This window comes from Lucilia cuprina, chromosome 2 (genome assembly GCF_022045245.1).
Source record: "Lucilia cuprina isolate Lc7/37 chromosome 2, ASM2204524v1, whole genome shotgun sequence".
Lineage (NCBI taxonomy): Eukaryota > Metazoa > Arthropoda > Insecta > Diptera > Calliphoridae > Lucilia > Lucilia cuprina.
The window spans coordinates 70,569,409-70,641,497 of NC_060950.1; the positions used below are offsets into that span (position 1 = coordinate 70,569,409).

General features: G+C 26.4%; 1 protein-coding gene across 1 annotated transcript; it reads right to left on the reverse strand.

Moving 5' to 3' along the window:
• Positions 1-21,851: 21,851 nt before the first annotated feature.
• On the reverse strand, positions 21,852-44,814 carry LOC111675292. The gene is made up of 7 exons (XM_046956197.1): positions 44,811-44,814; positions 41,946-42,154; positions 34,698-34,833; positions 30,641-30,771; positions 27,289-27,408; positions 25,286-25,466; positions 21,852-23,995 (listed from the first exon to the last, which is right to left on the reverse strand). The coding sequence occupies exons 1-7, from the start codon at positions 44,812-44,814 to the stop codon at positions 23,121-23,123; spliced, it is 1,656 nt and encodes a 551-aa protein (XP_046812153.1). The 3' UTR covers positions 21,852-23,120.
• Between the last annotated feature and the right edge of the window lie 27,275 nt (positions 44,815-72,089).

The following is a 72,089-nucleotide window of genomic DNA, read 5'->3' on the forward strand; positions in this document are numbered from 1 at the left end:
TCTGTAGCCTAGTCTATAAACATTTCTTGAATCAAGTTTATAGTCTAGGCTATTACCAAGTAGAGCTTTAAGTGACCAACATCTACCTTTTCCACCTTGTTATGACTTTAATTTACTTGGTGGCTCTTTGGGGGGTGAGTTTTAATATAATTTTTGTTTTTTTTTCTTATGGCAATCATTTATTTATACTCTTTACGGCCTAAACGAGACCATATTGACAGCATACAACAATAACAAACACATAAACAGCAACACCGCCAACAACAACACGGACATCAACGACGTGAAATAATGTTAAAATTTGTTAAAGTAAGAAGAGTCCTTTCCGTATAGGATGTCCTTTGGTATTTTGTCATTATGGGGACACTATGAAATATTTATGAGAATGTGAGCATACGTGTAAATGTGTATGTGGGTTTACGTGTATGGTAGAATATATAATAAACAACTAGTACAATACACTCAGTGCCTCACACACAAACATCGTTAATAATAAATTGAACAAAAGGTGTTTGAAACTGTATTTACTTCATCATTTTCTTTCTTTATTTGCCATTGTTGTTGGTGTAGTTGTTACTGTTGTGGTTATTGTTGCTTTTGTACGGATGTGATATTTTGTCAAGGTTGTATTTTATAACTAAATTATACCCCCAAAAAGAAAACTGAAAACAACAACGAGACAAAAGAAACCAGAAGCAATTGTGAACGTGTGTTTGTCTGTTTCCAAGCATAAAAGATGGTCATAATAAAGTAGTGTAATAGATTTAACTTACTTATACATAACAAATGTACTTAAATATATAAATACCCTACAGTTCAGGCTGGTGAGACAATTAATGTCAATTCAACTTTGGGCTAGTTAAATAATAATATACTTTCTTAGATACTATACAGCAAAAATGATAAAGACTACTTTTTTAAGTGACGATTTTCTTTCTCCCTTTTTTACAGGACATTTAAAAAATAAAACTTAAAAAGGATACCTTGACTCCTAGTAAATTTTCTGGGTAACTTTACTATTACAAGTGTACGGGCATACTTGCTTGTGTTTGTAATATTGTCCAACATTTTCTAACGCACTTGTAACAGTTTATATTGTTCGTTTTTTTGGTTGTTATTGGTCCTGTGATAGTATTGGCATTTGCTCAATATTACTTTAGAAGGATTTTTGTTAAGAGTTTTTTTCTCTGTGTTCTCCATGTGTTTTTATTCGTTTGCTTTAGTTTTTGTAAATTCCTGTTTGTTATAAGTAGGCTTTTGTTATTATTTTATAGTATTTGTTGCTTAGGCATGTGTGTTTGTGCGAGTGTGTTACTATATGTCTTGACTTATTGCCTTAAGTGCTTGTTTTATATATTGTAGTCCTTGTTGTTTACATTTAGTACCTTATACTTTCTTTTATAGAACGTATGTCAAAAATTTTGTTATGAATTTTTATGATTTTCTTCTCTCTTACTACAGATTGTTTGTAGTTTTTGTGAATAGACCATATGTGTAAACATCCTTATATTAAAAATGATAAGAAAAAAATATTGTTGAGCATTACTATAAACAAAAGTAGTAATAGAAATATACATATGTATGTATATAAATGAGTTAGTATTGGTGGTTATTCAGTAAATACAATATCATCATGAGAATATTGTGAATACTTATTAGCTACAACAAATATTCTGGATGATTTAATCAAGAGCTGAAAATATTATATAATATATAAAATTATAAAATAATATTAACAAAATGTCGAATATATGCAAATATTTAACTATAGTGAACCAAAATTACTTTCTGCAGGGTATATTTATGTGGCTTAGCCCCGTTAACTCCACCTTTGGTTATCGTTTAACTGAAAGTTATTCTGCCGATTAAAATATTTTTTGTATGAAAACTGTCAATTTAACCTTAAGATAAAGAATAACTAGACATTGTGTTATTGGGGGTTATAAGTTCAATTATAGTTCGTTGTGATGTAATGTTTAATGAACATAATTTTCATAATTTTCATTTATTAATAGAAAGTATATATGGAATATTACAAACAGCTCCCACTAAGACGTGTTTTTTCAGACAGACATACGGAAGGACATAACTTTGTATACTGTTTTAAAATTGATGTCTTACAAACTGGATAACGAAATAAATATGTCCATATATTTTTGGTTGGTCGATATAAACTAAATTATAAAATTTAGGATCTGAAAATGAATTAAAGGTTTTTACAAACAATCGGACCAAACGGACTAACACCGTCTGATTTATTTCCCTTAAACTATACAGAATTCCCTATTCTATGCCAAGAAGTATGCCTTTCTTTCATAACAAAATAAATTTGATCTGTGGTATAAAATATCTTAGCATTTCACTAAAGTCTTTATAAAATAATATACTTTTCTTTTAAACGATTTATAAATAAACACTTAAACAGATGAAACTAATATTAATAATTTCTTAAGCATAAGATATGGGGTTTCTCTGTACAGCAGCAAACAATAGACTACTAAAAGTAAATCTTTAACAAATTCAATTGTTGCTTCTTTGTGCGTTTTTCAGCACTTTGTGTTTATTGTTGTCTTGCAACGTTCTCATAAAATGCTACAGTTTTAGCAGCCATATTATGCTACTAACTATGCAATATATTTATGTATATACAAATGTATATGTATGTGTTTTTTATAACTAAACAGAGTAAACTAAGAAATTCTTTATTTAACCTTTGTGAACTTATGCAAGAATTTCAAAGCATCACACACACATTGTTTAAAGTTAAGATATTAACACTTTAGCAAAACTCTCTTTGCTTCTAGTAAGTGTTTTACTAATACATAGTGTATACTGATGCTATATATGTACTATGTATGTGTATAAGTTTAAATTTTCTTATATTACAAAAGTTTCTTGTTTCTTTGCATACTTGAACAATAAGAAACTCTTTTTCAATCATTTTCTATTTTCCTCATTTTTTTTGTATTCAAACATTTATAAACCAAACACTCATTCTTGTAAAGTGGAGTTTGGACATGGTTTCAGAAAAATTATTGGTGTTGTTGTTGCTATTGCTTTTTCAGTAGCTGTTCTTCATCATTGGCTCCTCTTAAAAATACTACTTGATTCTACGTTTTTGTGTGTTTTGTGGCACCTAGTAAGTTTAAGAATGTCTATGTTGTTAAGAAATTGTAGAAGATGAATATAAATCGTCTACCAGTTGGGGTTTTAATTTTGTTTTTATTTTCTGCTTAACTTTTTCATTTTTCTTGTAGTTTATCATTGTTACAACTCAATAGGCCAAAAGAACATTTGCCAACAAGATTATAAGCATGTAATAAAGTCAAAAGTTGAATGATGTACAAGTATAATGAAATAATATGGGCAAAATGAACAAAAAAAAAAAAAATGAAATGAAAAGCAAAAGATGAAAAAAGATGACTCTGAAGAAATTATAAAGTGTATTTGAAATGTTTTTTTGTTCTCTTCATTTTGTTTGTTTTGTTAGAGAAGTGAGTGACAACGAAAGCAGTCTAAAGAATAAAGGTTTGAGTATAATGAAAAGAATTATTATGATATTAAGCTGCTGCTGAAATAAAAAATTGACAACTCTTGCTGTTGCAGAGTAATTGATAGTATTAGTTAAATTGCTATTAAAGTTTTAAATATCCTGGTGCTGAAAATTTTGTAATTGATATTGTTGGTATCAATAAAATTGAATTATAGTGTTGGTTGGAAAGAAATTTATTAGAAATCAATATAAAATTTCCCAATAAAATAGAATTGAATTACATTATTGGTTTAGAAGAATTTTATTAGAAATTAATATAAAATTTCCTTAATTAAAGTATTTTTACAAAATTCATATCATTTACTTTTTATATGTTTTATAAACTTTTTCTATGCAACAATGGATCGATTATATAGAAGTTAGGCTCAATTATTCCACGCAGCACTGATTAGATGGATTTCGGTTAATAGTAAACTCGTTTATGTCAAATTTCGTTGCTATACTACCATTTTTAATCTAGCTGTTAGCTTTAAAGCCATTTTCTGCAGAAAACAATGTTTTAATTCAATTATGGTATTGTTAGCGTCGAATTTATCGTCTATACTGGTATTTTGAAGCTAGTTATGGCTAAATCTGGATTCTGGGGGCCATTTGTATGGAGACCAAATTTATTTATGTAGAATTTATAAGTAAATTTTGACCCTCATATCGTTTTCTGAAGTGGAGTTTGTATAATGGCTAGGATCAAATGATGCCCTAATGATCATTACAAAAATCGGTTGTGTCGTTTAAAGTTCTATAAAACTAAGTTATGCTGATTTTTATTGATATAATAGAACGTAATTATGAGCTTAAAAGTCCTCCACGGTATAAATATAATTAAAAATTATAAAAAATACAATTAAAAAGTTTTTTTTTTGTTCATCCAATTTTTTTTATCTACTAAAAGTTAATCTCTATGTTCACAATGATTCGAAACTCTTGTCAAAAGTTATGCATAAACTCTTTAGAAAATCATAAAGTAAAAACTTATTTTTTAATGATTTTCTTACAAAAATCGTTTTTAGTCTGGTGCTTGAAAAATAATCAAAAATATTTATTTAAGAAAATATACAAACATTCATTAAACATCCTCATAATTTAATATTTTACACACAAGCGTACAAAATGTCCTACATATGCATAATTTCACAAAACTTGCAATTTAATAAAAATATTTAATTAAATTGTTTTTAAATTATTTAAATAACTGTTTAAATTGTTTATATATTTATTTGCATATGTAAATATATACGAATGTAAATCTGTGTGAGTAGTTGTGCATTTTTGAATGGCATTCTTTAAGTGTTTTGTAATTAAATTTAAGTTTATATATTTTTCACTTCTCAGCATACATCCTAAAGATATTTTTTAATTAAAACTGACATTTTAAAGGTTAAAAAAATCCATATTTGCTTTCTGTAATTGTAAATTGTCTATTACTCACTTTCCCAGAATTATTTATGCATTTCGAATTGATTTATTGCATAAATTATATATATTTTTTGCTATTATGGCATTTTAATTAGTATTTCAAACTTAAAAAGAGGGAAAAAACTAGAAGCAACCACAAACTATACAGGAAAGGAATATTCACAAATGAGAAAAAAATCTTTAGCTATATTTATATTTGTTGTTTGTATATAAAAGAAGACATAAGTCTCTGTGTGAGTTTTATACATATACATACATATTGCCAACAATATCATGGTGACTTGGCAAAAGATATGAAAATGCAAATTTTTGTTTATATTGAAACTCAACACTTCCGAAAAAAAATATGAAATTTATTTAAGCAAAAACATAGTTTTGTCCATAAAACGTACACATGCATATAGTTTTTAACATTAAAGATTTATTTAAATATGAAAAAAGGAACAAACTTGAAATTTTATTATGTTTTTGACTGTTTCAATAACAGAAATTGAAATTAAATACAAAAGAATAAAAGTTTTTCAATATTCTTATAGATTTTCGGTCATGCCATTTAAATAACATAAGACTTGCTATTATTTCTTTATTATTCTAGTATTAAATTTACTATTTTTAAAGTTTGATTTCTATCCTTGTTTTTATGTTGTAGAATTTTTAATTTAATTTTTATTTTGTCTCGTAAGATTTTTATTACATTTTCATTGAGAATTGGCAAACAATTGGTGTAGATTTACCAAACAAATATCATTTAGTTTTATAGTTTAAAACATTTAAATGACAACATTATTGAATATGTATCTGTGTAATTGTCTTTGTCGCTGAGGTTGTGTGTTTTGTGAATGTGATTGCGAATGCGAATGCAGTCTAAAATACAACCGCAACGACAATGATGACATTGATGGCAACCAATACAAAATACCACAATATGACTGGTAATGAAAATGCCATAATGCCAGTATATGTATATAAGTAGATACAAAAATGTATATATGGGTATTTCAGTGAATTTTGAAAAATTTTTAAACAAAAGTGAAAATCCAACTTTCTGAAAAAAATTCTTATTTATAAAGTAAACATTACAAACTTTGCCTCAATGTCTTTCAGTTGTTGCAGTAACTTATGGAAACACCGACATATATACATATATGTTCATTTTATGTTAAAGGAATAGACTGACAAACTTAAATACTTTTATTTGTTTTTGTTATTTCATTCACTTCCGTCATCATCAACAACATTATGATCATCATCACCGTCATCTGGGAGTTCAATAATAATGTTACAAACTCTTTCACGTGTATAACATCAGCAACTACTACCACAAAAAAATAACAAAAACAACAGTTACAGCAATCACTAGAACAACAACAACATACAATGTTGCATGGTAAACGTGAGGTTTAGACATGATTTTGGATGTTGTAAAGGTGTATGTATTAGGGTGTTTGTTGCAGGAATATATGAATGAATATTGGTTGCCAGAAGGTGGTTTTCTCGCGTTGAAGTTATGTCTGTGTTGTTGTGTTGTTATTAAAAGTGTTGTTGTTGTGTTTGTTTTAATTTTTACCTCCTTTTTTTGCCAGCTATCATGTTCAACGATTTGTAAAATATGCAAATTGTTAACAGACGGCATCACCCACTTTGAGCGAGACAAAAGTGGCTTTAGGAAGGGATACTACAAAGGGTTACCTACCCGTCACCCACTTTTAGCTTTTTCTGTTTTTTAGTAAAAAATAAAAATCTAGAAATATATTCAAATAGTTAGAGGTTTTTATTAAGTATAAAACGAAAAAAGGAATCATGCAGAGATGTTTAATGGTTTGAAAAATATTTGTATCTACTTGTTTTGGACAACATGGATGATATTCTGTTTAAGCCTTTAATAAATTTTCGTTGAAAAATCCTCATATTCATTTCAGTCCTGTTTTATACTTGAGTTTGTTGTTGCTGCTGTAGTAGCTTCAAATTTGCTGGTATGTATATTGTAGTTAGTTGATGCCCAGGGTTTGCTAATGTAACCTCTAACCATCGATTTGGTTATGTTGGACTGGGTTTAGTTGTTGGCAATGTCTTCCTTGTTTTGTTTTTATTATTTTTGTTGTTGCAGTTGTTGTTTTTTGTTTTTGGTACTAAATTTGGTGGCTATAGTTGCTGATTGCTTTGGCTTTACATTCAATCAATGTTCATTCGATTTGTTTTCAATAAAGTTCACATTTTCGCATCGTGGTTTTCAGTGCATCCTCGTGTGTTTCATTGTGCTGTACAGCGCTGCTGGTATAGCTGCCTTTTGTTACCATTTTCCAATAGTTGATGTAAGGATGCAGGGCATGATGTTGATGACAATTATTACAACGATGTTGATGATGTTTTGTGGGTATACAATGTCACCGCTGTTTGCTTCCTTTATTCCTCTCTCTTTTTCTAGCTTCTCATTTAAAAGCTATACCTTAATAAAAGTGTCCTCTTATATTCGCTATATTCTTTCCTTTTTCGTTGGCACGTAACTATGTGTGTGTTTTTTGATGGTTTTTACTATTAGCGCTGGTAATGGATTTTGTCTGTTTATAGTTTATTTCTGTATGGGATGATGTGTGTTAGTTTGATTGTTTCCAAGAGTTATTGTGTGGGTTTATATTTGATTGAGCATTTTTGTATGTCTGGTGACTTTTAGTAAATTCTTTGGTTGGTTGACTTGATATTTTTTATGTGCACGCTGTAGAGATTTCTATTTTGAGATATTTTATTATTGTTTTTAAACGAAAACAGTATTTTAGGCGAATTTATTTTAAACCAGTAAAATTTCATACACTTTTATAAAAAATTTAAATTAAACATTTATCATACATTTCCATTTTTGGTTAGGCTAGGATGCATACTACATCAAATCCGAAGAAATACACCTAGATCACAATCGGGTCGGGTATTTCAAGAGGTCTTATGGGATTTTCTCACCCATAGTTTTAGTTCAGCTTTTGTTGCGTCGAATGGTTTTGCGTTTGTCAGGTCTCCAGAGTCTATTGTGGGAATTGAACCCACAACTCAGATATTTATTTTATAACCTGGAATGCTTTACAGAAAGAAAAAAATACAAATTTTAATATTAGTCTTTTGAAATTTTTAAAATCCTTTAAGAGAAAATATTTTGTTTTTAGCTGTTTTAAATTGACTGATTTTGTGGCATGTTGAGTTTTATGTAAAACGTAATTTTAAAGCCAACATCGCTGAAAAGTATTGTTATTTTAATATTTGAATTTAAAATGATGCTTTCTTTGTCTGTCATAAAAACTTGGTCATAGAAATGTTTTAAAAAAGTATTGATTCCAATATCCCATCAATACATCCAATCTAGTAAGAGTAGACGTCAATAACCAGCCATCTAACCAAATGAAAGTTACACGAATAAAAACCAATGCGGCACAACGACCATACGACTATCGTCAGTGTACACAACAACAGCAGCAACAACAAAAAAGAAAACAAAGTGCGAATTCGTAAATGATGTTTCAATCTACAATTCAAAATCCAAATAATGATGATTGTGTTTATTGTTGTTGTTGTTTTAGTTATTTTTTCTTTATTGTATAATAAATATGCATCAATATTCCGCTTCATTGCTTTTATTGATTGTTATTTAAATTGTTATTCAAATCCAAAAGGTATGAGAGGACGTGGCACATGTGTATTTTTCAATATATTTATATACATTTATTAGGATATACATATATTTTTGGTTAAACAGATTTTTAAAAGAACAAATTTTAAAATGAATAATATTAAAAAATAATAGTTTTCAAAAATTTTGCAAAAATTGAAACACATTTAGCTTTTGACAAATTCTATTGATAAAGTGCACATTAGTTCTTAGTCTATATATAGTATAGTTTGTAGTCTTGTCTAAAGTCTAGTCTATAGTCTTGTCTAAAGTCTAGTCTATAGTCTAGTCTATAGTCTAGTCTATAGTCTAGTCTATAGTCTAGTCTATAGTCTAGTCTATAGTCTAGTCTATAGTCTAGTCTATAGTCTAGTCTATAGTCTAGTCTATAGTCTAGTCTATAGTCTAGTCTATAGTCTAGTCTATAGTCTAGTCTATAGTCTAGTCTTTAGTCTAGTCTATAGTCTAGTCTAGTCTATAGTCTAGTCTATAGTCTAGTCTAAAGTCTAGTCTATAGTCTAGTCAATAGTCTAGTCTATAGTCTAGTCTATAGTCTAGTCTATGATCTAGTCTATGATCTAGTCTATGGTCTAGTCTATGGTCTAGTCTATAGACTACTCTATAGCCTAGTCTATATTCTAGCCATTCCTAAAAATTATTTTTTTTAAAGAATTTAACATTTTAAAGTTCTGTTTTGTATGAGTAATTGATTATATTTTTATCTGATTTATTTATTAGATGAGTTGATAATTGAGAGCTTTTAAGTTTATTACAAGTACATTTACAAATGCTACTCATTGATAACGTAAATACCTAAATATTCAAACACTCGTAAATGTTTGCATACATATATATCTATATACATACATAAACTTGTAATTTAAAATGCATATTATAATACATTTACATATTAAAAATTTACATACATACAAAGTTGTCATAAAAATATCTTTACAAAGTATGACATTAAAAATAATTTGCCATTAATTATACAAAATTTTATTTGTGTATTTTAGTAAAGCAATTGCTAATTTGTCAATACATGTACTATTATCTTTGCTTAAGCAAATCATACCTATTATCTAGGTATGATTTGCTTAAGCTTTCTTTTGAAAAGCAAAAGCTATTGACTAACACTAGTGTCAATATCATATACATATTTTCGTCATTAGTATACATTAGATGTTGACAACTTTTCTACACTTTCACCAACACATTTAAAGTTTTACATACAAATACTATTATTTGTTAGTTTTTAAGCCGTTGGGGATGAATAAGGAATGACATGAATGAAAGTGTTTGATTTTTCTTTTAATGTTTTTTTTACTTGTCTTGATATTGATGTGTAATTCTTAACTTTTTCCTTAACAAGCTTATTTAAACTTTGCTATATAGAACTGTTGTATGTTTAACAGTTTGTTGACATAACATTTGTTCTGTTGAAAGATTTTCATTACGTTTTTTAACTTTTTCTAGCTAGTATAGTTTTATACATAGATATATATGAATACATATGTGGGTACAAATATTTTTTTTGTATATTAGAATGGAATTTAAAATCTTTCAATGAATTATTTTTAAGATTCTAAAGATGCAAGGATTTAAAAGTCCTTTTATAAATAGGTATCACCCTAATATATGTATACATACGTAGCTACTCATGTGTTTTTGTGTTTATGATTTTTTGTTCTTTCTAAAATAAACAATAATTTGCATATTGATTGTGAAATATGTAAATATTTATTTATAGTAGAAAAATATAAAAAATAATAATGAAAACAAGCTGAAAATTTTTCTAGGAATATTCTATACATATAGACGTTAAGAATGAAAATTGATGACTAAGCTAAAAATTTAATATTTTTTGCAATTCTATAATAAAAAATTAAGCGAACATAAAATAAGTATATATGTTTATACTGCCTTATTCATAAACATTTATTAAGGGTTTCTAGAACAAATATTCTATGGAAATTTGATTTATAAACCTTTGATAAAATTTTATGAATAAGAGCCATAGTCAATACGTATTATATTAAATGATTATTTGACTGTTACTTAAACGTTATACTTCAAATATAAAATTAATTCAAATTATGTTAAATGTTCCTAGAATTTTACTGAATTACTTTGGTTCTATTACCTTGATTTTGTTTTTTATTGAAATTTTAATAGAGAAATTGAAAACATTTTTTTTTTGCATTTTGAATTTTGGTTCAAATGTTTTCATTACCAACATAATAACAATTGTTTTGTGCTTCCACATGAATGAAACATCATTTCAGTAGTGTTTATTTAAAAAAATTACACCCCATAGAAAGATTGCACATTTTTTTTCAAGAAAGGATAATGACAATATTCTAAAGGTGATAATCTAAATATGAAGGCAAAGTACTGACATAACAAATGATTTTGAATCTTGAAGTACTTACAATGAAAAACAAAAAGAGGCGTATTTGTGAAAGTGAAAAAAAAAAACATTAAAGAAAAAGTTGAGAAAATGCGTACTTAATATTTCAAAATTCTTAAAGGTTTTTCTACCTTGCTAGAGCTGTTAATGAAAAAAAAGGTGTTGCTGGCCTCAAAAGCCACAAATTATTTATAAATTTTTTGTTTATAAAATTTTCTCTTGTTTGTGCGAAGCACTGCTTTAGATTTTTTTTCATTTCCATTGCAAAAAGCGGATTCTCATTGTTTATTTTACTTTTTTTATTGTTTTTATTTCTAGAAGGCAGAGAGCTAGTAGTATGTATGTTTATTTAAATACGAATGAATGAGTAAGAGAATGTATATGTGGATGGTTGCTTGGTTGGATTGTATAATACAGATTGTACAGGAAGTGTTATAAATGCGTCATTTTGCTTTAATATGCAATCAACTTGTTTAGTGATGTATGCAATAATGTATTGTTTTTCTCCACTTGCATATCTACTATATAAAACCATTCATCAGTTTGTATTTTTCTGTAGATTTTTTCACCATTTCATTCATATGCACATTTATAAGTATGTGTGCCGATAAACAAATCCATTGATATACAGACAAACATACATTTATTTGCAAATACGTGTTTTTATTAAAACATTTTCATTATGCCAAAAGGTTTATTATGTACTCTACTTTAAAAAATTTAAAATTTTTGATTGGAAACCATATTGTTTGATTTCACTTGATGGTGGATAAAAATTTTGTTTCAATATTTTTGGATGAATCAATTTAACACATTCCTAATAATAATCATTTATATTAACTTTAAAAATATTTGTACTAGTTCACTTAATAGTCTATTGACTCAGTAGTCTATGAACTAGTATTTTGTTTAGTGTATAGAATAATTTCTTATTTACCTTAGGGCCTATGCCATGGACTAGTCTATGGTTTAATATCTTATTTATATTTATATATTATTTATAATAATCTATTGACTAAGTATTTTTTTGTGGACTTAGCTTTGGATCAGTTTAAAAGTACACACAGTTCTAAGAAAAGTTCAATAGAACAGGAATTCATTCCCATTTATACTCACTGTAAGTGGTTTATTTTATACTGTTTCACAATAATTCAAAAGGTAAAACAATTATCAACACAAAAAATTTTAGCCAGCATTGTGTAATACGCGAAACATCATCATATCTTAAAGCTTCCTTAATAATTCCAGTTAAAATTGATTTCACAATCCCTTTATTCATTCTTAATATTACTTAAAAACCTTACTCATCTGGTTTTAATTTTTCCATATATTTACATAAAAAATCACTCAATAAATTATCTCTTAGTATTTTAATTGTAAATATCATATGATGCAGTATATCTTTTTTGTATTGCACTTAATTATGAATATCAATCTGTACATTTCGTAGGTTTCATAAAAGTCGGATTATCTGAGTATTACTTTCTTACTTTTTAATAATAAATTTTTTGTTGTTAAAAAAGTCATTCATACCATCATGTCATTTCAGTGAAAATATTTATGTGCATATGTATGTACGTATGTATGTACTTGCTCAATGTAATTGAAATATGAGTTGTTTTCTATAAAATCATTTACTGACTGTATGTTACGTTGTTGTTGTTGTTTTTGTTGTACGTAATAAAGAACTATATAAAACCTTTTTAGTCGCTTATACACTGCTACTTGGAATATGAAAAAAACTGAACCTTTATTAAGACGAAACAAAAATATAAATACAAAATGAGAAAAATGCGAAATAATAAAAAAATGAACCTGAGTGTATGTTTTTATTTGCTCACTTGTGGTTTTTATTGTTTTCAACCATTTTTTGCATTTTTGAAGCTATGAAACAATATGTGTAGGGATGTGTTAGTAACAACACATTTAAAACAAACCTCTTTGACAGTGGATTTTTTATATTTTTGTAAAATGCTTTTGTATTCACATACTCCTCATGTGTGAAATATAAAAAATACATACAACTCACTCACAATCACTCTATTTTTTACTAACTCACATTTACCATTGAAATCTTTATGTATGCAAACATTTATTTATTCATACACCTATATATACAATGACAAATACATATATGGTATATTACAAAATAAAATTGTTTGTGGATATGAAAAATCATGAAACGTTTTGTTATAATAGGGGATTTATTAAAATATTGTTAACAGAATTGGTCGAAAATTTCTATATTATTATAAATTTACAACAGTTTAAGTTAAAGTTATACTTTTTTAATTTTTTTTAGGATAATGTCATATATGAAAGTTTATGAGAATAAAGAGAAAAACAGGTATTATTGCTTTCAAACAAATTTCACATACAAACATACTATACACAAATGTTTGGCATTGTTTTATTGTGGCGGAAATTGTGTGTTTTTTAATTCATCAGGAAATTGCCAACAATTTTTGTTGTTTTGCTGGAGTATTAGTATATGTTTTATAGGATATTGTTGTTGATGTTGTATTATTATACTGCTAGCTTCACACTTTAAATATTTTTTTTATTTACTTTATGCCCCCCGTAATGTTTTAATTCAAATATTGTGTTGTATTAATGTGGCTGTCTGCTTGAGTATTTCAATGGGTGGGAGTGTGGGTGTTTTGCAATTGTATGCGTCAAATAGGATGTATTGCCTTTAATAGCGTGTCTGTTTGCAGCAGTGTTTGTGTATAATTTGTGGCTTCACAGACTTGTTTAGAACTGTTGTTGTTTTTTAAACTGTTAATTTTTAAGATTTGTTTGTTTATTTTTTTTTTGCAGCTTAATATTTCATTTATTGAAATTGAAAGTTGTCAAGTGGTTAAAATGTTTAAAAAGCATTTTCGGGGAAAAATGAAATTATATAAAAAATTTATTATTTAACAATAGCATTAAAACATGTCAGTTTTGACATGCTTAGCATTTAAAAAGGCACGTGTGTATATTAATGGTTTTTCGTTAAAAAGATTTTAAAAATTTAAATTAATTTATTTCTAGTATTAAAACAAAATAATACCTTTGTAGTAGTTTCAATTATAAATCTACACACATTTAAATATATTTAATTTGCAGTTTTTAAATTACAAATACAATTATTTCAATTACTGAAATCTTTTAACAGTTTTTCAATAGGTTTAACAATATTATACATAAAAACACAAAATATAAAATTAAAAAAAAACTGAACTCACTTTAAACAATGTCAGTGACATAAAAATGTTTTAACGTTTTAATTTGTGGTGACATTTAAAATATTAAAATCTTTAAAATAAAAATTTTATTTAAATTTTACAGAAATAATTAAAATACATAAAGCAAAAAAGTGAAATGTTATACTAATAAAAAAAAAAAACAAGTATGAGTCGGACATGGCCGACCATATAATTCTTTACACCAATTAGTATGTTAAAAATATGGATTATTTTTTAAATAAAAAAGTATTAAATTTGTTTTTTAACTTAATTCTGGAATATTTTTACTTATTACTAACAAAAAACGGATTTTTTACAAGAGGGCTCATAGAAGAGTAGGGGTGTAAATATGGGCCTATTCTTAGTTTTGGTTGAGGAATTTACGTCACGTAAAAACAATATAACAAAAATTTCCAACTTTGACCTCCTCTATTGAAATCGATTTTATAAGTTGGAACACTTGAGACGAAATATGTATGTTTATAGAAATGTTAAATATTCATACGCACCAAAGTAATAACATGAATTAAAAGTGACTCATACGCTGTGTATAACTTCTTATTTTGTCCATTTATTTTGCTCATTAATATATTCGAAATTAATTAATTGCAAATAAATATATACTTCTTAAAAATCTTTCTACATTATCACATAAAATAAAGGAAAGGAACAGAAATAATTAAAGGCTTCCATTTATGCTAGTTACAATAGTAAATATTTAAAATACTAAAACATGTGCTACAATGATCTCTAACAATTTTTGTAAATTAAATACTTTGATTTAGTAAGTAGCATTTGTGATGAAATTATCATTAAAATTCAATTGAATTTTAAATGCTTAGACTTTAATATTATTAAAATATATAATCAATAGAACTAAACTAAACAATACTAAGTCTCAACATTTATGTATATTAATTTTCTAATGAAATTGCAAACAAATAATTATACAATACAATTCTCACTTTGGAGCAGTTGTTTCTTTGTTATGTATGCTAGTTTGTTGATATACATTTAAAATAGGAAACGTTTTGCAAACTTATATAAAGTAGATTAAAATATCATACATACCATGATTATTGCATGTTTATATATGTATATATAGTAATAGTTATACAACAACTATTACTTCTATAAATATGTGAGTATACATATATATTTACAACAATATTGTATGTATAAATTATAATTACAATTATTATGCAGATTTTCATTTAGTAAATTTTGCTTGAAGTTGTTAAATAAAATTTTGTTAATTTAAACAATAATTGTAAAATTTGTGCTAATTTACAATGTACTTAGCATATAGCAAACCAAAGTATTCAAAATAACTTAAGCAATGAAAATACATTATATGAATACCTAGCTATTATATGTACATACTACATAAACTTTTGTGAAAATTTATATGTACACCGGGAGAAAAAGTATGATCGTTTACAGTTATAGCAATTTATCTTAAAAATATTCAAACAATACAATGTTATGGTCACTGTAAACGTATCTTTGGATATTGCAAAATTTTTCATAAGAATTAGTACGACAGCAAAGGCTATCACGAAGTTCTCATTTGTTGAAACCATATTTTATATAAAGTTATGAATTTAACATAAAGTGTTTAAGACATTTTATAGTTGGATAATAGTGATTATAGTATTTTTAAATTTCATTATACAATTATTGCAATAATTTTGTCGCTTCTCTGTGTATTGGTATATAATTATACATATAAGTATGTGTAAATGAGTGAGTAGGAATGAACATTTAAAACAATTATTATAATAGAAAATTGTAATTTCCTTTGGATAAAACTATAGAATAACAGCAGCAAATGAAAAAATGTTAAAGTAAAGAAAAGATTAGCCTAAATATAGGCAACGATGATGATGATGATTTGTTGAAAACAGACAAAGATGTACGAACAAATAAAAGTATAAAACAAAGCCTTAAAGCTAAAATTAGTATTTGTAAATTAAATTTAATTGTTATTTAAATTTATTTATGTTCTAGGTAGGATTAATTTTTCATAAAATTTTTAAGAAAATCAAGGCAATGCAATTTCCAAAGCATATAAGACTTAAAGCAGGCTTTAATTGTTAAAGTTTTAAAGGGATTTTTCAATTTACAATATGAAAACGCTTTTGATTATTTAAGACTTATTTTATGCTTTAGAACTTTTTTGCTAAACATAAATCTTTTTTTGAATTAAAAAAAACGTTTTTGATTTGTTTTTATTTCTAGTTTGTTTATTGTTTTTTGCTTCGTTTGCAGTCGAGCGTCATTCATCTATTGATAAGTTGTTTTTCTGGCCAATGTGTCTCTACCCCTTTATCTACATTTTGTTTATTTTTGTTGCAGTTTTTGTGTTATTTTTGTTTAAGGACTTTGTCCATTATAACCGCTCTTCTTCGTGTACTTGTATTGCTGTTGTGAAGTGTATTAATGGATTTTTGTCGTGATTGAAGAGCATTAAAAATTGCTATGTAAGAACAAAGTTATACACATATACATACATATAGAGATTCCCACATACATTGAACGTAATGTGACCAAATAGTTTTTAATTAAACTATAATAATATTTTAAATAAACGATATTTGAAGCATGGTGCATTTATTCTTGATTTAAAAAAGAAAAATAAAAGTGGCTGGTAGATTTGTTTTGTTTTTTTTAATCTGGGGCTTATAGTTTCGATTTCCACCAGAGACTCTGATCTGCAAAATTTCATATTGTCTTCAAAATTCCGAGCTTTATTTTGACTACGAGATTTACGTACATTAGTTGATCGACATACAAATTGATTATGAGCTAATTGGTATACTGTAGGGTATAGTATAGAAATATTAATTCTATACCTTGTAAACATAAGCTTAAATGTACTTTAAGTGGTGTAGGGTTTAAAAAAAATTTAAAATATTATTATTATTCTTCAATTAAGTCTGTAGAATCATTGGAGAGAGTAACTGCCCAACAGTTCTATTACACATTGAAAATTAATTTCTCAATCGATTTATTACGGCATTCTTTTCATCAATTGTGGAATAAATCTTGTGAAAAAGGTTATTATCTCGATATAAATATTTATAAATATCTGGTCACGTTGAGTATACGCAGCAAATATTTCTGTTGCTTTTGCTGCTGGTGTTGTTTTTATCAACCGACCATTCAGTACTTCCACAATAAAAGTTACTGCTAAAAACAACAAACATAAAAAACGTAACAAAAAAAGCTTAAAAGTCAATCTAGTTGTTGTTTTATATTTCATTTTATAGAGTCAACCTCTACCAAAAAATTAAAACAAAATACAGTTACGTATTTGGTTTAAAAGAACGTTTTTAAGTTTTTTTTTAATTGTTCAGTCATTCAACCAAATATTTCATTTATAGACCAGAAATAAAGTTAGCAAGTTCAGTTAAATACATGATATGGTTTTCTAGCATTAAGCCTTAAAGGAAGGCTTAATGTATTACACATAGTCTAGCTTCTTTACTATAAAAAAAAAAAAACTAAAGTTTACTGAACCTATTTAAAAGCGCCATATTATAGTATTTTTCAAAAACGACTCACCGAACTTTTCCTCGAATTTAAAAAGTTGTCATTAAAAATTTGTTTTATTGCTTTCCTTAAAACTCTTGTATGTGTATGCTTGTCAATTTAGCCATATGAAAAGTTCATCTGTTGTTTATTGTAAAAACTGGTGATTTAAAGTTTTATAGCCAAAGTTCATTAAACATTCAGATTGATTTTTTTCTTACATTACTTTACCTCTCTTTTTTTCTTACTCCCTTTACAGCTTTATCTTTCATCTTTCCGTTGCTCCCTTATATTTATGTAGGAGTACATTTATTATAGGATATTTTTTTATTTTCGCAACAAAAAAGTTGCAGAATTTTATTTCTGTAGGCTTTAGGTTAAGTATGGCTATTTATTTGTTGTTGTTTAAAGCGTTAAAAGAATGATAACAGTTCAAATGTAACAAAATTAATTGATAGCAATTTTCTCAGTAAAGTTTTTGATGATGGTTTTTAATGTACAAAAATGCAATTGTTTTAAATATTTGGTAATCAATAGGAATAGAAAAATTAAATGAGTTTTGTTTCGGGAGACAATTTGTTACAATTTATTGGAATTTTAGTGATTTTAAAAGAAATATAAGAACATGAACTATAGACATAAAATTTGCTAAAGTATTTATTTTTTTCTTATTAATTTTCACCAACCGTTGAAAGCTTATATAAAGTTTGTTGAACACTTTTTTGCCAAATTCTGTCGATCCCAAGAGTTTGACAATATTTATTGCTTAATGCGGTGGGAAATCTGTAGTAATTTTTCTAAGAAAATCCTGAATTTTTGTCATGACTGATTGTTGTCAAATGTCTGATAATATATCTGACTTTTAGCCACAAGTTAGTACAAGAGTCTTGATAAAATATCAGAAAATTGTCAGACTATGTATGGGGATATTTATTTATATTTTGTCTGTTGTGCGATCGCAGCAAGTGGTGAACAAACATATAAAAAACAGTAAAATCTAATTTTGTTCTCCCAAAGCCCTATAGAGAATCTCTTCCCTAGAAGCCCTAGAGTAGAAGTGTCTTCTTATTCTTGAAGCTGAGTCAATGTTTCTGATAGTCCTTGATTCCATTCTTTTAAAAAACTTAGATCTCTTTTACAACAACATATACTTCTATACTCATAATTGTAATAAAATTACAATCTTAACATAAATTATAACAAAAACTTCTGGCTAATTTGATTATCTGGCAAAATAAATTTTTCCCGTTCTCATCAGTCGTATCTTTATAATATGAGAGTATCTGAGTATCTTTATAATATGAGATCAATTTTGCACATTTTTTTACTTACTTTTTATTAAACTAACTAACCAAATATGAAAAAAAAAAACAAAATTTAATAAAATTTTATAAGTTTACATAATTTTTTTTATTTTCTCTTTTTAACTATACACTTGTATATTTTTTGTCGCATTTTTTTTCACATTAAATACATATGCATATGTAAATATTTAAGTTTTTATGTATGTATAATATGACTTAAAACTATGACGCTTTGTTGCAATTATTACAAATTCACTAACAGAATGATGATTCAATTAAATTTAATTATATAACTTTATTTTTTTTCTTTTGAATAACATTCAGCTGAATATTTTTACTATAAATATATGTATTTGTAGCAATGCTAATAGTTGGATTTCACTTTAAGGCAATTCACAACACATGTTGTAGATTTTTGCATTGTTTAAATTGCAATATTACAATACAATATTAGTTGTGAATTGCCTAAATGCCAAGGGCTATTGTAAATATCGATGTTTAAAGTCGATTAACCATTTGATTTATTTCGTATCTAATATTTTAATTAATGTTTGTTTATGTGTTTATATATGTAAATTTTAGCAAAAACAAAATAAATATTTTAACATACTCGTATTACAATTATTAATAATTATTTATATCTACAATTATTTTATTGGCGTGTAAATATCTTTGTTAAGTAGGTATTTATATTTGTATATGAAAATGTATACAAACATTTTATATAATTTTATATACATATTGAAGTATATATATACATATATTAATTTAAATGTATAGCTTTAGCTTCAGGATATTCAAAAGTGTTTTGAAGTTATTGCATTTTAAAGATTCACAAAAAACAGTCCATTGAACAAAATGCGAAAGAATATGTTAATCCTAATTTTATACAAAAATAAAGATATTCAAAAATGTGCTATCAATACAAAAAGTTGAATACTTCATTCCCATTTAGTGAAACAGTCCTTTGTATATGTTCTTCAAATTTAAAAGTAAAAGTCACAGCAGACTTCGAAAGTGTTAAAGACTTTTTAAAGAAAGCAATTATATTGAACGACCCTAATACTATATAAACTATGCTAGTGTATGTAAATAATATACAAAGAGAAAAAACATGTTTAGACCAAATTGCAGTAATCATAACAATGTTTTCACTGTAATCATTGTTGTGGCTGTAAAAACAATATTATGTTAAATATACAGAGCAGCAACAACAACGTAGATTAGGCTGTAAACATGCCTAATCATATTTTTAAGTGTATTTATATATAAATGTTAGTGCTTTTTTTTGTATTTGTAATGAATTTTTTTAATCTAAGACCAATTTATTATTAAATAACTATAAACACTTTTAACTTATTTATTTTGGTAATATTAATTTTGGTTTTTCATTTATTGTTAATAATTATATTAATATATATTTTATATATATTTATTTTTTTATTTAATTTTATGTGTATTTGTATTCTATTTTTTGTTTTGTTTAATAATGAACACATAATGAACTTGTAAATCATTATATGTTTAATTTATGGATTTTTTTTCTGCATATTTGATTTTTTTTACTTATAAGCATATAAACTAAATAATGTTTTTACATTTTATTTTTTTATTTGTATTAAACAATATTTTTAAGTGTATTTTTTATAGTTTATTTTTAAAGTTCAAGTATTATTTGAACATACATAGTTTGTTTTAAAGCAATTTCTGATAATCAATTATTAGTTTCTACTTTGTAGTGTTTTAATGGATGTTTTGAAGGGCTTTTGTATTTAGAAGTGAAATATTTACAGTTTTTTGTTAAACTACTAGATTAAAACTAATAGATACATAATTTTTCAATAGAATTTTAAAAGTGCCTGGTAAATTTTTTAACAAATATTTTGCATGAAATAAAAATACTTAAAGTTATAAAATTGCAAATTTTTTTTAATTTAAATGATAAAATTTTTAACAATATCTTGCTTATGTTTTTAGCTTATTTCGTCATGAAAAAGTTCGGCTTAATATTTATGTTTTAATACTTATGTTGATTTTTAATGTTATATTTATTTATACATAAATATTTTATTTCATATCCTGTTGGGTAGATTTTTTTATCTAAAAGAAATCTTATTTTTAAGAAACCATTTAAAGGTTACAACTCGTTTCCTATACAAAATCTTTAGATTACAAAAATAAAAAATTCTTTCGACTCATGAAAAATTGCTTAATATTGCGCTATTGCATTGAAATAATTATATGAAATTTATACACTGATTAAAATGTTCACTGAACTAGAACTGAACTAGAACTGAACTAGAAGTAGAACTGAACTAGAACTGAACTAGAACTGAACTAGAAGTAGAACTGAACTAGAACTGAACTAGAACTGAACTAGAACTGAACTAGAACTGAACTAGAACTGAACTAGAACTGAACTAGAACTGAACTAGAACTGAACTAGAACTGAACTAAAACTGAACTAGAACTGAACTAGAACTGAACTAGAACTGAACTAGAACTGAACTAGAACTGAACTAGAACTGAACTAGAACTGAACTAGAACTGAACTAGAACTGAACTAGAACTGAACTAGAACTGAACTAGAACTGAACTAGAACTGAACTAGAACTGAACTAGAACTGAACTAGAACTGAACTAGAACTGAACTAGAACAGAACTATAACTGAACTAGAACTGAACTAGAACTGAACTAGAACTGAACTAGAACTGAACTAGAACTGAACTAGAACTGAACTAGAATTGAACTCGAAGCAAGCATCATTAAAATATTTTTTTTTTTTGTATTTAAAGTATTTACAATGAAAGTAACAATTTCGCATATTTTAATATGATTTATACACTGATCTGATTTTTTTTTGTTCGCTTTACAAGTACTTCTGTTCTTTATATTAAAACTAAAAAAGAAAATAAAATGAAAATTAACGCTTTAAGGCTGTTTCATATACAAAACGATGTTAAAAAATAAATAAACGAACACGGTCTACAAAAAGAGAATTTTATATTTCGAAAATGTTGCAACATTTTGTTTTTATAACAAAAAATAAGAAAAAAATAATCTGAAGAACTCAAATTTTCTTCCATATGATGTTGTAGAACAAATATATTATATAGACACTTAGACAAACGTACTAATGCAGAAATGTAAAAGAAAAAAAACATGCTGTATACGTGCATTTTTAAAATATAAGGGAGGTATTTCATATTTGAAGGGAGAAAATTTGCAAACGACTACAAATTGCAATACTCTATATACACGGTTGTTAGATCTTACAACGTTGGCAGTGAAATGTGCAGAAAATGTCTAATAATACTGTCAACTTACAAATTATGTCTTGCTAAATTTTCGGTAATGCTTTTTCTGACAACGTTGCAAAAGAAAATTTTTAAGTTCAGACGATTATAAGACATTTTTGGAGCATTGTACTGATAACGTTGTATAATCTGACAACCGTGTATCACGGATTTAAGTAAAATTAAACTCTTCTTAATCAGAGAAGAGATTTTAAAAATTTAATCATATTTTTGAAATCTAATCGAATGATTAGATGTAGTAAATTATTTTTCATATTTTCAAAAATAACTTCCTTATTAATTTAAACTCCCTTACTTATAAAACATACAAATGCTTAACAACATATACATATAGAAAAATTATGTATGAGTATGATCTAATAATCAAGTTATACTTCTGTTTATCTGATTATAATAAAACGTTTGCGGATACTTTGTGGATACTCAAAAGATAACCTGTAATGTAATACTTAGAATATAAAAACCACAATCATGTTTTTCTTTGCGTGTACAAATTTTATAAGTATGTGTGTCAGTAAATAAAAATAACTATTTAAGTTTGTTTAATGCAAGTATCTGCATATATAAGTATGTATGTATAAGTATTCGTGAAACGAAATAAATTTTTCAGTTTTAGTTATACTATAGTTGCTATTGTTGTTATTGTATGTTAAATATGTATAAATTTCAAGCAATTTTAAGCCATTTTACAATGTATATAATCAAGTCATGTTGTTATTGTTATTTTTGCCGTTGTTGTTGTTTGTTTTGTTGCAGTTACAAAAAAGTCTTTTGATGTTGAGTTACCAGTTGTTGTAGGAGTATTAAGACAAGTGGCGGTATTCAATCCATTAGAGCAGTTATTTGGGGGTGTTGTACAAAATTGTGCGTATAAATTATGGTGTGTTGCAAATACTTTATAGAAAATATATTGTAAAAAATTTAAAACAAGCGTTAAAGTTACAATGTTGGCTGGTAAAATATTTGCCACTTGAGTTGTTGTCATTGTTAAATTATACTCAGACTCATAGAGAGTTTTATCACACTCTTGTTGTATTTGTGACAGCAATTGTGACTGCAATTGTTCTAGTTGCAGTTGTTTCTGTCTTAAAGTGTTTACATATTTGGCTGGCAATTGCCATTTTTCTTCATTTAGCTTTAGCGCTTGTTGTATTTGTTTTACATGTTTTTTCTTGATTAACTTTATTTCAAAATATTTTTCTTTGGGCCAACATTTTTCTATTGTTTTGTTCTCTTTGGCTGGTATGTTGTTTTCATAGCAAATTGTTGACACTTGTGTTGCTAAAGATCTTCCTATATGTTGTAGTTTTTGTTTTATTACCGTTGTTGTCGTAGATATTGTTTTTGTTTTTAATACATTTTTTTCGTTTTTTATTAGTGCTTTCGTATGTGTTTCTATTGTTTGGAAATTGTTATTTTTTGTTGCTGTATTGCTTGTAGTTTGCCTTAAAAATTGTTGCAATAATTGGAACATTTGTTGCACGGCATACACTACAAGTGAGAGTGTTGTTAAACGTGGCCAAAAGCAAGAACATTTATGTAAAGCTGAACAGCCACTAGCATTTAACGAGGAAACATCACCTAAAAAATGCAGAAAAGAAGAAACAAATAAAAAAATAATGATGATGATTTTTTCATATTTTTATTTTTTAATTAAAAATTTATGCATGCTTTTTATTTTCTTGAAGAAAATATTAAGTCTGTATAAATTGACCTAAAAAGGTATGAAAAAAAGCAAAATGGAATTAGAGCAAATATGTTTATAATTTATGTTCATTTTATTTTAAAAAGTGTTATAAAATATCTCCGAATAACTGAAAAAAAATTGTGGAGGTTTTGCATATTGATTATTTGATATTTGAAAATAAGTCACAAAAATAATTTACTTGTCAATAGATATTATTTTCAATAAGGCTTTTAATCATTATATTTCCTAACAGTTTTCCTTATTTACGCATCTTTTTAACTTATTCCATCCTTACTGCCTTATTCATAAACATTTATCATAAATTTATACAACAAATTTTGTATGAAAGTTTTATTTATAAACCTTTGATAAAAGTTTATGAATAAGATCCTTAAAACCAGATTTTTTAGTGCAAAATCTTACATACATAATTCACATAAGAAACATTTCCAACAGGTATATAGTAATTGCAATATAACTCATATAAAAACTTAACTGTTCCCATTATTTTGTTTTTTCCCTTTTAATTTATATCATTCGTTTTTATCTTTCTCACAAAACTTGTTGCTCTTACGGTTTATTACATTTTCATTCTTTTTGCACTAAATATCTCGAAAGGATGTATTTATTTCTGACTCACACACCAACACATACAGACGAATATACTATTTATAGTTTCACATGTCTTTTGTTAGTTTTAACAAATTATTTTTTTTACATTTCCGTCATATTTCCTTTTTGAAAATTGTACAAAAAAAAGACGTCCAGATCTGACAGAAATGAAATATTTCCATAAACATGTGTTTCCGTGAATAAAAGGAAAAACAAGTTGATGGATAGGATATTTGTTCACATATATTTATAGGAAAAAAGATAGTACAGGCGACAAATGAGAAACCTGAAAGAATTATTTTAAATTTATTTGCAAAAAATTCGTTCAGATAAGTTTTATTCATTAATGTTGTGTAATTTATTAAGATTAAACAAGTTTTAAAATATAATTGCGGATGTTGGAAATATTTAATAGGTAGAAAAAAGTTTCACCTAAAGTTGAGTAGAGAAAATTTACCTAATCGGTGAAACAAATGAATATATCAGGATTTATGAGAGAAATTTTTTTAGATTATTATATAAAGACTCTTATAGAAAAAATCGTATGTAAAAAGAAATATAATATAAATTACCTTTTATGTGTGTCATATAGGTATCTGAGCGATCTACTACATTATCCTCATCTAAATCGAAGTAATCTTCCGAAAATTTGTGCACCACATTCGAAGATCCAGCCTTATTTAAACGATTTTCTTCTATGGATTTTTCCGTCGATTTCCAATAAACATCGTGTATAAAAGCAGTGCAACGTATCTGCAATAAAAAATAAAAAAACAATAAAAATTGTATATTAAATTAATATTATACATTTATGCGTTATTTGCAGCATATCAAGCAGCGAGCGAACGAATGTGCAAATAAAACACACTATGTAGTAGTTGTCGTATAAAATAAAAATTATAATTTGACCACTTAAAGAATTTTAATCATTTAACAGTTATCTACCCAACAACTTTAATATGAACACAAACCCACATATTAATGAAGATAAACTCATTTAAAAGAACTCATTGATAGTGTATATGTATGTTGATTGCCAAATAGGTTGACAGTTGTGTGTGAGTGTATGTTGCAAGTAGTAAACATTTAATATGGTAAACATTTCACTTTTTTATGGCACTTCAATGCTGCCTTCAATGTGTTGGTGAATGCGTATACGAGTGTGGTTAAACACAAAGTGGAACTGAGAAAGAAAAAAGGATATCAGATGTCCTTCTATGGTTTTAAGACTTTATAGTATTGTGTGCAAGTGTGTGTGTAGCTATGTATACATTTAATTGAGAGCAACAAGATGCTTATGATACTCATAAACCATATGTGTGTTTAAAAGTATGTGTGTGGGTAAATATGAACGTTAAACCGCCATAAAGTCATTGAAAATACAAAAAGGGAGCAAAACAAAAATAATAATTAACCATAAAATGTTGCACTGTACGTGCCCCGACTATTAGCAAAAACCGTTTTCTTCTGCCTTTTCTGTAGCATTTGTGTTGTGCCCTGTTTGTTTATTTGTTTGTGTTTTATGAAATCCTCTAAAAATTATGGTTTTGTTGTTAGAATAACAAACAATTAGTGGACATTTTTTCTAATACTAAATTCTCAGCCTAATAGTTATGTACCCATTTCTCTTTCGAGCCATTTAAGTAGAGTTATTATTTTGTCCTTGTGTTCCTTGTTTTTCAGAGCAAAAAATACCAACAGCATTTGCTGTTATGTTCGTGTTTATTGTTGTTGCTGCTGTTGTTGTCTATGTATCATAAATTTTAAACTTTATATAATTTAAATTTTTAGAAAAATAATAACAATAACAACAGTGTAACTAGTGTTGTGAACACAATGTGGTTTTAATTATATTCTAGGTCCTTGTAAAAAATGTTTTATAATTTAATTTTCTTAAATAAATTTCAATTATTTTGCAGTTTTTTTTTTTAAGTAAATTAATTTTTTTTATAAAAAAGTAATATTAAATGGTATGTTATCATTTCAGTTATGTTTGTTAAATTTAAGAAGTAAATGTCATATTCGAAGAAATTTCTTTCAGTAATTGTGAAATCAGTCGAAAATATTCTCTATTTGAAATAACGAAATAATCCTAATAAAAGGAAAATCGTGAGTTTGATAGACTGATGGAAGGACGAATGGACTAACAATTATTTACACACACAGACTGACAAACCGTAAAGAATTTGATAATTTATACGAATGACATTTGTACCAAATTTCATCGGAATCTGAGGGGGTTAGTTCAAAATACCATTTTTTGTTCTAAGTTTTTTTTTTAACTAACTCTATAAAAAAGATCGAGAATATTTATATATGTGACCAGTATTTCACTTTTTTCTTTTTGACAAATTTTTAGAGAATTCCTGGTATATTTAAATAAGTCTTTCTATGCTTTTAACACTATTACAGGTAGGTTATAAAAAGGAAAATAAAAAACTAAAAAAATCTAGTCCTTAATGTCTTCTATTTTGTCATTATAATAGTTAAAGTTATTTCGTTTTTTTTTGTTTCTTCACTAGCATTTTATTCTGTACTTCTATGTGCATAAAAGTGTAGTTTTCTTGGTACTTACCTTTAATTTGCCATAAATAAAGTGTTGTGGTGTTACGACAAAATGTATGGCAGAAATAACAGTTTCTAATTCACGTGGATCCTTATGGGGCTTAAAGTGTCGTATATGAGCGGGATTTGTCTAAAAAAGTTGAAGATGAAGAAAAAAGGAGAAAGTAGATAAAATTATTACATTACCGGTAGCAAGTAAAAAAATATTAAATAAATAATTATTTTAATTATAAAAGAACTAAGCAAATGCATAATGATATCAATTTATAGTTTAATAAGCAAGAAAAATTTTTCCAGCAACTTTTTCTTTTGAATTTAACATTTTTCTACACAGGTTAACTAGGTCAATTTTATGTTGCTGCTTTAGGTTGTATATTCCTTTTTATAGGAAAGTGAAATGTTGAAAATATTTTCCCATTTTCTTGCCGTTAAATGAAATGCAATAAAATTTTAATTTACATATTTAACACTATAAAATAATAGCTTTTCTTATGAAGTTATAGTTTTTTGGATTAAATTATATTTACTTGATGTTTATGTTTTTTTCTTTAATTTGTAATTTAATAACAATTTCGTTTTTAGTTCTGTTAATTTGCTTAAATTTAAAACTTTTTCCTAACAAAATCATTATAACTTCTGCAGTTTAACTGGCATTTGTGTGTGCATATTTTTTTTACTTTTGCATGTCATAAGTAATAATTAACAAATATTTTTGTTTTTTCAAAATGTAAACTTTTTCTACGTTACTAGCCAATTTTTGTTGCTGCAATGTTTGTTGAGAATTTGTGTTAATATGCTTTGTAAAGCCAAAATATTTATTATTTTTTATTACAAAATTTGTTATTGCGTTTACTTAAAATAAAGAATATGGGTGTTTGCTTTAAATTAGGTTTAAAAAATATATTTTAAGCATTTGATATTTTATACTGAGAGCTGCGTTACGTATGAAGAATAAATTAATTATATGTATTAGAAATTAATCATACGCCTATATATAATATTCTTACATTTAATTTTTGTTGTATATGCATGTATAACAAGTAGAAAAGTATAGTCGGGCATGGCCTACCATATAATACCCTACACCATGAGTATATTTTTACAATTTTTACTTTTATAAAATTTTTATTTTTTTTAAAGAAAGTTTTATGTTGAAAAAAGTTCAAATCGGGAGGTACGGTTGTATGGGGCTAGGTGAAATAATGGATCGATTTCAACCATTTTTTTTAGGCTTCGTCCTTGTGTCAAAAAACATGCTTGGTCCAAATTTCATCAAATTATCTTGAAAATTGCGGCCTGTACCTTGCGCACAAGGTTTACATGGACAGCCAGCCAGCCGGACAGACGGACGGACGGACATGTCTTAATCGACTCAAAAAATGATTCTGAATCGATCGGTATACTTTAAGGTGGGTATTGGACCAATATTTTTGAATGTTACAAACATCAGCACAAACGTATAATACCCTCCCCACTATAGTGGTGTAGGGTATAAAAATTCGGTCGAAGTAGTGTCCGTTGTTCCATGTAAATTTTGTAATAAAAGTCAAAATCGACATTTTAATTTAAAATTAATTTAAAGCAAGAACAAATAATACTGATCTGTTTCTTATGAATTACTTTGATCACTATTTACAAAAACAATCTCTTCTGTTGCAATAATATTTAAGTGCAACTGATTTAAGCAATTACAAACACTTTAAACCACAATCTTACATTTCATTAATAACTTTTTATTCGCAGACACCCATATAAAAATCATATTTACTGTTGCACCATGTACTACCACTCATACATGATTATGTTTGTTGCTCTTAAAACGTATACACTGTAATTGTACCTTAAATTACCAAAAATATGCTGTTTTAGTAAACATTGCGACACAAATTACCCATAAAGAAAGGGCAACAAAACCTTAACTATGCTTAAGCATGACAGAAACAAAAGCAAAAAAATAAAAAGAAATTGTTGCAAAAAGGATCGCAGAAAAAAAAACAGAAGAAAATTTTGGTTGGCATAAAACTAGCATATACAGATGCGTTCATTATTAAAAATACACGTTGAAAACTTTGTCTGCACTTGGGAGCATATGTTAACAATGGCTAGCAGGACTTGTGGTTAAAACAATAGCAGTAAAGTGTTGGGAAGAGTGTTGTTTTAAACATATGCTAAACCATAAAAAGCAACAACAACAAAAACAGCAACATTTAAACAAAAGTTACCAAAAAAGCAATGTTTATGTTCAGTATAAGTGTGTTCGTGTCCAAGTCTGGGTTTACATAAGTGTTGAGTTTTTGTGTGTTTAGTAAGTGCAAGTGTTGGGGTAATGTGACTTTTAATTTGCTACGTTTATTTGTTGTTTTTTTTTCAACATAATTTTACACCGTCCCTCTTCTTGCTTGCCGCTATAGTTTTTTTTGTTTTTGGCTATTTTAATGTCATTGTAATGAACGTAGTAGAGGTATTTAAACCACATTATTGTTTATGTTTTTATAAAAACACTTTTGTGCGTATGTGTAATTTTTACACATGCACATATACATATGTGTTGTTTTATTTTGTTATTTCCGTTTCCCTATTTTTAAGCAACATAAAAACTCCTTAAGTGGACATTAAATTATATGTTTTTTTCTGGTCCATATGTGTGTCTGTTTGTTTACTAAAGTCGTTGTTTTTCTTTTTTTAGTTGGTCAATTTGGAAACATTTTTGTTTGTTTTATGTTTTCAGTTTATGTGGTTGTTTAATGTTTTTGTATATGTGTTGTTTTGTTATTTTCTGGTATGTTTAGATTCTGGAAGACCCCATAAGCCTTGTTTGTGCATGTTTGTTTTCCCCTAAAATAAAACTTTATCCTTGGGCAAAAATTTATGTATGTATATCTCTGTATTTATACATATATGAACATGTATTTTAGCATGGATTTTGCTGTAGTTGTTGTTTTGTTCTTTATTTATCAGAAGTGCTTGTTCTGTATGTATGATTTGTTACTTTTTAAAAAGTTTTTCATTTATTTGATTTCATTTTTGTTGCTGCACAAACAAATATATTTGTTTAGGTCTCTCTTTTTTTGGGGCTTTATTTAAATGGGAAAATATTTTGTTTTTGCTTCTGTTATTCCGACAATAATTTGTGGTCAATAACTGACCAAATTATATTTCCAACAAAAAAATGAAAAATATAAGAGCAAATAAAAACACACATAAAATGTAGTTATAGTGAAAATTTAAACTTTCAATAAATTCAAATGTATAATTCTGCTTATTAAACTGTAAATAAATTTTTGAATTTATTTAAAACATTGTATAATACTTTAAAACTTTAATATCATTATTATATAATTAAATTATCGAATTAAACTTACCTCATAACCATTTACAGTCCATGTTATATTGGCTGCCGGCCTAGAATGTGAAGAAGTACAGTTGCCTCTGACAATATCACCCACTTTATAGCGTGAACGTATGCCGGTTATAACAGGATCTTTGCCAGGAACTACTGAAAATAAAATAAACTTTTAATTTGAAATTTATAGAAATTAATTTCGTTGTTAATAACATTAGTGTGTTATGTGGTTGTTCTTATGTGTGTAACCTTAAAGGATACCGATCGATTTAAAGTAAATTTCTGAGTCCATTGCAATTTTCAAGATATTTTAATAAAATTTTGACCGAACATATCTTTCAGCAGTTTCTCTGGACTTTTGACCACTACAATGTTTATTTTTTGGCTTGTGTTATGGCAAAAATTTTTAACGTATGATAAATAAATAGATTTTTAAATAATACTCATACGTCTGGTTAATTCTCATACGTTTAGTTTAGAATTTGTAAGTTTATTCTCTAAAAATTATTATGAACTTATTAAAGAAGATTACATACTTTTAAATACTATAGCTTCTTTAGTTTCATTACTTAAAAATAATTAATATTTCTTCCAAAAAACAATTTTACATTAAAGTCAATAATTTTTTTTATCTCCCGTACCTTTTCACATTTTTTCATTACATAATTATTTTCACTTCAATTCAATACGGCCATTAATTTTTCAAAAATTTCCCTAAGAAATTTTAATTATTTTTCTACACTTTTTTCCTCCAACTTCCTTTTCATAATGACAACTTTTGACAATTTAGCACCTTCACAGAAAAGAGCTATTAAATGAAAATTCACATAAAAAAACACAGTTCACAGTTAAATAAATTGAAAATAATAATAAAAAACAGTTTTATATGCAAAATAAAAGAAATATGATAAAAGGTATAAAAATAACTTTTGCATATTAATTGCTGAGTTTCAAAAAAAAAAAAATGGGTATAATTTTCTAGTAGAACATAAAAATGATAGTGAACTTTTCTGTTTTATATTTTTGTTGTTTTTCTATTGATAATGGTTTTGAGAAAAAAATTTAATGCTAAAAAATAGATTTCAAAAACACTGAAGTGTTAATAAAATGGCAAAAAAATATATATATTTATTGAGGATTACTCATGTAAAAATTCTACATCAGCTAAAAAAGGAAAGAAAAGAAAAAACAATAATAAAAATAATAAAGTTGTTATTGAACATTTTATTATAACCAATTTTAAAAATCAATTGCAGGAAACTCTAGAGATATGTATTTTTATATTCATAGTAAAATGTTAACAATTATATTAAACTGTTATACAATTGTAACAATTCAACTTAAGGAGTTATCAACCAAATTGTAAGATTTTTTCGTAAGGATTAAATGAATTTAACTACTAGGTAAAGGGTATTATAAATTCTGTATAACTTATTTAAAAATGTTTCTCCATTCTATCTTTATTAATTTCCCACTAAACTTTTTATGGCATTTTAATGTTTGTTTTAAAATTAATGTTCAACCTTCACATGCAAGTGTTAATATTATTTATATTCTACAGTTTATGTTTTTATGAAGTGTTGAATGTTGTTGTTTGTTAAATAAAATTGAAATTATTTAAATTATCTGCAGTTATAAATTTTATTTACTTTTTTCTTGTTGTTGTCGTTTAAAATACATTTGTTTCGACACATTTGTATAACTTGCAGTAGATTTGTTTACAGAATTTTTTAGAGTTATTAGAGATAATTAAAGGATAAAGTTGTTTCAAAATGAATTTGAAATCGTAGTCATTGACTAAACATTTATAAAAATAAATGTATTTTATTTGTTGTAATTATACTCAACCAAATGTTATTATTTGTTAAAAATTTAAATTTTTATTTCATAATTTTATCCATGTAATTAAAATAATAGATTTTTTAACAACTTCATTTATTAAACCCTACATCACTTTAGTGTAGAGGGTATTATAGGTATTTTAAAGAACACAAATCGGCTCACTTTCTGAATCGATTTAGCTAAGTCCGACTGTCTGTCTATATGAAAATTTTGGTTCTCTCTACAGGTCACAATTTTCAAGATAATTTGATAAAATTTTGCACACACTCTTTTTGACTCAAGGGCGATTATCTTTGAAAATGGTTGAAATCAGTTCTTATTCCGTCTAATCCCCATACAACCATGCCCCTTGAACAAGGGCTTTTGAGCAAAACTTTTTTTTTATAAAAGAATTTAACTTGAAGGTCAAAATTCAAGATGAAATTCCTTTCAAAATATATAAGAATAGGCCCACATTTTCCCTTATCCCCATATAAACCTTCTTGTAAAAAATCTCTGTTTTGTTATATATTTATTATTACAAAAATACTCAATATTTTTAACATACGCACTGCTGTAAGTTATTATATTGACGACCATGACCAACTATAAATTTTTACTTATTTTGTGTTATTTTTGTGACTGTGAAAAGATAACTATATATATATAAAACACAACACTTCAATTTTCATTACTCCAGCTTAATTATTTCTAAATAAAGTGCTTTTCGCCATACATTTTGCACATTTCACACTTATAAACACACCATTACAGATGTTAACATAATATGTATTACTGACAAACACCTCAAGCATGACATCATGCTTGTGCTTTTTCTACTTATTTTTACCATAAAATCTTAATAGTTTTTTTGTTCTTCTTTTCAGTTTGAAATGCCTTTTATTTGTACATACCATTAGACCAGTCAAAACTATTTGAATAGTACGTAAATAAAAGTGCCAATATTTGCTGTAGAATGTTTACGGTATGTAGACGATTAAATTGTTCAACTGCAGCCAGACATGCTGCCAGTATGGCACCGTGAAAGAAGAAGGTGCGAGATATGGAGCGTCATTCAACCATTATTGCGTATTAGAATTTCATCTGTCATTCAGGTATGTTAAGAATTATTTTTATTTGCTCATTTTCTGTCATTTACATTGTATGCTTTACTATTGCAAAAATTACTTTAGTTTTTTTGTCATTTTATTGGATGACATGTGTAAAAATAGTTTCTTCTGGTCTTATATTGATGTTAATGAGATTTAAAAAAGATTTTATTTGAATCTGAATTTTTTTTATTGCTGGTTAAATTTGTAATTATTTGTATTATGATAGGAAAGGATTGTTTTGAGACTTCCATACTAAAGGATGCCTGAAAAGGACATACAGACGGTCATAGATAAATCGTCTAAGAATTATGTAAGGATGCAGATGTTGATATTGATATCTCATTGCGAGGAAAATTTTAATAAAATTAATTGATGTTCTTGAGATTAGTAATAGTAAATAAAACTAAAAGTCTAGGGTTTTTCAAAATTTATTTTCTACTTACAAAATTACAGTTTGTTTATAAACTTTTTTAAAGACCACAATAAGATTTTTTAATCGTTTAACTGCAAGAGAATTTATGCAATGTATAAAATTAAAACTACAAGACAGGAAAAAATATATAGTTTTCATGTAAAGATTTTTCTCCACTCAGTGTTTCTTTTCATCACCGAATTTTAAAATTGTGTCTGTCGTTGCCAATGATTGTCAATAACATGACATTAACCCAGTTTAGCATAGTAAACATTTTTAGCCAAAAAGAAATAAAGTGAAAAAACTTTTATATTTTTTTGCAATTTTTTTTTAACACCACAATGACTAAAATGAAAGATGTGAGGATATGAAAAAAAAAAAACATATATCCACACTCAGATACTAACAATAACATGTTTGCTTAAATAAAATTGAACGTTGGAAAAGATTTTTAGGATTTTTTTTTTTTTTTGATATTATCGATAGAATTTATTCTTCTGAAACCCCAACATGTATGAAAGCTGTTTTTAATGGCTTTCTGTTGTTTGTTTTAGTTTCATTTAAACATGTCAGATTTTAGTTTTAACATTAAATGTAACATGATCATATACTGCATGTGGAAGTATGGTCAAAATCTTGAATGGAAATTGCATTTTAAGATAAAATATATATTTTAGAAGTCGCCTGAATGGAATAGCTGAAATAGATCAATTAATTTTAACGTTACTTACCCACTACTTCAAGTTCTCCGGCGCCAATAAGAGTATGAAATGAGGGAGCATCGGCTGAAACTTCACAGCTGTATTTTCCAGAAGTGGCGGCATTAACAGTTTCTAACACCAATTGACTTTCATTAGAAGAAGAGCGCTAGAAAAAAAGAAAAAGTTAATTTAACATTACAACTATTTTTATCTTAAACATTAAAACAACTTAATTAATTTCTTTCAAATGTCAACATTAAATATGTAAGACTTAACTTTGAGCATTTTATCAATTAGTAAAATAATTTCACTTAGATGAAAAATTTTTTGAATTTATTATAAAAATTCCTTAGAAAATTATCAAGTTTTAATAACATAAATCTTTATTAAATATTTTTTTGTTATTTTTTTTCTACAAGTAGAAAACATTTAAATACCGAAAACACTGCTGAATAACATTAAAAATGCATAGACACATGCATGTAGCAGGAAGCACACTCTCACCCATAAACATAAATAACTCACACATACTTTTATCGTTTATCATACAATTACATGCAAATGTGTATATACACACACTTACACTCCCATACATTCATGTAAAAAACTGCAAAATTTGCTAAAAATTATTTTTTTAAATATTAAAATTGTATGAAAAATATAACAGCCCAAAAAACTTAACTTGTAAAAACCATACACACTCGCATAAAAAATAGTTTATAGTTCCTTGAGATTTTATTATTTTTAGGTTGTCTGTATGTTGTATCCATACATGTATGTGTAGATGGCTGAAACGTGCATTTACCGCAGGAAAATATAATGCCGGCATTAGCACTGGTTCGCCTTAAACTTACTTTTGCAAAAACTATCTAATAATAAAAAGTATACCTTTTTTGGTTCCTATTTGAATCCTGATATTCTCAGTTTCCTTTCTGGTTACTTATAGCCGACATTTAAGCAACAATTTGCTTGCTGACAATGCAGATTTTGGTTTGGGTTTTTTTATCCTAAACACTACGAATTGTAGCTGCAGCTGAATTTGTAAGCAAATTTTAAATGACTAGTTCTTGCATCGTGTAGGTATAAAAAATTTAAAATAAAAAACAATAAAACTAACACGTATGTGTTTTATATGAATTATAGCCTCTTTCTCTATATGGTTAAGTTTTTAAAGTTTTATATCGAAACCACTTTTCGTAGCTGCTTGCTTTTTTTGTTGTTGCAATTTTAAGCCTCGAAAGGTGTGAATATTTAACAGGCATTTAAGTCTAAGTGTTTTAGAAAGAAATGTACAGATATTGTGAAATTTTGGTGTTTAACGAAAGAAAACAAGTAAGAATGTATACCTGTCGCTATGGCTGTCCATATGATACCCTATATCAGCGACTATGTTAAAAATGTGGATTATTTGTTTAAATAATGATGCATTTAATTTAATTTTTACCGTAATTCTAGAATATTTTTACTTTTTGTTAACAAAAAAGTAAGGTTTTTTCAAGTTAATTTCTGAAGCGGTGTGTAAAAGCGCTAAAGTCAAATTAGGCCCGATCATTACAAAAACCGGCAGTATCATTTGTAGTTCTATAAAACCAAGTTTGGCCGATTTTTGGTTGACACGCTAGAAATAATGGGTCAGTACAACCATTTTAATTTTTCTTTCGTCCTTAGTATGATAGCAGAGTTTGTGTTAGTTAGTATGTTATTTAGTATGTTAGTTAGTTACTTAGTTAGTTAGTTAGTTGATTAGTGAGTTAGTTTTAAAGGAGGATGTACGTATGTACATCAAAATCCGAAGACATAAACCTAGGCCTCTATCGGGCCTGTTGTGCGCTCCTTAACCAGTGCCTCAGGTGGGAATCGAACTCACCACCTCTGGTCTACCAGACTAGAACACTAACCACTAACCTACCGGAGGCCACCGAGTTTATGTTAAATTTAAATTAAATTATCTTAAAAATTGCTATCTGTAGCGTGCGCACATGCTTTACATCGACACACAGACGGCCATAGCTAAATCTACTCCGAAAGTGTTTCTGAGCCAATTGTTATACTTTATGATGAATAGGACCAATATTTTTGGATGTTACCAACATCGGAACAATCGGATAATACCCTCCCCACTATAGTGGTATAGGGTGTAATGAAGAAGTACTCAGGTCATTGCAAGAATAGGTAATTTTCATTTATAAAAAATTACTATGTTTGATAAATTTAAAAAAGATTTTTCTGTTGGACTCGTTAATAGAGAAAAAACACAATTAACTCTATAATAGAAATGCTTGTTGGGATCTAAAACTAAATGATGATTTTCTAAAGCGGTTTTCTATGGTGACTCGATTAATTTGAAATTTGGTATTTGTATAGGTTATGATAAGATCAATAAAAATTCACTTAGACCGGTATCGGGCCTATTTTTGCTTGCACCGGATGTCAAATTTTTTTTTTACTGAAAATACAAATTTCCACTAAAATTAAAATTTTTAGCAAATTTTTTGAAACATATTTAACAGATCGAAATTCTTAGGTAATTATTATACTATAACAAATCGGTATTTTACTACAAAGTAGATTTTTCACTTTAAAACCAATTTTAACTTATTGTAGTGTTAACAATTTTCGTGTCAATACATTTCTACAATTTTTCAAAATTTTAATAAATATTTCCTGTGTGAATTTAGGCATATACTGAAACACACTTCTAAGTGTTTTTGTTAATGGCAAATGCCCTTAAGGATTTCCAGTCATAAATACTCTTACATAAAAACTACTCTATTGTATTAGTATATATCCATAAGAAAGTGTTACAATACTTAAAGTTGTTGTGAAAAACAACTTCAAATGACTTTCATATGAAAAAACCATTAGTATGGTACTGAATTTTTGAAACCAAATATTATTAAAGATAAATATTAAATATATTTTTTGTAATTTGTAATAAAAATAAAATCCAAATTTATTTTCTTATTGTTTAAAACATGAAAACCAAATGAACGCCATCCTAGTAATATTTACTTAATAACATTTGTATAGATTTACCAACTTCAACTTTTTACATATTTTTCATTTTATGTTTCTTTTTCTCTCCAGCAATTTGGATTTGTACATTTGTAAGTAGTGAGTTCTTTTTTATGAAATCAAAAAAAAAAAAAATATATATATATTGTTACTACCTGCAAAATGTATGCTTCAATATTTTTCTGGTTGTTTATTTGTTGTTTTCCTTTTTTTGGCAAAACTTTTTCCCATAGAATTTTTTAGTATTTTATTTACGAGTACTAGAATTTGGTATAAGATTTGTATTTGTATACAAAATGTTTGGCGCCTCACTAAAATAGTTGTAAAACTCAGTTGCATGTTTGTTGGGTTAGATTGTTGTTTACTTCCTTAAATCCGTCCACTGTTGTTTTGTGGAAATATGCATGTGTTTGTTGTAGTGTGAAAAATGCACAAATAGTTTTGTAAAATAAATATTACTTTCTGTTTTATACATTTTTCTATTCGTTAGATGGTTTTAAGGTATGAATTTATAACTTACCCAGCAGTTTTTGAAAAGGATGCTGATGTCTATTGTCGATTTAATTAGTCCTCAAGTAATCGCAGATATAGTCAATCGTCTATTTAGGTAGTGGCACATTAAACTTTAATAATAAACAAAATTACATGATAATGTAACTAGTCTGTGACTAGTGGGGGATATCTACTCCGAAATGAAGGGTTATTTTTCAGGTGTTGGTTGGGTGTATATGAGTGGGTTTAAGGAACTGATTTTATATTATTTGCATGTATGTATTATTTGGCTATTGTTATTGTTAAATGTGGCTGGTCCTTTACTCAAATGTATATTTGTTATTGTTGTTGTAGTTGAAGGTGTAGTTAGAAATTTTGTAAAACGTTTTTTTTTTGTATTTATGAAAGGATTTTAAAACTGTAACGTTCGGGTCAGGTAACAATCAGTGAAAATATTTATTTAACAATTTGTTATGACATTTTTACTGGATTCTTTTTTTTACAAATCGTATTAAATTTTCATGGTTTAATATAAAACAATTTTTTTGTAATAACTATTTATACATGGGGATATTTAGTTTACTGTTTACAAAAAAATACAAGTAAATATTAGTTTAAAATATACATAATTCAGGTTTGCAATGACTAAAAAACCTGATTCAATATTGAAAGCAAACATTTTAGTTAGTTATTACTTTGCCAATATTTTCTATAAATTTAAATTTCAATATTATTTTACCTCTATTTAAAGTTTATTCATTAGCACTCAGTTATTTTCCATTTATTTCAACAAAAACAACAAATATTTAGTACAATGTAAATAATTATAAAATTGTTGTAAATGTTTTTAGGTCGTATCTATTTTAGTATTTCAAAATATAATTTATGTATTTGTAGAAATGTCGTTACGACACTATTATTTGTTGTAGTAAAGTTAAAACTCCAAAAGTGTAAGTTTAGTGCAACTTGGTCTTCTTCCACTTCGAAGGGACTTCCTTTTCATAATGTTTTAAAACTCATTTGATAATCACTCGTTGCTCATTTTTGAGGAATGAGTGTGTTTGTTGAATACTAAACACATATTTCCTGCTAAGTCACAAGTTTTTTGAAAACAAATGAATTACACAACTCCAGTGTAAAACTTTGTTGTTGGGATCTATATCAGTATGTGTGTAGTTTTTGTTGTTGTTGTTGTTATTAGTTCATTATGGTCTAAAATATGAAATTATAAAGTACTCGAAATACACACAAACCTATTTCGGTGTATACCCTGCAGTTTGGAGTGGGTGTCCCGTGGAAGAGTTTTAGTATAATATTAGATTGTTACGAAAAACGGTTTTAAATATTTTATGTCATTTTAAAATTTCTTAAACCTTTTTTTAAAATATAAAAGCAATTTCAAATGTAAAAGATTAATATATATTTTAACTAAATAAATAAGTAATAAGAGTAAATAAATGATATGTGTATATATGTACATATATACAATATCTTCTAGTTTACTAATTAGTTTGACACTTTCGAAAAAAAATACTATATAAAAAGGATACATTAGCTCCTTTGTAAAACTGCTTGATATATATAATTTTGCTAATTTGTGTGTTTGTAGTTTTATTCGCACAGAAGTATAAATATTCAAATTTGCTAATTTTCTGGACATTTAAACTATTATAAAAACAAAAATCTTTTGAGCATAAAGTTTGTTTTTAGTTATTTTGAATTTTTGTTAAAAACAAAATCAACAACTCTAGTATAGTAACAGAAACCAAAAAACAAAATTTAATAGAAACTATAAAAAACAAAAACTAGTGGCAAAACTAACATGGGCAAACAGCATTTAAGAGTCGGAAGTGCAAATCTGTTGGAATGAACTTTTATAAACCGAAAAATAAGGAAAAAAACTATTAAATAGACATGGAACTTTTGCTTATGTATGTGTTGTATACAAAGCTCTAAAGAGAGAAATACTAAAAGAATCAAAAGTTTTAGACTTGTAGTTTGCATTATGAAATATTTAATGAAAGAATATACTCAGAGGATATCAAAGACACTTTTTATTATGGAGACTTCATTCATATCATTCAGCTACGGATAGAAAAGCTTAAAAAAGATTTTTTACTATTTAAAACTGAAAATTTAATCTTTTTTATATTTAAAAGCACGGAGAAGAATTCATGTGAAAGTGCTCAGCATTCGGAGTTCAGTGAATAGTATTTAAAAAATGTGGATTATTTTTAATAATAAAGATTTTTTTGTCCTAATTCCTACTTGTGTTCATTGTCAAATGATCATTACAAAATTTACCAGTAACATTCAGACTTGTACAAAACTAAGTTGTGCTAATTTTGGTAAAGATACTAAAATATTTGACATAATTATAGGCTCAAAAGCCCTATTTTGGGGGTACAGTTGTACGCTATTGAAACTATTTGAAGTCCACTATAATTTTTGATTTTATTTTAAAGCTAAACGTCTTGTCTTTAGAATTATGTGAATAAAATATTTTTAAACAAAAGGTTAAAGGTCAATTTTCATAGTGTATAGTTCAATGTCAAATATATTAGACAGGCCAGTGTTAAAAATTATAAAAGCATTATAGTAAAATTGTTTAAACTCTTTTTGAAACATTTTAAAAATAAATCAAAAATTTTCTTATTAAATGCCTTACAAATAATTCATCCAAAATTAATGCTTTCATTTTATATTTTTTACTTCAATGTCATGCATTCCTTTCACAAAACCAATATTGAATTTGTTCTATTTTTCTTAAATACTTCAAATATTTACATTTAGTCTTAAAGCCAACTCGGTTGCCTCAATCATTGTCACCCACAAAAACTCAATTAATATTCATGGGCCAAGAAATGATTTCAATTATACGAAAGTCGAAACAAACATAAAATTTCAACAATCAAACTAAAACCACTGTAAAATTTAATTATGATGGTTGTCTTGGATGGTGGTACGCTGCAACAAAATGTGTGTGTATAAAGTTTATCCTAAGAGTTGATACTCTAGAGACAAGTACAGTTATATGACAAAATCAATTATATAATTGAAAAAAAGAAATTTATTATTTTTTATTTACGTTTTAGTTGAAATCAAAGAATATTCTGGGAGTATGAACACAAGTTTAATTTAAGTGTAGGATATTTTCATAATGATCCTACTAGAATAGTTAAATAATTTTAATAATATTTTGCCCTTGTGTAAGGTATTACAATTTCTACACAACTTTGTAAATTTTCTAATTCAAATAACTACAATTGTGTAGAATACCAAATCTACAGTTTTATTCAAGAAAATGAAGGAAAATGAATAAAAGTAATGTTAATAACTACAAGTACCATCTGTGTCTCTGTCGGCTAGAAACAAAGGAAAACATACTCTTCCAGCAAATACTTAAGTGACAGCTATTAAAAGTAAAAAAGCAAGAAAAAAATAGTTTAAATACTTTTGGTCATTGAATGTGCAAATGAATATTTAGTATTGTATTTTTTTCTTCTTTCTCATACAACTGTTAGGAAAGACTTCCTACTAGGCTAAAGTTAAAGTTTTTTTCTTTCATCTTTTCGTATAATAACCTCCATTTGCCGTTTAAAAAATATGCTAAATATTTTGAATATTTGTTCATAGCCTTAAATATTTCTAATGTTTGACTATTATTAGCAAAACTTTTTGGTACTTAATATTTAAGCACATTTTGAACGGTTTGTTTTTTGTTGTTGTAGTTGTTCGTTTTACTAAATTTAAAGTTCTTCCAATACTTACATCAATTTTTACGCCAGCGAATTGAAAAACTTTCATAGCTGGTGTTTCTTTGGGGGTAAAACTATAAAATTCTCTTCGTCCTTTATACCATTTAACTGAATATAGACTGTCACCTTCCAAATCATATAGACACTTAAGTATGGCCTTTTCTCCCTTTCTAACAGCATGTGGTATTTGTACGCGTACATCACGTAGAGCCAATGATATGTCTGAAAAAAAAAATTAAATAGAATTTTAAGTAAATTAATTTAAATGTTAATATTATGTTTGTAAAAAGCATGAGTTATGTAAACGTTTTTTACATAGATACATAAATACATACGCACTTACAACAATAGCTTAAACGACTCTGCTATATTAAAACGTAAAGAACACTTTATAGATTAAAATTGTATTTTGAAATTATTAATTGAATGACAAACATCCGGACTTTGAGCTTTTACCAAAACATGGCTCTTAACCGTTTTGGTAAAAGATCCCGTTTACGTAAAATTTTAGATCCGTCATACAGAATTTTTTTGAAACAATTTAATAATCAATTTCATTGAATATCACTTAAATGACACTGTCTGCATATTAAATATCATGAAACTTCAAAACTTTTTTGTTATCAAAATTATGAGGTTAAATTATAATAAAATTCAAGTTTTCTTCTCAACTTTTTTAAAAAGAACTTTATTCTTTTGTCTTTTTAAACAATTAATCTTGGTTATAACTTTATTTAAACTTTTATCACTTACATTGAAATCAGTAGTAAGAGCAGCAAAAATATATATATAAAACCTAATAAACTTAAACAATACGGTCCCCTGCACTTATAAACTCCTTAAGCAACGAGACTCCCTCAAAAATTAAACATAAAACTTGTAACACCCACAAAATCATATGGTTGTTTGTCAAAATTATTACACCACTGTGGTTATTACACACATATAACTAACAATACAAAAAAATGCTAACAAAGTAAAAAAAAATCAAAATAAAATTAAAAGTTAACTTAAGTTAATTGTTCAACAAAAAAGCAGAAAGTGTAACAAAGTTTTTTTTTGTTTCTCAAAACAGTTCAAAACTACATTAGAGCTGCTGAGATGGTGGCTGTGGTGCTGGTGGCGGAACATTTTAAAAGTAAATGTCTCTAGAGTGCCACTTGCATGTTAATGCCAAGTGTTGATTTTTTTATTAACACCAACAAAACAGTCAGCCAACGAACCAACAACTAAGTAAATAATGTTTCAAAAAAAAATAATAAAACAAAATATGAAGAGAAGAAAACTGAAATTTTCTTTTTTTTCTGGTTAAATATTTAAAGAAATACAACAAATATGGAGAATTTGAAGCTGAATAAAAATCTGTAATGTTATTGTAAGCCTATGGAAGCTTCGTTGAAATTTGAGTTTATTTACTTTTACATTTTCTGTTAAAGTCAAGTGTTTGACATTAAACGCTTTAGGCTTTTAGCCGACAATAAATAAGAAAAATGTGATAAAGATTCTTAAGGGTATTTAAGCTTAAGCAGTGTAAATAACTGGTAGTATATAAATAACACAAATTGTAAGAAACAATGTTGAACAAAGTTGAAGTTGAAAAATTAAGAGTCATAAAAATAAGTATTAGTTTGTTTATTTAAAATTATGAAGGCGTATGAATAACATATATTCCATACGTAGTGTAGCCTTTTGTTTGTAAACAAAATTAAGTTAAAGAATTAGGAGTCATAAAAATATTAGTTTATTTAAAATTATGAGAGCGTATGAATAACATTTAATATTATAGGAAAATATTTCATACGTAGTGTAGTAATATAAGTGTTAAGTTATTTTTTGTAAATATATTACTAAACCAATTTCAACTATTTTAATACGTATATAAAAAAACAGATTATTAAACAGATTATTTAAATTATCTTTAATTAAACTAAATTACAAGTTATTAATTTACTCTTTGACCTAAAATTACCAAATACATATTTTATTCTCTAGTTTAACATTATCGAAACACTATTTGCTTTATATATTTACACATAAATAATAACACGAATTAATGATTGAAATAAATTATTATATAATTTGAATTAAATATTAATTACATACATTTTGTAAGGAAAAACTAGCAAGGGAAACTACTAAAATCCATTTAAGCGGTTAATTTATTGTAACAAATAACTGATAAAATATATATTTCAACATTTTTACCAGAATATTAATTACTTTGCTGTTTAGACAAAAAAAAAAAATACTCAACAATTTATAGGTTTGTTTATCTACTATCTCTACAAAACTATAAACATTATTTTTATATAAATAAATTCAAAAACAAACCACATTTAAAAACAAAAGTGAAAACATTTACAATAGCATTGACATTAATTAAAAAAGAAGAATAGAAAAAAAGAGAACAGCTAAACATTCCAGCAGGCAGCTATCCTTCTGATGACAATGACAACCATCGTGATGATTGCATGTCATACCACAATTAGCATTAATATTATGGGGCCAACAACAACTAACAAAGTAAAAGTATTTGTATATATTTTCGATTTTTATGTATTGGTAGTACATTATTTTGCCTCTACTCATCATTAACACCAACAACCACTACATGAAAAAAAAAACTGAAAAGACAAACGAGATATCGTAAACTTGTACATGTTGTAAAATGTTTATAAAGGCAGCTTTACAGGTACAAATACAACTACAGTTACAGTAACAGCTACAATACTACAACCATTTATTGAGAGAATAGATTTGTAAAGAAAAAGGCAAAATACTATGATTGAAAATCAATTGAGCGCACAAATGTCAAGCAATAAATAAACTGAAAATCAAAAAGCAAAATAAAATACTCGCAGTAAATAATAAAACGAACTCATTTTACTTATACGTTTCAATACACATTTGTTGTGGAAAAGTTTTAAAACCAGACAAAAACAATATCTGTGATGATTACTGCTAAACAAAATGCAAAGATATGTATTGTTTCTGTAACTTTGTACATGTATGTATATGTTTTTATGTAAAAAGGTGGTTTTGCAATACATACTCAATAGGAGTAAAAATCTATTCAAAGAGAAAAATTAAAGTTATTTGTAATTTTATTAAAATAAATATTTAATGTAAAATTAGTTTAAAGAGTATATAGATAAAGTATATATTAGATCGTTTACTTAAAAGAGTGTAGAAGTTTACACGAATAGTTTAATTTTAAATATTAATAAGATCTTTTTAAAAATTAAAAATACATAAAAGAAATATATATATTAAAATAATTATATTTTTAGGCTTGAATTTTAAAATTATTAAAACGTTGAATAAATTCTTACATTATAACTGATGATAACTTTTTTCCATTTTTACTACTACCTTCTGTGAAGTGTTAGATATCAAGAAAACCTTTTAAATCATGTGATCCATAGGGAATTTCTTATAAGAACATACATATCTTTGAGTGATAAAATCTCTTGTACCTATACATATTTTTTATTTATATACTCTAAGGATATCAGGTCTGAATTTTTTTTGTTATTTTTATCACAAGAATAAAAAACAACGTCTGTCAACACTCATATAAATTAACAAAATTCGTTTACAAGCACAAACAACATACTGAATAACAATAAAAAAGAAAACTGGAATAAAATATTTTACATTAAAAAAACACATACAAACGTTGTGGCACACACAATGACAAGAACTGTACGTGTCTATTAAATATTAATATTTTCTTATATTTATTATAAATCAAATATGTACATGATGTAAGATGGTAGCTGAAATACAAATCATATTAAAAAGAAATTCACATGAATATGAATGAGTGATTGTATTGAAATAAATCACAATATGTGGTACACGCTGTCAGGAGTTTCTAATCAACTCACAATATTTATTTCGCTAACTTTAGCAATACCAATTTTTTTTTTCAGTACATTTTTAAATTCAAAAGTTATGCCTGCAATATATTAAATTACAAATATACATATATTTGTATTTATTTTGGTTATTGAATTGAAATCTAAAGACAATTTGTTGTTGTATATGTTATATTTATTTTTCTTATGATACAATTTTTATGCCTATATAATTATTGTTTGGTTGTTATAAAAAGGACTAGGTAGTAGGTAGTGTCTAAAGTGAATTCTGTGAAAATATATAGAGGATTTTCTTGAAGATTGATCTTACTAAAAAACTGTAAAATTTAAGTTCATATTTCATATTTTTACAATTCTTGCTTTACGCAACATTTTTTACTTATAAAATATAGGTTAATTTAATGCTCTTAACAATATATTTTTCTTATGCAATTTGAAAAGGCTGAGAGTTTTGAATTATTCCACCCTTTAAGTAAATGTGACGTCTGTCATGAATTGTAAAAATAAAAAAAAATCCCTCTAAGCAAATAAAGTTAAAAGCGACAGCCTTAATTTTATTGTCGATAAAAATAATAATAATTCGTGCATGACAAAAATATTATTGAAAATTTGTCTCATAATAAACTTTTACTTAATAGACAATTTAAGTAAATTTAAAAATTTTGGGTAAAAATATTTTACTTAAAAGTTTGTTGTAATATAAATTGTTTCCAATTTAAAATTCAATACAATAAAAAATCACAAAATACAAATGAAAATCTGTACTTTAAAATTGTACTCAGACTAAAGTAAAATTTTGAAGTAATTAATTGAAATATTTAATGGACTTGTTATTTCCTTTGTTTTTCAAAGGTGCAAAGCCTACTTTTGAAAATATATATTTTTGCTTAATATTCATATGAATTTCGTTGAATTTGAGAATTTTGAGCTAACGATTTTTTTTTGTATTTTTAACCCAAATGCTCATATGATTAAAAGAGCTGAAGATAACTTCCAAGATATACAATACACACCCTATTGCTAGCCTGTCCATTTTTTATAAATATTCATATTGATACTAAATTAGTTTCAACATATTAGAGCTTTAACTTTTTTATTTACTCGGACAAATTGATCTAATACTTTCTTTATATGCCAGCTGAGTAGATGTAGTGGATGTGCTACATCTAGTCAGACATTTTCGTCTACAAATCTTCCAGCCGTTTACCCGATTATAGATTACACATATGTATATTCATACATTTAAAATATTCCGGCGTATACGTATATTGTTAAAATTTAATAAAGAGTTTACGCCTTATAGTTACAAAACTAAAAATTCTGCAATTGTGCCTGTTATTAAAAGATGCTAAATTTGTTTCGGAAAAACTTAAATTTATTATTTTCTTTAATTTTAAAAACCTTTTAAAACGTTTCTAAGTTTTTTCCTGCTTCTCGTTACTTTATAGCAGATTTTATACTTTTCTTTTATTTTCTTGCTTATATTTTGTTAATCTCGAAACAACGCAAAAAAGTAAAGCACATTTTTAAATTTCTTTCGCATTTCCTTTTAAGCTTAAAAATCATTTAGTTCTTAACATCAGTTTTTTTCTTTGACGAAATACTTTTTTTACTGTGCCATGAAAAAAACAAAATGAACAAAATCATCTCATTTTTTTTTCTAAAGTATACTTAAACGTTTCGAGTATCCAATAGTCGCCATTTCAACTTCATCATGTAATTTTTTATGTTTTTTTTTCATTCATGCTCAAGAGCAGCTTAACAGCTATCATCATGAGTGTATGAAAGAGTCAGTGATTATATTTCAATTCATGTAAAAAAAATCAGCAGCATTTAGTAAAAGAGTTATACTACAACCGGAAATGAGGGTTAAATCTTAAATAATATAAAATATAATAAAATTAAAAAAAATTTAATGAAGAAGCGTAAATATTTATTGTTTTTTTAAATATACATATGTATACATAAAATGTTAGCTTAGAGTTGTTATTATTTTAATATATTATTTATATATAGGAAAGTGTAATTTGTTCTTTTAATATTTGCAAAAAATTTTTATCGTATTAAAGTGTTTTCCATTTAGTGTTTGTGTTATTATTGTCTCCTGAAAAAAATAAGATAGTTGTATGATATCATATTGCTAACAATCATTTTGTAGCCTTTTATAAAAAAATTTCTTAAAGTTATAGTTTTTATATCCACCATGTCTGTCCGTCTTTCTGTTAAAAGAACGATAGAGTCCGAACGGAAAGAGCTTGAGGGTTGAAATTTTAAACAAATATTCCCTTTAGTTCCACGTTTAAGTATAGCCGCCATACAAGTGGTCCTTCGAAAAACAGCTGTAAATGTCATAACTGTTTTAAAATTGCGAGTACGTAAATTAATCTCATAAGAGACATTATTATCGGTCCATTATTGACCGTACTTCTCATATATGGTCCCTTCTAAAAATGACTTTAACACTCTTATTTGTTGTAATCAAATTTTTCAGAAGCAAACAAAGTTTCCACCTTTTTCATTTGAATTACAAATATTGTTTTCATATGTGTATGAATTCGTTTTTATTTTTCTTCTTCATATTTCATTTCATATCAGAATTTTCTTATTGATACCAATCATACCACAAAGGTTTGTGCTTAAAAAGCTCTTTCAATAATAGAAAATCCCTTACTTTGACCAGAAATAGTAGTGCCCAATGCACCTGTCGAAAACAATAGTAAACACGGGAAATAGAAAAATACAAATATAAAGCAAAACGACGTTTTTATAACGAAAAAATTTACAATATTTCAATAGTTTTCAATTTCTTTATCATACTGTTCACTGCTACTGCCACTTACACCTACCACTTTTATCTAATGGAATCCTTTTTTTGCCCATAAGATTCTTCCGGTCTTTTATAAACACTTCTCCGGTTTTTTATTGCAATAAATGCTTAAACATCTGAGCACCTGAACTACTTGTATTTGGAGAAAGGTAGCGGGATTTGTGAAAAAAGACAAGTCGCAAACCAAAGAGACTATGTCTGAGTCTTCCTATTTTATATTCTTACTACAACATATAAACATACATATAGCTTTAGTCCTTGTATGTAAGTGAGTATGAAGTTGGCTGCTTCATTGGTTTAGTTGATGTTTGAGTAAGATGGAGGTTGTAAGATGAATGACGGTCATTGTCATTTTGATGATGGTAGGATATATTTTTGGCATCATATGTTGTTATGGCAATGTGTTTATACTATAAATGTGTGGCATGTAGATGAATTGCTACGAAACATGCATGGCATACCTTTAGTATTTGTTTTACAGGTCTTTAGTGTTGTTGTTGTTATAATGTAATCGATATGTAAAGAATAAATATCATCATATATTGATGTAAAAAAGTGGACATACCGTGTTTGGTATTCTTTATGATAAAAATACTTTTAACTCTCTATTTGCAGTTGTTTGTCAAGCACATGAAAAAGTGAGTTGTTTATATATTTTACGTACGAAGGTTTTTTTACACTCTTAATTCTTTTTCCTGCTCCTATTTTTTGTTTTGTAGTAAATGTTTTCTTTTTTGTCATTTGCAATTTTTTATCATGTATTTTTGGTTGAATTGTGTAAGAGAGTGTCTTTCTACAACAACGACAATACATAATGTCATCAATCTTGTGCAGTATTTTTTGTAAAATTTTTGTGATTTTGATTAGATGTCCCTTTTTCTCCCCATTGAGTTTATCTGTTATGCTCACTTTAAAATAAATGAGTTTATTAAGTTTATATCAAATATACTCAGCAAACAAAACAAAACAAAAAAATTGATTTTCAGTTTAGTGTTTTTTTCCCAAAATAAAAGTGATTTCATTGTATGAGTAAATAAGGACATTTCTATTCAATTTTTCGCTTTTTTTTGCCAGAGAATAAAAAAACAAACGACTGTTTATGTTTGTTCAATGATTTTTCGTTTTTTGGTCTATTTTGTTGTTGTAGCTGCTGGTCTATTCTGTTAACATTTACATTACAAATTTGTATTATTTGTTTTATTTTACAAATTCCACAGTTTTCTGTATATAAGGAGTACGTATTTATTTTTATATATAAAGGCATGTAGTCTTGTGTAAGAGCATGAAACAAAGTGAATTGAAGTGGAGTTGAAGGATACATGTTGTATGATGTTGCCGCTCTGTTGTTGTTGTATCTGAGTAAAACAAATGATTTGTTATTTAGCTTTAAATGACATTTTCAATGGGTATTAAATGACATATTATTATACAGATTTTGACTTGACTTTTGTGATGTGTTAAGATTTTTCTTAATATTCTGGTATTATATTTGTTTGGTATTTTTCAGATGTTTTTTTTCTAACTATTATATGTGATTACCAGGAATTGTTCTATTATGCTGGAGCATGTTTTCGTCCTCGTCGACGTGTGTTGTCTCTTATTGTGTCAGAAAGAAATATTATTTTTGTATAAATGTGTTGTTAAGAGAGTGATTTCATGGTTAGTGATTCGATTATTATGCATCAGAAAATTACTGTAATAGAAATTTTATTTAAAAAAATGTAAATGGAAAACTAAATCAATTTATGAAATTTTAAGAAAAATTTTGGAATACAAAATGAATGTCAAGTTTATAAATAAAAAATTTTCAAGTATTGCTTTAAGTTTACTCATTTTTGTTAAATATTTATTAAACTTTAAGTCGTGACTTTTAAAATATTGTGTAATGTGTCTTTGGATATTTAAAAATGAATTATTTGTGGTCATTGTTCATTAATGAACTACAGCATTAAGCTCTTTGAAAGATTGTAGAACTATATCAATCAGGGCAAACTAAGGGTCACAATTTTGATAATAGTCCGATTCATTACCTCTTTTAAGCTACAATTCCATCTAAAACAGTTTTTATATATTTTGTTTAAAACTGTACTGAGACCAATATATTAAAAAAGCTAATTTTTTTCGCTATCCACATTTTTATTTTTTAATGTCATAAATTATTTTTAAATTAAAATAAATAAAAGAAAATAATAATAAATTATTTTAGTGAAGAAAAAAAAAAAACTTTTGCAACGATCACTTAAATAAAACGATTTATTATAACAAATGATGATGTAGTATGTAAACACTGACACATTTCGACACATCTGGACATACTTACATACAGATACGTACAATAAATGCATAAATAAACAAACCAAGTTTACATACATGGAACAAACAATCATATAACAAACATTCATTTCAACATAAAGGTTAAAAAATGTAAAATAAAATTTACATTTCATGTGTAAGTTTTAACACCAGTAATCAATCACTTTGAATAAAACTTTAATTTTATTTCAGTATCAATGTTTTTGCAACATTGTTGTTGCTGTTGCTTCATTTTGCGGTATTTACACCTACAAGTCACCAACAAACAAGCAAATGTATTTTTATATGTAACGTATACATAACCAATTCTTTTTTAACACCGCATACTGGTAGTTGTATGTATTTAAACGTATTTGTATATAATAAGTAGTATCGGTATATAAATGTAAACATGTAACATCAACTGGTAACATTTAGTAAATAAATCAATTTTTATCTTTTTACAATTTAATGACAACTGACAGCTACGAAATTCTTTATACGAAAAGCAGAAAAAACGTGTTGTACAAAAAGGCGAAAAATATGGTTGAGAATTTGGCAGTAGGAAAGACAGACATAAGAACGGACAGGTAGTCACCTGTTCTAAAAAGCATTTTTTAAGCAAAAATACTGACAACGCGGCTATAAATAGACTTGAAAATAGCACTGCGCTATAAAATTTAATGAAATTAAGTTGACCAAAATAAAAATAACGTTTGTCAAATTTACGGTTATAAGGTGACCAGCTTGACCTACATAAGTCAAATAGGAAAAAAATATCTATATTTATGTATGTATAAAGAAGCATATATTAAAAATAATGAAAGGCTAGCTCAGTTCTAGTTCAGTTCTAATTCAGTTCTAGTTTAGTTCTAGTTTAGTTCTAGTTTAATTCTAGTTCAGTTTTAGTTCAGTTCCAGTTCAGTTCTAGTTCAGTTCTAGGCTAGCTCAGTTCTAGTTCAGTTCTAATTCAGTTCTAGTTCAGTTCTAGTTCAGTTCTAGTTCAGTTCTAGTTCAGTTCTAGTTCAGTTCTAGTTCAGTTCCAGTTCAGTTCCAGTTCAGTTCTAGTTCAGTTCAGTTCTAGTTCAGTTCTAGTTCAGTTCTAGTTCAGTTCTAGTTCAGTTCTAGTTCAGTTCTAGTTCAGTTCTAGTTCAGTTCTAGTTCAGTTCTAGTTCAGTTCTAGTTCAGTTCTAGTTCAGTTCTAGTTCAGTTCTAGTTCAGTTCTAGTTCAGTTCTAGTTCAGTTCTAGTTCAGTTCTAGTTCAGTTCTAGTTCAGTTCTAGTTCAGTTCTAGTTCAGTCCTAGTTCAGTTCCAGTTTAGTTCTAGTTCAGTTCTAGTTCAGTTCTAGTTCAGTTCTAGTTCAGTTCTAGTTCAGTTCTAGTTCAGTTCTAGTTCAGTTCTAGTTCAGTTCTAGTTCAGTTCTAGTTCAGTTCTAGTTCAGTTCTAGTTCAGTTCTAGTTCAGTTCTAGTTCAGTTCTAGTTCAGTTCTAGTTCAGTTCTAGTTCAGTTCTAGTTCAGTTCTAGTTCAGTTCTAGTTCAGTTCTAGTTCAGTTCTAGTTCAGTTCTAGTTCAGTTCTAGTTCAGTTCTAGTTCAGTTCTAGTTCAGTTCTAGTTCAGTTCTAGTTCAGTTCTAGTTCAGTTCTAGTTCAGTTCTAGTTCAGTTCTAGTTCAGTTCTAGTTCAGTTCTAGTTCAGTTCTAGTTCAGTTCTAGTTCAGTTCTAGTTCAGTTCTAGTTCAGTTCTAGTTCCGTTCTAGTTCAGTTCTAGTTCAGTTCTAGTTCAGTTCTAGTTCAGTTCTAGTTCAGTTCTAGTTCAGTTCTAGTTCAGTTCTAGTTCAGTTCTAGTTCAGTTCTAGTTCAGTTTTAGTTCAGTTCTAGTTCAGTTCTAGTTCAGTTCTAGTTCGGTTCTAGTTCAGTTCTAGTTCGGTTCAGTGTTCTGTTTTTTAATCTAGCATATTTTAGGGATATGTTTAAAGATAAATTCGATAACAAATATAACTTTTTAAGTCCGACAACAATTTTATTCGCTTTTATAATTTTTAAACCGTGTAAAAACACATAAACACTCAATTGGATAAGCAATATAAAAACCGAAGTGACAGGCACAACTATTAATAAAATTCTTATAGTTAAAGTTATTTAAATAACAACCTGACTAACATCTGAAATGTTAAACCACAAACGTTATTTTCTTTGATCTCTTCCTAAACGTTGGAAGTCTTTAAAACGACATCTTGTAAAACGACAGTAGAGAACATTTTAAACATTTTGGTTAACTATCACCTGCTTAAAAGAACTTTTTGCAATAGCAAGAAAATGATTTTATTACATATTTTAAATATAGTCCAACCATGAATGAGTCGTTTCTGAGGCGTTTAGATTATTTATTTTATAGCATGATGCGATTAGTGTGTCTTTCATTATTTCACTAACGTTGTCTTACTATTTCTTATTTTCCTTTTCAATTCTTTCCGTCAAGTTTCGTCTCTGTTGCGCAACGTGGTGTGTTATGTCAAGTTTTCCTCTTTCTCTTCAACAGTTTTTATTAATTGAAACTAAACGTTTTCTATTAGGTGTAGTTCTGTCGTGTTGTGTTGTGCTGTATGTGAGTGAGTGGGGATCTATGGCTTTTAGTAGTTTATGGTTGGCTACACGCACACCTTCCTTTATAAATGGTTACCTTTTAGAAATTGAGTGTGATAAATGATGGGCTATAATAGGTTAAGGCAGAAAACGAAATGAATGACTGAAGGAAAAAAAAAACAGAATAAGTGAGTGAGTAAGTGAATGAGTGAATGAATGAAGAACCAGAACCTAAACCATATGATGATGGCGATAAAGATAGTGGTGGCATTTACAAAACACATACATTTCTTACTACTTTCGTACAGTACTATTTGTATGTACTTATGTTTGTTAACACCATTCACAAGTTGTTCTAGAAAGTGTGAAATGTTAATTTGTACAAATTGTACTGATTGTTGTGAAGTTGAGAAAAAGTTAAGTTTCAAATAATTTATCACATTTTGTTTTACTTCCTTTAACTGAATTAAATTGTTTTAAGTTTAAATTAAGACATTTGTTGGTTTAATTGTATGCATATGCAACGTTTATATATTATTATTAGATTTTTGAACGTTTAAATGAAAATTCTGAATATTTAATTAATTTAACTAATTTTTAGTTGGACTAGAAATTTGTAGTTTTAATTGATGTAAATTTTAATTATATTTTTGAGTTTATTTTATAATAAACAAAATTTTTCATAAATACAGATTTTTCATAATTCTTAAATTTGTTATTAATCATTAAAAAAAATCCGCTTCATTTTAAATTAAAATAAATAAAATTTATATACATATGTATATATTTTTTCTCAACCATGTAAACCACAACAGTTAATTTCCGGTGCTATCGTTGATGTTGCTGTTGTCTTTGGTTGCATACAATAATACATTGTATGTGACAATTTACAAATTCAATTATATCTCTTTTACGATTAACATAATTTAATACGTGGCAACAAGTAGCGAAGATATGTGTATGTATGTACAAACGACATGCTGCGATGTACAAAAAGGACAAAAATACAAAATATGAATTAAAAAAAAAAATAAAGTTAAAATTAAATTAAAAAACCAATAAATTTATTAATGAATTAATGGATTTTAAAGAAATTGTGTTGCTAGCAAATGACATTTTCAATTTTATATATTTAATTGTAAGAAATCTTTATTTATATAGAAATTTTCTATAGAGAGGAGGGGTTTTGATTTAAATATTGACGCTCTCACTGAAAAAAAAATTCTAGAGAAATATTTTTAGTTAGAGAATATTTCTGTAATAATTAAAGAGCTACTCTTAAAATACAACGATACCAAATTCGTAAGAAATTTTCTGTGGAAAATTATTCTCCATTAAACACATCTGTTCTTTAAGAGTACCACAATGGGCCACAAGACAACTGAGTGTATTTGTTTATTAATATGAAATAATATTTTTAAAATATATCTCTAAATTAGTAAAAAATTTCTGTAGATTTTTTTTCAATTAGAATGGTTTTTTATTGAAACATTTTCTTAAATATTAAGAAAATTTCTTTAAACAAATATTCTAATTTAGATTGGAATTTTCTATAGAAAATAGTTTTCATTAAGAGTGAAAATTTAAAAACAAAATAGCTTTTAATTTATTAAAAAAATTCTCTAAAAATGGTTCCGACTTAAAGACAATTTTTACATAGAAACTTTTTGTCTTGATCTACAGAGAAATTTTGTTTAGTTAGATATGAAATTATTTTCAATAAGGGTGAAATTTTCTATTGAAAATGGTTTACAGATAAAGACAATTTTAACCATGATACTGAATTAAAAAAGTATTTTCTAAAGAAGATTAGAAAAGAATATTCTATAAAATTGAAAATATTCAATTAAACAGCCCTAGCCTAATAAATATTACATATGAACTTGTAAATATTGGTACATGTTGGAAAATAAGCTGCAGGATACAATAAATTTTTTTTTTTTGAGAATACACAGAAAGTAAAAATGTACCAATACACTTCGTTGTAAACATCAATAAAAATATGACAGGAAATATAATGCAATATATTTCCAATAAAGCAAAAATATATATATATATAGTTATGTATCCACATAAACACACTTATATTCATATATAAACTATATATAAGTATAAACAAATCTACAAGTATGTGAATAAATGAATGTATCGGCAGCATGTTCTTACCAATATCCTTTTATACTGATATATAGTTTTTTGTATATTTTTTGAAGCAGAAATTTAATATATCGCTTGGTTTCGTTTTCATTTCATATAATTTTTATGTTTTTTTTTTGTTATATTATTTTTGTTTTTTTGTTTATATGTATTATTACGAATATTTTTGTTTATTTTTTCTCCTTTGATGCAATAACGATTGTTTTTCATTTTTATTACAAATGTACACACACTTATATGAATATATATAAATGAAAGTATGCAGCAAATACAAACACATGTATATACGCATTCAAAAATATATTAAATATATTTACTTATTATATATCTGAATATTTATATACAATGACAAAAATATACAACAAGTATTTGCAGTTGTATTCACAAATATTATATTGATTAACATATATGTGCATTAGGGAGTACTTCTTTTTTTGAAAATATTTAATCAGTTTTATCATACGTACTGGTTATGCAATTATTATGTAGCATAAGATTTGTAATTTACTACATATACAAACCAATGTGAAAAATTTTAAATTTTGTTGCACCCTATTAGATATATTTCAATAATATTTGTTTTAAATATTATGTGTTATCAATTTGTATGAATAAAATTTCACATTTCTGTATTTGTTACAGTATAATTTGCAATACATTTGCACTCAATTGTAAATGTATGTCCTTTTATATATAAAAATGTGTATGTGTTTATTAAAGTTTTCACTTTTAATTTGTCCTCGCTATTGTTGTGAATAAAATTACAACAAAAATCCTTAATAAATGATGTTTTTCACTTTGTTCATTCGTGTATATTTGACGTTAGCGGTATGTGTTTTTACATAATGATCCATATTTTTTTCAATTTAAATGGAAATTAATAATGTATTTATGTATTTTGTAGGTTTGGTTCAATCAATTGTTTTTATTGTTTAAACTATTAAAAAGCTTTTAATTAATGTAATATTGCTTATTAGAAATATCATTATATACACTACATAACAGTCTCTATTATATAAAAGGAGATAGTACCAACTACAAAGTAAGTAGTTTATAGTGCCGACTTTATTATTGATAGGCTATTCTATAGTCTCGCCTATTGTAGTATTTACAGATTCTACTAAAAAATTATCTACAATCTCTATAAATAATTATAGGCCTTGGTGTACTTTGTAGAGTGGTTGATAGTCCCGAAAATTCTCTACATACATTCAGCAATACAATTGTTGAATATATTCAGTTTAGTGTTAGAAATATTTGTGGTGTAAATACTGTTGTATACAGGTAATCATTGAAATTTTGTAAAACTCATAAGGTGTTTGGACATAATCCTACGAATACGTTTTGTGGTAAAACATCTTGGTATTTAATTTGCTCTACTAGACTCTTAATAAATGCAACATTTTTAGAGGCAAATTCGGTTTTATATGAAAGTATGGCATCTGTGTATGCGTGTGCTAATGATGCTCTTAGGTATTCTTTGATAAACCATAATTGCTGTTGATTGTACGAAATTGCAAATGCAAGCAATATATTTATGAAGATGTTTTTGTGTTGGATTACAAAATTAATCCAAAATGCATTTGTCTTCAACTCTGTTATACTTATGTATTTATGTAGCTCTTAGTATATTCACTAGGGCTATAACATTTGTCAAATTTTTACAAATTTCAAAATGGCAAAGCATTTTAGAATATATTTAAAATTAAAAAGGAAAAAAGTATATATATTAAAAAACTAGTTTTTAACAATAAGGTATTTAATTCAATTTTTTCCTTAATTCAGAAATATTTAAACAATTTGTTATGGGGTTTAATAATGTCCTATCCTTTTTAATTTTGGTAGAAGGATTTAAGTTTATGTTATTTAGTGTTTATAAGCATATTTTGACGCTCAAGTAATTTTCTAAAGGCGACTTTGTATGGGGGATATTGTAAAATGAGACACTACCATTACGAAAATTAGCATTATAACTTAGACTTAAGTTTTGCTGATTTTTTTAGGTGATGCAAGAACATATTTATTAGCTCAGAAGCCCTGCTTGGCGGTACGTTTGTTTAGGGCTATACGAAATAATGTATTAATTTGAACCATTTTAGGCTGATGCAAAGAAGAGTATGTCCTGTAGAATGTGCACAAAGTTTACATGGACACACAAACGGACAGAAAGACAGACATGGCTAATCGATTCAGAAAGTGACTCTCATCCGATTGGTAGTGTAGGATCAATATTTTTGGGTGTTATAAACACTAGCATAAACGCATAATATCCTTCTTTATATAGTAGTGTAGGGTATAATTAAGATTTTATAAATCATTACTTGAACTCTTTAAGATGAAAAAATCGGTTTTAAAGTTCTTTATTTTACTAGCCAAATGTAAATGAAAATAAATTTTTATATTTTATTACAACCTTTTATTTGCTTTTGTGTTAAAAAGAACAGAAATTAATTAATTTCTTTAATAATATGACAACAAAATAAAATATTAAATTGAAAACAAATACGAAATGATATTAATTAAAACAAGTAGGAAAGTATAGTCGGGCATGGCCGACCATATGATACCCTACACCATGAGTATATTTTTACAATTTTTACTTTTATAAAATTTTTATTTTTTGTAAAGAAACTTTTATGTTGAATATTACCATAATTCCAAAATATTTAAGCCATTTATTGATAAAAAACTAAAATTTCTAAATGAGGCTTTATATAGGTCAAATATGGGCCGATCCTCGGTAAATTTGGGAAAAGGATATATTTCTAAATAACAGTTAGTTTTGTTGAGTTTCATTGCGATACAAAAGGTTACAAGTCAATTTTAGACGTTTAAGTCATTTTTGAAGGGGGGTTTGTATGGGGGCTAGGGTCAAATATAAGCCGATCCTTACGAAAATCTGCAGTATCATTTATACTTATATAAAACTTATTTGTGCGAATTTTTAAAGAGATAGCAGAATATTTGACGTAATTATAGCATAAAAAGTTCAAATCGGGAGGTACGGTTGTATGGGGGCTAGGTGAAATAATGGACCGATTTCAACCATTTTCAATAGGCTTCGTCCTTGTGCCAAAAAACATGCTTGGTCCAAATTTCATCAAATTATCTTGAAAATTGCGGCCTGTACCTTGCGCACAAGGTTTACATGGACAGCCAGCCAGCCGGACAGACGGACGGACGGATGGACGGACGGACATGTCTTAATCGACACAAAAAATGATTCTGAATCGATCGGTATACTTAAAGGTGGGTATTGGACCAATATTTTTGTATGTTACAAACATCAGCACAAACGTATAATACCCTCCCCACTATAGTGGTGTAGGGTATAATTAAGTGTAAAACAATTATAGCAGAGGTATATATAATTAATTGATAATATTTCTTAATAGACTCAGGATGTGTAGTGGATGGTGGCTATATATAGTTTCATAAAAAATCTTTATCAAAAGTAAAACATTTGTTTGAAATAAAAACTTGACCGTTGGCTATTAACGAAATAAGAAAAATTTTCCATTTGTTGCTGTTTGTTTCTCTACATTAATTGTGTTTGTTAAAAAACATTTAAAAAGAGAAAAAAACTCAATTAAAAATGTTTTGGTCCATAAATGTATGCATGTATGTGTTGTATGTACCTATTTATTTTATGTTTGTGTTCTATGGGCTCTATGGACTGTCATTAATGTCTTAATTCCGTTAGGGTGAAATTTCATTAAATTGTTTTTTTATTTATTATATCAGTGTTCGTTAACTCTTTGTGTATGTGTTTTTTTATATTTGTTATTTTGTTATATGCGTTGGCGTGTCACTAACTTTGTTTCATGTTGTGTTATAAAAAAGTACTGGATATTTTATATAGTTTATAGTATTTTTTTAGTTTTTTGGTGTATTTTTTAATCTAAATGTGTTTGTGTTTTGTTGCAAAAATTGCCATTGTTCAACATGAGAGAAACTTTCACTGTTTTTTTGTTATTTGTTGCTGTAGTGGTTGTTGTCGTTATTGGAATATAAATCGTTTGTTATTTTTAACTAAACTGATTTTTTACAGTTGACTTGTTGTTGTATTAGCATTTGTATATGTATATTTTGTTATAGCGTTCGTTGCTATTTTTGTTCGAACGTCATTGTGGATGCAACAAATACCTCCACCTCCTCGTTATTACCGCTACCACTTCTGGTTTTGTTTTGTATATCTATATTTATGTATTTGTGTGAATATTTGAAAAAAAAAACTCAGTCACACGACAATAAATTTTAATGTTTGGCAAAACACTTTCCATGCAGAGTCCTGTTTTTTTCTGTTTTATTGTTTTGTGTATTGCAGCAATCGTTCTTTTTTCCAGTTGCTGATGTTGACTCTTGTTTTTTACCATTTTTGAATTCGTTTATTTTTTTTTTGTAGGTAAATAGTACTATGAAAGTTTAATGGAATATTTATTACTGTTTTGAGAAGAGATTTTAAATAATAAATAATAATAAAAATAAATTAAATGGGTGATTATTCATTTTTTATTTATGAATTTGTAGTGGTAGTTTGTAGATATGCAGGTATGATAAAATTTTATTTTAGAAATTTTCTAAACTCATAAATAATTTTGTGAATTTCTTTGATCGAAAAATAGTTAAATAAAAATAAGTGAAAAATACAAAACTAATTGATTAGTTTACAAACAGCGACATTCACCTATACTAAAATGTTAGTTATACCAAATAGGTACTTATAAGTAGTTAGAAGTAAATATAACATTATCCATATATGCATATTTTCAATGACAAAAATAATTAATGTATTTTCCAAAATAATTTGACAATCAACATATATTAGCATATTTGGAATTGTAGAAAATCTCTCTATTTTTATTTATCTTTTGATTCTGCTCAATAAAACATTTTATAATATTTTAATTTCATTAAGGGAAAACTTTAATTGAAAGAGTTTGTTATTTAACCTTTACCCAAACAAATAAAATCCTTTAATTGTTTTTTACTTATGTATGTATCTTATAATGACAACAACTATCGTACTGAGACAAAAAGCAAAGAAAATTAAGTAGAAAATGTTTGAACGTGTAATACTTGTGTTAAATTTGATTAAACAGCTTGATTAGAGAAAACAATTTCGGCTTTGTTTTAATCAATATTAACAATATAAGTATAATAATAATATAGACATACATCAAGACATATTTACAAACAAATACAAAAGAAAACTTTGCAATTTTAGGGTACTCAACAATTTAGATTTATATGAAAAACTTTTGAAAAATGCAAAGAATAATTCTTATATAATAAAAATCGGTGATTTTTTGAAAAACCTTAAATAAACATTTGTTAAAATTTCCTATACAAATTTTTAAGAATTTTTTAAACGTTTTTTAATTGAGATATTATCATTTAAAGGCTAAAGAATCGTCCTTTTTGTTGACTATAAAAATTTCCTACTGCAGATTTTTAACTTCTTGAGACACTCTAATTGTACAAGCAATCGGATATTGTTAGAAAAATGTATTGCTAGACATAAACATATATTCTTTGATGTAGTATGTCTGTGAAAATTGTAATATGTGCGTATGTGTAAGACATATGTATGCCCGTATAGACATTCTCATAAAATTTCATTAGAGAAAGTAAAACAATGCTATAAAAACATAACAATTAGTAACCAATGACCACAATTTTCATAGTTGTAAATATGTTCAGAGGGAGGTAATTCTTTGTTCGACTGAGTCTTGAAATAATAAATGATTTAATTGTTGCTAACTGTTGTGGAAGGTTATAAATGCAATATTTCTTTAGAATTGTCTTTAATTATTGATAAGTTAAGTTAGAATAAATTACACCCTATAGTTATATCCTGCGATTGGTATTTTTATATCATACTATTTTTTTAATATTTTTATTAATTGTTGTTGTGCGATTGGTATTTTTATATCCTACTATATTTTTAATATTTTTAAAATGTTCAAACTCGTAAGCTGAAAGTAATAAATATTATTATTATAAATATTATTATTTAAAAAAAGAAATGTTCTTCATAAAGTTTTTTGTTTAAGTAAATTATTTACTCATTGTACATGAAAGCAGTTTTTAGTTTTTTTTTTGGTTCAACTGAATTATGAACTTAGTAACATTATAGTGTAGAGCAGAAGGGTCGTATGTATATAAACTTTTAAAAGAAATTATTTAATGAAGTGTAAAAATAAAATTACACTTACAGTCTCTTATATGAATTAGTGGTTGAAAAAAAAACACTCAAATAAATTCCAATAGTTCGGGGTAGGTATCTCGAAATTTACTTCTACATTGATATTTTAACAGAAATCACTACTTAATGAATAAAAATTTTTATAGATAACAAAGTGGTGGAAAAATTCTGTTGCCATATTCTTGATCTCTAATTTCATTTTGATGTAAAATAATAACTTCTTTACACAATACTTAATAAAAAGAAAATTTAAGTTACATCTTCTTAGAATACTTAAATACACTCTAGTAATAGTTTACCACTTTCTTCTTTTTTTAGAGGCAATAATGTTATCTTACGTGTCAAATGGTCGAAAATATAAACCAGTAGGTAAATATTTAAAACAAATTGTCTTGTAGAGCTCTACTTACTACTTCTTAAACTGCAGGAATTCGCCTAGTATTTGTACAAATAACAATTTCTTCCCCTTTTACACATACTTATACAAACTTTGTGGTTAATTCTTGTATGTTTTTGTTCATTCTTTGTATGAGTATGTAACATATAAGAAATAGTTTTTTTTTGGTATGACAGCAATATAATGAAAAAAAGAAATAAAAAGATTTTTATCTTACATTTCTATAAAAGTAATTACTTATCTGTGATTCAGTTATTCAGTTTTTTCTGCAATAAATAATTAATATCAATGGTTTGTGGAAACCTGATTTTTTGTTACCTTGTACTTCTTTCTCTGTTTCATTTGTTCGCTAAAGAAAAAGTAGAAATCTTTTGCCACAAGTCATTGCTAGTATTTCATTTTATTTCGCTCACTGTGAGTTCTTTTTAACGGAAATTAAATTTTGTGTTTTATTTTTCCTGTTCCGGTAAAATTAAAAAAAAAACAAAAATTTAATTTATATTCTATAATTTCCACTGTTCAAAATGTATTTATGTGTTACTTTATTCTTTTGTACAAATTTCCGTTAATGAAAAGCATCCCTTTTCATTTAGTATATTTTTTATTTAATGTTCTCTAGTTGATTTCTGGCTGGTGTTCCGTATTCAATTAAATGCATGTAATTTTTGTTAAATTATTAAAAGTGTTTGCCTAAATAATTTTCAGTTGCCTGTATTTTATTTCGTTTGGCCGTTCAGTGAACATAAAGTTTGCCTGTAAAATCCCAATAATAATCATGAATGTTTCAGTTTCATTTAGAGCATTTTGTGTACTGAGTGTCGGGTTTTAAGTTTTTGGTTTACAGTTTTATTTATATACTGAGTATATAATTTTGTATATTTTGTTTATACGAAGCTGTATACGTGCAAATAAAACATTTTAGTTGAATTTAATTTAATATATTTTTGTTTTACTACACGGATTTTGTGGTTCATATTGGTGTTCGAACGGTTTGTGCTTTTCGTTTTGTTTATTTTTACAATTAATCCCTAAAGTCTTTTTAAAATTCTCTACATGCCGATTTAATGTTAAGGGATTCAGTAAATTTAGATTTTGTTTTTACTGATATTAGGAAACAGAAGTAATATGCGTGAAATATGTATACTTAGTTAAACAATAAAAACAGACGTTTTCATAAAAGGGTTTTTGTTAATTAAACATTTTTAAATAATTAAAAAGAATATGGTAGGTTTTGTTTTGTATTGTATTGTAGTGAGTTATTCAACAAATTAATCTTAAATAAGCAAAAATTAATAAAGTGCTATTTTGTTATTAAATAGAAAACAAAAGATTTATCTTTTTTCATTTTTTGCACTTTTTAATTGTTTAATACCATAACAACGTACATATATCGATAAAAGACTTAAAGAGAATTATATCGATTTGGTATAACATATAGATGTATGTAGTTTAGGGACTAGTGACTAGGGACAATGAGATAGTATAGGAAATAGTTCATAGATTAGTTCGTAGTAGTATACAGACTATTCAGTAGACTTTTTTATAAACTCATTCATGGTTTTGTTTATGGACTTGTTAATAAAATAGTTCATAGACAAATCTATAGACTAGTTCAAAGAATAATCCATACACTAGTTCTTAGACTCATATTGTTCATATTCTAGCAGTAAGAATTTGTAATAAAAAAGGGATTTAATATGAGTTACGATACGGAAAAAATGTATAAGTGTACTATGGTTTTAAGCATTTGTATTTATTTTAAAGTCTAATGTTTAATTTAACACAAATAAAAGAAAATAAAACATTAAATTATTATTAAAAATTAAACAATGAAAAATTTTACACTGACGTCCTTGGCCAATTATAATTTTCCAACAATGAAATTTACTTTTCGGGCATTATGTGTTTTAGAAGGCTGTCATTATAAAACAACCAAATTATTTACTTCCCTATGGGTGTCTAAAAAGTAAAAAAGGAAACATCAGCAGCAACAACAACTAAAAATATAAGAAACTTAAGTCGAGCTGACGCTTTACACTGGTGAGTGTTAGTGACAGCTGTTGATGGATTATATGGCTGATGCTCTAATATTTTGATACTTGAGCCAAAACAGACAGACAGTAAAGCAGCGAGCGTAAGTAGACATCACACAGAGATTAAATATTAAACGACGTTTAAAGTGTCAAAACTTTTCACTATGATTTAAAATGTCTTTAAAATGTTAATGCAAATGTAAGGAATATTAAAGAAAATAAGTAAAAGTCTTTGAATGTTGATGACAATTTTGAAATTTTTAAAATTTGTAATAAATTTTGTATAACATTTGTCTACTGCAATAATATTTTCTGCTTTATCTTAAATAACATCAAAATGTGTTTCTATTATTTAGTTGGACATGCTTCACTAATTACAAATTGTTAATAAATAAATTAACCAAGTAAAACAGGTAGGATGCATAACAGTTACAATTACAATAACATTTATCAATGTGTGCATGAAGGTATAAGAAAGTGTATAATATAGAGATATAAATTTACAAAATATATATATATATATATATATATATATATATATATATATATATATATATATTATATATATATATATATATATTATATATATATATATATATATATTATTATATATATATTATATATATATATATATATATATATATATATATATATATATATATATATATATTATATATATATATATATAATATTATATATATATATATATATATATATATATATATATATATATATATATATATATATATATATATAAATATCTATTAGCTTTATACAGCTATAGTCTTACACACACACATGTCTGTATATAGCTAAATATAAAAGTATATGTGTTATTCAATGAAAACACAATATAATCAAGACAACATTGTTCTAGTATTATATAGAAACTTTAATTAATTAATTTTAACATACCAGCATACATATTTGTATTGAACAAACATACAATCAAATCCACAGGCAGACAGAAAAAAATACATATTAAAGTAATGATTTACTAATTGACATAATGATACATACTTATTCATGTATTAATATATATATATATATAAAGTATTATGTTCTGTTTAGGTAGATATATGTACGTATGTATGTACATTTGAACAAGTGAAAATATACATATAAAGACAATAGAATATATAACAAAATATTTAGTAATTTGTCAACAAAAATGCTAGAAAATACTAGAAGGTAATTAATATGAACAGGTTATAAATAAAAATGCATTTAAGGTAAATGCCGATTATGTACATATGTATTTAATGAATTTATATACTACACACATATGCATATAAATACTTGTACCTATGAATTATATGTTTATGTTTGCTTACAATAAAATGTTGCTCATACGCAGAGTTCTTCAGTACTTCCATGGAATAAATTCCACTTCTTTTTCGCTTCTTTGGAAGTTATTTTTTCGTAGGGTTGTTTTTTTAAACATAAAATTGTTCTTTAATGAAATTGCATATATTCATTTTTTAAGGGATTAAATCATATTAATTGAAATCTCATACAACAATTACTCCAATTTCGAAATAAATGTAAAAAAGTTAAAAAAAAAATAATCCAATAGTAGTTATGTTAAGACTATGACAAGACAACTCACTATAGGACATTTTGTGACTGTTTTGGCTAAAATTACAATAAAACGGCAGTAATGATTTATATGTAATATTAGTTCATTTCAAGGTAAATTTAATAAATCTTTTAGATAAGTTTTGAAATGTTTAAAACTATGTATACGTAATTGATACCAAACATTCATTCAGTCATTTAAAAATCCTACCCAAAATAATATATAAAAATAAAATTTTCCACAGTGCAACGGTAGCAAACAATCAAATAACCTAGTTTCGCTGGAAAATTTTGTTCCTATTAAAAAAAATAAACCAAAAATTGTTTCATTCTTCTATAAGGCTGTCTATATATATTAGAGGTGTCCTTAAGAAATTAGTTCGATTGTGTAAATAAAAAACGCACAGAAAATAGACTTAAAGTTGTAGAAAATGTGACTTTAATATTTTTATTTAAATTCTCCAAATATCGATGTGAGATTTATAATGCAAAAACAAACTATGTTTTTACTATAGGTGATCACCCTAATATACTCACATACAAATGAGCGTATGTGTGAATTTTTCGCTATGGGTTGAGTTTACTGGTGTTTTTTTTTTTGCATAGCTTTGGATTACTTGTTTATTCGTCAAATGTTTGCTTCTTCGTTATACTCAGCGAAACGTTTGCAATAAAAAGCAAAGAAGTGATTTAAAAAAAGAAAATTGTTAAAAGAAAACCGCATTCTTTCATATCTTTAATAATAACAACAACAAACTACGATTACAGCATTTACATTAAACACACGGACAGAATTACAGACACAAATTCTTAGCTCAATATTCTTATTGTGCATGTGAGAGTAGGTTTGTGTGTGTGTAGTTTTTGTGAGCGTGTTACATGCAACCCTTTAACAACAAATATTTTACTCGTAAATTGTAGAACATTGAGGATACATTATTATATTATGTTGCTGCTGTTGTTTATATAAGAATGTATTGTATCGTTAAAATGGTATAAAATTTCATTATATATCAATGAGATTTTTTTGATTATCTTCTTATGCTTTTCATTTTTGTAAATTTAACAAGTCTTAAAAAACTGTTTTTAATAGAGGGGACTAAAAACGTATAAGAGATATACGATTTTAATATTGTTTATAATTACTTAAATAAAAGACAGTAAAGACAGTAGTTTTGTTTGAAGTTGAAAGCTTTATGTGTTGCTGTATTTAAAACATACTAAATAAATTATAAAAATATTTGTAGTCTCATTTTATGAAACATCATTTGTCTATCTAATTTTCAAATCCATTTAGATTATTGCTATTAAAAAAGCAATTTTAAGAAAGTTATTATTACTTATTTTTGGCTTTGTCGAAGTTAAGTTAGCTTGAGTGCAAATTTTATTGAAAATTTAAAGAAACAATAATAAAATCAAAACGATATGTATAGAATTTAGAACCTCAAACCAATCAATTACTTTTATAAGTCATAAAAATGTACATAAATTTGCACATGACTTAGCATTAAACAACACCATTTGATATGACAAACACTGTAGATACAGAGCACAGCGTAGCACATCACATCATTATAATAACCTACAACTCAAATCTTTATGCATTGACTCATAAACAGACTCCTTCTGGATTTTCGTAAACAAATTTATACAAACCAAACTCATGCATACTATGAGTCACTAATACATCCCTCCTGTTTAACAGCACACAAATAAATATATATAAAACCATTATTATAATGATAATAAGTTTTCTTCTCTATTAAACTTACGTACATACATACATGATTACGTATGAGTATGTACTGTTTATTTTATTTACTTTGCTGTACTGAGGTTTGGCGAAGGAGATTTTAGTTTAATATAATCATCGGAAATAACTACAACAATAATGAAATTAATTTTCTACTTGTAATTATGGTTAGTTTTAATATGCAAACGATAAATAATAAATAATATGAATGGGAAATCAGAATATTATAAACAAGAGATAGAAGATTGATAATTGAACAATGAAGTTCCTCGTTCTTCTCTATTTTTCCACAGTTTTCTCATTCTTATAGGATTCTCTCGCCCATGTTTTTAATTCTATCTTCGTTCCTCCGAGGATAGAACACTTATTCCAAGTTACCTAGTACCTATATGATGCAAAGCCCTCCCTTGGAAGAGTATTTGGTTAATGCTGTTTTAAAACCCTTGTATTGTCTCCTGTTTTGTATTGTCTCCTGGAAGTTTCTATATATGTATATATTAAATCCTAAAAATGCAAATCATTAATGTCGGAAAGTTTTCTATTAAGATGTTTGAAAGTCGCTCTTAAGATCGCTATAGTTGCATTATGGCTGTTAATATATTTCGATTTAGTGCTATACTTGTCTTATTACAAAATTCCCTTGCGTTTTATGTTTCCGACATATTATATGTCTGGTATTCCATGTTCATGGTATGGTCACCCTAATACGCTTATATATATTTTACTATTGTATGAACAAGAGCTGTTAACAATGATGAGTATGAAGTGAATGATTATGTCGATGTCAACAATGATGGTGGCATTAACAATACATGTCGTTATTTCTATACAAAGTGTACAAAAGATACAAATATCTTTGTAAATGTTCTCTGATAACACTTAAAAAGTCTGGTTGTATTATTAATACAGATTACATTATCATATGTGAAATCTAAGGTCTAAAGAAAATAATTTGTTCTGAATTTTTAAGGTTTTATGATATAATTTTCATAATTTTTTGGTAAGAGCTCTTATTATAAATTGAGTCTAATTGTATCACTTTGCAACATATTCCACAGGACGTATTAAAGTTTTCAGTAATTCTTTCAAACACAGTAATATCTACTAGTTCTGTGTATATGATATAGATAAATTTTTCATATTTAACCTCGAAAAACACAATTGTCATTGACTTTATAGTAAATGTTGTCATCATCATTGCCATGATTGTCATTTTCATTATATGGCATCCAAGCACCAGAAACCCAGAAGCCTTCATTCATACAAACACACTTACTTATTCATTCTCCAACCATGAATGGTTTTAGTGCCCAGAATAAAGGCCAAAACCAAAATAATGATTTTAAATATGGAGCAGCATCAACATGAACAGCAATAGAAACTACTACTACCAGCAGGAGCAGCTGCAGTAGCAAATGAAACCAGCAGAAAGAGTGTATATTTTACCACCAGCACTGGCAGCAAATAGTACAAATAGACTACAACAAGTTGTATGGAAGAGTTAAGTTTTGCGTTTATGTATTTGTGTGTATGTAAGTAGTAGCAGTGTAATCAACTTTTTGCAACAAAACGTGTCAACTGCAGCTGTGTCACATTTACACACATCTATAAAAGTAGTACATAGAATTATACAAAAGTACATAGAATTCATACAAGTTTATAAGTTTTGAAATAGAATTTCTTCAAGAGCCAAAGGGATGGAAGAAAATCTGAAGGTCTGCTGTAGCAACAAAAAAAAAAGAGCAATAACAAGTACAACAACTAATAAGTGAGCAGTTTTATAAAACGTACCTTACAAAGACACTGAACTTTAGTAGGAGATTTGATGATCAAAACATATACACAGGTAAACATTATAAGAAGCAATAATAGCGTAACATGAAAATCATACTTACGAGAAAAATTACTTAATAATTGCTTATTCATATGCCCTAAGTACCGAGAGAATATATAATTATCGATATGTTTTAAAGGAGTATTTTTAGAAAAAAAATGATCGACTTAGGGTGTTATCGCTTGTTACCACGTGCATAAGTATATAAAAATATATACAGAGTTAACCACTAAAATGGTGTTCTATTTGAATGTATTTTCTACTGGTACTCAGAAATATCAGAAATTTACATAAAAGAGGAAGCTAAGGTAATACCAAATTCCCTATTTTTTGTTTTCTTTATATTTTCCATGGGTATGGATAGATGGTATAACTGTACTGATATGTACTTATTACTTGATATGTGCACAACACTAGCACTTACACGTTTACAATTCAACATACACTTTCTCTATAAGGGAAAAACCATCTGCTTACTATTATACGTACATATATTACCATAGTAATCGTGCACTGGCACAATATTAGAGTGCATTATAATACGCATGAATGGTTTACAAATACCTGCACTTTTCTTCAATCATAATAATGATGATGTTGATAATGATGTTACTCATTATACAAATTTATTTCATCAATTTCTTATGGTGGTTTTTTGCTGTTGTATGTAACAACTTACTTTAAGATTTACTCTTTAATGTTATTTAATATTTATATTGTTTTCCTCTCTTATTAGTATGAGAATATTTCCAGTCCCATAAAAACTTAGATGTTCATTTGTTTTTGTTTTGCTTTTCTAAGTTTAAATAAAATATTCATCATAAGCTTGATGTGTTTAACAGGTTCATTTTTTATGTATGTACGTATCTATGTACAGTGTGAAATTCCTAAGAGAAATTATGGAAAATTGTCCATAAGTTTATGAAGTAAACACTCAGTGTGTAGAATGTTGGTGATTTTAAACAGACTTTAGGTTATTATGGCACCACCACTATAAAATGCACATAAATACATAAAAATGAATGTGGGCATCTATACAAACACAAATAAGAAGAAATGAAATAAGTTTATGAAAAAATGTAGAAAAATTATTTAATATTAAGAGCAAAAGGTCAAGTATTAACTCATATATACGGTAGTGAACTGTTATTTAGTTATAAATATATAATTTTTGTTATAGTCTGGAGTTAAAAGGCACAAAGGTACAAACATACATATGTGTGTAAATAATTGGAAGGTATTTTTAAAGTGAGGTGTCAATTAATTTTGAAATATATAAGATAATGATGATTAAATTTATTGAATATTTTTGGGTCAAAACCTTGCTCAGTGATGTTGAAATATTTTTTATTAATTAATTAAGCGTAATTTTCGAAAGACTGCTTTTATGGGACTTTACATAATTGGAGACAATTTTTTTATTTTACTGTTAATTTTATGCAATTTTTATGCATATGAGTTATATTTTATTTGTACATTATGCGTATAAGTGATATTTTATTTGTGTATTAAAATACATATTACTCATACGTATTAATTATTAAAAAAAAACAAAAATTGAGATTAGCTTATGAAACATAGGTTTTTGTCAATATATTTGTTTTCTAGATGATATATCGGCGAAATACAATTCTCAGAAAGATAAAAATGCTTTTTAATTTTCAAAAAGCTGGCTGTATGTTTAGTTTAGTTTAAAAATTTTAAATACTATCAATAACATAATAATGTCATTTTAAATTTAGTTACATTTTTTACAGTTGATTTAAATGTTAAATAAATGCTTTTTGTTTAATGATTTACATAAACATTTATTGAAAGTAAATTTATATTTTTTAAACTGAATATGTTCAAATAGTAAAAATTAATTAAATGTATTACTTTTTTATGATATTTGTTTGTTTTGTTATAATTAAATAAACATTTTGCGGTTTTATTTAAGTGAAAGTGTAGTGATTTTTTGGTATAATTTATTTAACAATTATTTGTATACACATTTTATAAAGCAAATTTAAATTAATTAATTAATAACAAAAAAATACAAGTATATTAATATAAATAAAATACCTTTGATTATATGTATAACTAATAAATGTTGATTTTAATCATTGTAATATTAGTATTGAATAAAATCACAATAAAGTGTAAAATAAATTTTTTATAAATAAAATTATTTCTAAATAAAAATAAAAAATCTTTTCCCAATCTGTACATGTGTGAATGTGAATATATTCAAATAAATCATGTTCTTTTTCCTACAAAGGTTTAAAATTCGTATGTTTTATTTGCTGTTTATATTTTTCATTAAACAGTTTTTTTCTGAAAATTATTACGTTATAAATAGTTTGAAAATGTTTCTATTGCCTTGCCTTTTATATATGTTATTTGTGTTCTATATGCATATGTATTTGGTCTCGGCAAATTCAGTTCACCCCTTTCTTCACTAGCAAATACTGAAAGTAAACAACAATTTGTTGTATGCATAGAATTTGAATTGGAAAATTTTTTTAAACTAAAATTGCATGTCAACCACATAAATAAATAAAATCGTTTTGTTTGTTTTAATTTTTACTTTTTTTAGCTTTTATGTTTTTTATTTTATTCTAGTTTGTCTATTTT

Excerpts from the sequence above, each read along its gene's own strand:
- LOC111675292 (XM_046956197.1), bottom strand. Across the intron at positions 27,409-30,640 it reads GGACTGTAAATGGTTATGAG|ACAAATCCCGCTCATATACG; the intron begins GTAAGTTTAATT and ends CAACTTTTTTAG. Across the intron at positions 25,467-27,288 it reads TTATTTATGGCAAATTAAAG|ATACGTTGCACTGCTTTTAT; the intron begins GTAAGTACCAAG and ends TTTTTATTGCAG.